This window comes from Tursiops truncatus, chromosome 1, assembly GCF_011762595.2.
Source record: "Tursiops truncatus isolate mTurTru1 chromosome 1, mTurTru1.mat.Y, whole genome shotgun sequence".
Taxonomy (NCBI): Eukaryota; Metazoa; Chordata; class Mammalia; order Artiodactyla; family Delphinidae; genus Tursiops; species Tursiops truncatus.
Window position 1 is genome coordinate 68,307,533 of NC_047034.1, and position 71,241 is coordinate 68,378,773.

The 71,241-nt window shown below is 48.2% G+C and overlaps 2 protein-coding genes and 1 non-coding gene across 4 annotated transcripts; 1 reads left to right on the plus strand and 2 right to left on the minus strand.

Moving 5' to 3' along the window:
- Positions 1-13,110: 13,110 nt before the first annotated feature.
- Positions 13,111-40,906, minus strand: VANGL2 (VANGL planar cell polarity protein 2). Of its 2 annotated transcripts, XM_033856393.2 has the most exons (9): positions 40,606-40,906; positions 28,754-28,776; positions 25,256-25,516; positions 24,997-25,117; positions 22,476-23,083; positions 21,548-21,684; positions 20,899-21,034; positions 17,551-17,782; positions 13,111-16,729 (listed from the first exon to the last, which is right to left on the minus strand). In XM_033856393.2, the coding sequence occupies exons 3-9, from the start codon at positions 25,324-25,326 to the stop codon at positions 16,469-16,471; spliced, it is 1,566 nt and encodes a 521-aa protein (XP_033712284.1). In that variant the 5' UTR covers positions 25,327-25,516; positions 28,754-28,776; positions 40,606-40,906; the 3' UTR covers positions 13,111-16,468. The 2 variants fall into 2 exon arrangements, with proteins under 2 accessions (XP_033712284.1, XP_033712283.1); XM_033856392.2 differs by lacking the exon at positions 28,754-28,776.
- Positions 36,693-36,801, plus strand: LOC117309665 (U6 spliceosomal RNA). Its single transcript, XR_004523973.1, has one exon. It is a non-coding gene; the product is annotated as a U6 spliceosomal RNA (small nuclear RNA).
- Positions 40,907-62,517: 21,611 nt separating the features above from the next.
- Positions 62,518-64,017, minus strand: NHLH1 (nescient helix-loop-helix 1). The gene has a single exon (XM_073809101.1). The coding sequence runs from the start codon at positions 63,939-63,941 to the stop codon at positions 63,540-63,542; it is 402 nt and encodes a 133-aa protein (XP_073665202.1). The 5' UTR covers positions 63,942-64,017; the 3' UTR covers positions 62,518-63,539.
- Between the last annotated feature and the right edge of the window lie 7,224 nt (positions 64,018-71,241).

The window sequence follows — 71,241 nt, forward strand, 5'->3', positions numbered from 1 at the left end:
TAGATGAAAACATAGGAAGAACACTCTTTGACATAAATCACAGCAAGATCTTTTTTGATCCACCTCCTAGAGTAATGGAAATAAAAACAAAAATAAACAAATGGGACCTAATGAAGCCTAAAAGCTTTTGCACAGCAAAGGAAACCACAAACAAGAGGAAAAGACAACCCTCAGAACTGGGAGAAAATATTTGCAAATGAATCAACGGACAAAGGATTAATCTCCAAAATATATAAACATCTCATGCAGCTCGATATTAAAAAAACAAACAACCCAATCCAAAAATGGGCAGAAGACCTAAATAGACACTTCTCCAAAAAAGACATACAGATGGCCAAGAAGCACATGAAAGGCTGCTCAAAATCACTAATTATTACAGAAATGCAAATCAAAACTACAATGAGGTATCACCTCACACCAGTTAGCATGGGCTTCATCCGAAAATCTACAAACAACAAATGCTGGAGAGGGTGTGGAGAAAAGGGAACCCTCTTGCACTGTTGGTGGGAATGTAAACTGATACAGCCATTATGGAGAACAGTATGGAGGTTCCTTAAAAAACTAAAAGTAGAATTACCACATGATCCAGCAATCCCACTACTGGGCATATACCCAGAGAAAACCACAATTCAAAAAGATACATGCACCCCAATGTTCATTGCAGCACTATTTACAATAGCCAGGTCATGGAAGCAACCTAGATGCCCATCAACAGACGAATGGATAAAGAAGATGTGGTACATATATATAATGGAATATTACTCAGCCCTAAAAAGGAACGAAATTGGGTCATTTGTAGAGACGTGGATGGATCTAGAGACTGTCATACAGAGTGAAGTAAGTCAGAAAGAGAAAAACAAATATCATATATTAACGCATATATGTGGAACCTAGAAAAATGGTACAGATGAACCGGTTTTCAGGGCAGAAATTGAGACACAGATATAGAGAACAAACATATGGGCACCAAGGGGGGAAAGCCGTGGGGAGGATGACAGGGGGCTGCTGAATTGAGTGATTGGGATTGACATGTATACACTGATGTGTATAAAATTGATGACTAATAGGAACCTGTTGTATAAAAAAAATGGAAGGATACACAAGAAAATAATAACTTTTCAGTGGAGGGTAGTGGTACAGGGGTTGTTCAGGGGCAGAACTAGGTGCACAATCTAGTTAGGAACAAATAAATGAATCCAGTTACAATCTAGGTTACACTTTAGGAAAAAATACGTGAGGTCAGAAATGAGACTTGCTTTTCAACAGAAGTTGAAAACTCTCTACAAAGTTCAAGCAATGTCTTCTGAAAATGTAACTTGATTTTAATCCATTGAGTCAGGGCTTATTGAACCTGTGAATGAATTGCCCTTAACACGTTAAAATAATTTAACACAACATTATGCATCACATGGGTGTTTCACTAGTGTGTGGCCATGTGTGACCAGACAACTCATGGGCCTACCCACTGGTATTTCATTTGGAAAGAGTTCTGGCCTTCTATCTGCTATAACATTCATGTTCATTAAAGTTATGGACAGAACGTCTGGCCGCTGTGGTTTGGATAAATAAACTGACACAACCCTAGGCCATTTTGGTTTTTTAAGTTCTATATTGATGTTTTATTGCCCTCTTTTCTTTCTGGAAGAAATAGGCAGTGAAATCATAGGATCTCAAGGAAATGAATCTCGAGGTTTTCAAATTTTATCACCTCTCCCACAAAATGTGTGCCCTGATGACTATCAATAGACAAAGGTATTGAAAACTGAGAGATAATGTCTTTAGAAATCATTTGCTGACCACCACTGGTCATAAGCACTTACTTATGAACATGGTATAAAGCTATAAAGGTACACATGGTCACTAAAGCATATGCAGGTGAAAAAATTTCACTTGTATAAAATCAACCCAAGTATTTACCAAAGCCCCAATGAGGGAGGATGAGCTGTCTTCTTCGCCTTGAGGCCTGATGGTAGGATAACTTGTACAATACCATTGAGCAGCTCTGGACCCATGGAGCAAACCAGCCATGCCTAATAATTCCTAGAACACTTTTTGTTCATGTGTGCCGTGTGATAGGCCTCACAAGCTTGGTGCCACCTAGCAGCCATCTGAGAAGCCCTAAAGATGATCTGAGTATCAAAAGAAAAAGAACACAAAACACCATATTAGTCTCCAAGAATTCAGAAAGTGGGCTCTGACTTTGGAGAAGAGCAATATTTGACAGAACTGTCAGGGGAATATAGTCAGCTGATAAAGGTAAGAACAAAGATACCTATGAATAGAAAATTACCACAGCCCCGGCTGTGTTATTAACCAAACTAACCATTTTATAATAACTAAAACAGAAAGTCAGAAAAGAACTTGAGAAATGTTTATTTGTCCAGAAGTGAGAAACCCCTGTTTTTACAATTAATGAAGTACCCAAAAGCATAGCCAGAGTCAGTCTAAAAGTTAATTTTCAGAAGAGTACCCACGCTGGTGAGGCAATGTTTTGCCACCTGAGCAGAATATGCAGAAACAAACAAACGAAAAGACTGTAAACTACTTCACAAAGAGCATAGACCACAAAATCAGAGGCAAATTTTCACTTGTCTCACCTATAAGTAGCACTCTCACCTCAATTTTACGGTTTTTAAAAATACCTATTTATTTATTTTGGCTGCGCCATGTCTTAGCTGCAGCACATGGACTTCTTAGTTGCGCCATGCATATGAGATCTAGTTCCCCAACCAGGTATTGAGCTCAGGCCCATGCCTTGGGAGCGTGGAGTCTTACTGGCTGGACTACCAGGAAAGCCCCTCAATTTTACACTTTTTTAAAATTCAACGTACCTTTATAAAGAAAAACACACTCTTGTGTCTTGTGTGTTTCTCTTTTACTCTCACACTGTTACACTCACAACACTTCACTTCTGACACCCAAAGTGTGGGTTTCCTACATGTCAAGCAATTCTCCATGACACCAGCTGGGTGTCCTGCAGTCAATTCAGTTCTGACACTACCTACCTCGAGTTAGCGTTAGATCCCACAAATTAAGGGCTCAGTCCCATGAGACTACCCCCACTTTAGATGCCAATCACAAGTCTCAGGTTATCACCTGTACTTCTGAGCAATCAGCTATAAACCAGGGTTCCCATGACCCCTTCCTTTGGTTCCATAACTTGCTAATATGTCTCACAAAATTCAGGGAAACACTTACTTATGTTTATCAGTTTATTATATGATAAATGATATTATAAAATACACAGATGAACAGCCAGATGAAGAGATACATAGGGTGAAGTCTGGGAGGGTCCTGAGGATAGGAGTTTCTGTCTCCATGGAGTTGGGGTGGCCCCACTCTCCCAATTGGTAGATGTGTTCACCAACCCAGAAGCTCTCTGAACCCCATACTTGGGGGCAAGTGGTGGGCAAGAGCTGAGGAGTAAGGGTCCCCATATTCTACCTGTTAATGTGGCTGAGAGGTGAGAGTTAAGATTGAGGCAAGCTGTCCAAGTGGTGTTGCCTGTTCATTTTCTGCTGAGTGGGAGGAGGAAAAGATGTTATTGCGACAATGCAACAGCAAGCCCCACAAGTACCAGCCATAAGGTGATAAGGCGGTGTTCACTTAGTCAAGGCATCCCCAAAGTTAAAATTAATGCTGTCAGTGGTGAGGAAATAGGGCTTTGGGTAGACCAAAATCAGGAGTTTGGTTGCTCAAGCCTGGGCCCATCACGTGAAATGGAAAATAAATGCAAAGCCTCGCTTACTGACACAGAGCCACTCTCAAGAGTCTGGTTAGGTCATTGCCCTCTGCTCCACAGAGAAACACTATCTTTATCTTCCAAGCCTATTACAGGTTGAGCTGTTTATAGAAAGCCTCTCTTGGAGGTGACATTAAGCTGATATTTAAATGACAAGAGTCTGGCAAAAGAAGGTCAAGTGGTCAGCATTTCAGGCAGAGAATACCAAATAAAAGACCCTTCGTTGAAAATGAGCAAGATGTGTTCCAGGAACAGACAGAAGGACTGAATGTGGGGAATGAGAAAAAGAGAAGAATCAAGGGTAACTCCTATGTTTTTTAGCTTGAGCATGTAAGTGGATGGTGATGCTGTTTAATGAAACATGGTCATGAGGAAAGAAGCAGATTTGAGCAGGGAATCACTTCTAGAGTTCTGGGGAGAAATGAGGGCAAGAAATAGAGACTTGAGAGCACTTGGCATATAACTAACATTTATTAGGTGCTTACTGTGTCCCAGGCACTATCTAAGCAGTTCATGAATATTTTCTTAGTTATACTCTCAACATCCATATGGGGTTAGCACTGTATTATTATCTTCATTTTAAAGATGAAGAAACAGAGAAATTTTCCCCATGGTCACTTAGCTAATGGAGGTAAAGTCAGAAGAAAAACTCAGGCAGGCTAACTCCAGAGTCCAAGTGCATTACCACTATGCTATGTTATCTGGAATACAATGGTATTTAAAGCCATGGGACCAGATGACGTCACCCAGGTACAGTGTGTAGATAAAGAGAGAAGGGCATTGAAGTACTACAGCACTTAGTCATGTCCTTTCAGAATTTACAGTTTCCTCTGTCTGGTTCTGTACTTACCCTACAGGAGGCTAATTTACCCATTCGATCTGCCTCACCAAGAATATGCCTGTACAGATGATCAACCCAGCTCCCAAACTAGACTTACCAGCTGTTATAAATTAATAAAGTAGCATTCTTATTTATAATTGTATGTATGGCTGGTTTGATTCCATTATTTCCCCTTGATTAATTGATAAAAATAGAAAGTCTGAACAAGTAGTGACCTTCCAAAATGCTAAAACTCTGTGGGGTCCCACCTGAAGCACCCAGCAGGCTTTTGTGGGCATCTTTTTAGTCACAATATGTGTCATTCCAGGAATTCTGGAAAGTAGGTTTCCATGTGGCTTGTTAAAAATTCAAAGAAAATAAAATTCCAAACTAAAAATTCTTAACTCAGGATTTTCCTCAAACAGTACACACTTTCAGCAACTAGTTATAAGATTTGGCAAGGCAAAGATCCTGCTCTCAGGAAGAGCTATGGCAGCTGAGGACAGGCGAGTACCAGGTATGGACTCTGTGGTCTAAACATGAGAGATTTCCGCAAAGTTCCTCTTTTCTTTAGTTTTGAGCAATTGGTATATACATATATATCAGCAGGGCACATTAGACTCTCTAATTCTCTCTCTCTCTTTTTAGATTTCCAAAGAGAGCTTTTGTTCTTTTGCTTTTTGGTTTTCAAAAAATTTTTGTTTTTATACAATTTTAAAGGTTACTTTCCATTATTACAAAATATTGGCTATAAAAATACTGGCTATATTCCCTGTATTGTACAATATATCCTTGTAGCTTATTTATTTCATACATAGTATTTTGTACCTCTTAATTCTCTACCCCTATTTTGCTCCTCCCTCTTCCTTCTCCCCACTGGTTACCACTAGTCTGTTCTCTATGTCTGTGAGTCTGTTTCTTTTTTGTTATATTTACTACTTATTTTATTGTTTAGATTCCACTTATGTGATATCATACAGTATTTATCTTTCTCTGTCTGACTTATTTCATTTAGCATGATACCCTCCAAGTCCATCCATGTTTTTGCAAATGGTAAAATTTCATTCTTTTTATGGCTGAGTAGTATTCCATTGTGTGTGTGTGTGTGTGTGTGTGTGTGTGTGTGTATCTCACATCTTCTTTATCCATTCATCTGTTGATGGACACTTAGTTTGCTTTTGTATCTTGGAAATTATAAATAATGCTACTATGAACATTGGGATGCATATATCTTTTCGAATTAGTGATTTCTTTTTTTTGGATATATTCCCAGGACTGGAATTGCTGGGTCATATAGTAGTTCTATTTTTTTGTTTTTGAGGAAACTCCATACTGTTTTCTACAGTGGCTGGACCAATTTACATTCCCACCAACAGTGTACAAGGGTTCCCTTTTCTCCACACTCTTGCCAATATTTGTTATTTGTGCTCTTTTTGATGATAGCCATTCTGACCAGTGTGAGGTGATATCTCACTGTAGTTTTAATTTGCATTTCTCTGATGATAAATGATGTTGAGCATCATTTCATGTGCCTGTTGACCATCTGTATGTCTTTGGAAAAATGCCTATTCAGGTCCTCTGCCTGTTTTTTAATCAAGTTGTTTTTTTGATATTGAGTTATGTTAGTTCTTTATATATTTTGGATATTAACCCCCTATCAAACATATCATTTGTAAATGGCTTCTCCCATTTTTTCATTTTGTTGATGGTTTCCTTTGCTGTGGAAAAGCTTTTAAGTTTGATTTTAAGTTGATTAAGTTTCCCATTTGTTTATTTTTGCTTTTGTTTCCCTTGCCTGAGGAGGCAGATCCAAAAAGATATTGCTAAGACCTATGTCAAAAAGCTTACTGTCTATGTTTTCTTCTAGGAGTTTTATGGTTTCTGGTCTTATATTTAGGTCTTTAACCCTTTTTGAGTTTATTTTTGTACATGCTGTAAGTGTTCTAATTACATTCTTTTACATGTAGTTGTTCAGTATTACTAACAGCACATATGGAAGAGATTGTCTTTTCCCCATTGTATATTCTTGCTTCCTTATTGCAGATTAATTGCCCATAAATGCATGGGTTTATTTCTGGGTTCTCTATTCTGTTTCCTTGATCTATGCGTCTGTTTTTATTACCATACCAGTACCATACTTTTTGATCACTGTAGCTTTGTAGGCATAGTCTGAAGTCAGGGAGTGTTACCTCCGGCTTTGTTCTTTTTTCTTGGGAATGCTTTGACTATTCAAGGTATTTTGTAGTTCCATATAAAGTTTAGGATTATTTTTTCTAGTTCTGTGAAAAATGTGTTGGGTATTTTGACAGAGATTGCATTAAATCTGTAGATTACTTTGGGTTGTATGGACATTTTAACAGTTTTAATTTTTTCATTGTATGAACATGGGATAACTTTCCATTTATTTGTACTCTCTTCAATTTCCTTCATCAGTGATTTATGATTCTCAGAGTATACGCCTTTTACCTCCTTGGTTAAATTTATTCCTAGGTGTTTTATTCTTTCCCTATCTCTTTTTATCTTATTCGTAAAACAAAAGATTTGTTTATTTAAAAAATAGTTTTTTATAACTTTTTTTTTTTTTGCGGTATGCGGGCCTCTCACTGTTGTGGCCTCTCCCGTTGCGGAACACAGGCTCCGGATGCGCAGGCTCAGCGGCCATGGCTCACGGGCCCAGCCACTCCGCGGCATGTGGGATCTTCCCAGACTGGGGCACGAACCCGTGTCCCCTGCATCGGCAGGCAGACTCTCAACCGCTGTGCCACCAGGGAAGCCCTTTTTTTTATAACTTTTATTTCGGTTACCATCACTGACCTTAATAAAGTAACTCCCTCATTTCTCCAGGAAACCTATTGACAACATCCTAAAGTCCCATGATTTTGACACTCACTTTTTAGCAATTACTTGGACACAGTTTCCTCACTGAAGAGAAAGAGAGGCTCTTCCTGGTCAAAAAGTTCTTGTGCCCCACGTTTTCAAGCAGAAGTTTTTCCGTGGAGATGAAATGACATTTTTTCAAGGAAACCTTCCCAGTTGGCCCCTCTTGGTTAGGTTCCTATTATAAGGTCCCATTACTCCTTCATTACATTCATCACATTTGATATTATGTGATCAGTATCTATGAACAAAGACCACATCTGTATTATTCATTGCCATATCACCAATACCTAGCACAGTTCCTGGCACATAGAAGATGCTCAACAAATATTTGTTGAATGACTAAAATGAGTGGAAAACACTGGACACAGATAAGGCAGCAACATAATGAACATGATCATTATGATCTCAAAGACTGCATAGTAAACTCAATGACTTTCATGAAGAAACTTGAGAAGATATGTGTAAATTATTGGTATATTGTTACAGTTTATTTTCATTCTATACCCATAGCAATTAATATAAGTATTAAAATACATTAAAGAAGCTTATCTGAAACTCTCTAAACTTGGTAAAACTCTTGAATTTCCTCTGTTTTATTGATCATGTTGGCAAGAAATTTATGGTCAGATAATTTGTATTGTAAGCTGTTCCTTTAATTTCTGTGGCCTCTAGTGATGAAGTCTCCCCAGCTTGGCTCTTTTCTATGTCATTATGAATGTCTCTCTGGGTCAGTTAAGAGGTCCAATGAATTGCTTTGCATAAACTCTACACATAAGACCATATCACAACATATCATTTAAGAGTCTCATAAATGACGATTTGATGTAGATGGTGCAATTCTACAATATAAGGAACAATGAGTTTCCCAAACTATTTATTATATTCATGAAATTTAGATCTCAACATATCTCCTGGATCCAGTAACTTAGTGTTAAGTAAGGGATGTTTGGGCCCCTCAAGCTGTCATAGGAACACAAAGCTTCTTTTAGGGTCTTGCTACTTAAAGTAAGTTCTGCAGAGCAACAGCAGCATCACCTGGCACTATGGACTGAATTGTGTTCTCCCCAAAATTGATATGTTGAAGCCCTGACTCCCAATGTGATGGTTTTGGAGTTGGGGCCCTTGGGAGGTAAATAGTTTCAAATGAGGTCTTGTGAGTAGAGGCCCCATGATGAGATTATTGTCTGTATAGGAAGAGGAAGAGACCAGAACTCACTCGCCCTCCACCAAGCCAGGAAGAGAGCTCGCATCAGAGCCTAACCACATGAGCACTCTGCTCACAGACTTTCAGCCTTAAGAGCTGTGAGAAAATAAATTTCTGTTGTTTAAGCCACCCCGTCTACGGTAATTTTTATGGCAACCTGAGCTAAGACACCTGGGAGCTTGTTAGAACTGCTGAATTTCAGACCCTATCTCAGACCTGCTGAATCAGAATCTGCGTTTTGATTAAATCTTCAAGTGATTTTCTTGCTTGCTACATGGCACAATTAAAGTTTTGAGAAGCTCTATTTTAGGGACCTCCTTCAAGATAGAATAAAAACCACCTGAACATTTCAATTCCAGGTAGCAGATTCCCTGGTATCAAATTCTTTGATACGCTGCCAACCAAAAGTACCAAACTGCTGACGGGTCCTGGAAAATGAAGTCTTCAGAGTCAGCTTTCCCTGCTTCCTTTTTAACTGGATTTCACCTTTGAGAACAGAGGTAAAGTGTTAGGATGTAGGTACACAGGCAGAAGACAAGTAGTTCTTCAACAACTGTTTTTCAGCTTTATCAAAGTATAATTGACAAATAAAATGTTGTGTATTTAAAGTGGACAGCGTGGTGATTTGATATACGTCTACTTTGTGAAATGATTACCACAAGCAGATTAACACATCCACCACCTCACAGTTACCACTTTTTTATGTGTGTAGTGAGAATGCTTAAGATCTTCTCTCTTTACAAGTTTCAAGTTCACAGCACAGTATTATTAACTATAGTTACCATGCTGTCCATTAGACCCCCAGAGCTTATTTGTCTCATACGGGAAGGGGCATACCCTTCAACAACAGTTATTTACTGCAGTAAAAACTATCCCAGTCAACACTCCCTAAAGTCATACATTCATATACGAAAAAGAACAAACATTAACAGGAACTTGAAAGAACCCGAAACTGGAACTAAGTTAAACGGCTGTGGACGCATGCAAATTTTCAGTTGTCACTATGTTGATGGGTCCCCAGACCCTCCTCTTCCGTTGGCTTTATCAGATTTTCAAACTTCATGGTGACACACTTTGAAGAATCCAGGGGAAATAGCATATGTTTTCACTTTTTTTTTTTTCCTGAATCACAAGAGCCTGTATTATTTCTTTTATTAGTAGGTCTGTGTCTAGAACTAAGGTTATGCTTCATTTTATTTTGTTTTTAACAGGCTTTATTTTTCCTCCCAGTTTTATTGAGATATAATTGACATATATCCCTGTATAAGTTTAAGGTGTACAGCATGATGAATTGAATTACATGTATTGTAAAATGATTACCACAATAAGTTTAGTTAACATCCTTCCTCTCATGTAGTTGCAAGAAAAAAAAGAGAAAAACCATTTTTTTCCTTGTGATGAGAACTTTTAGGATCTACTCTCTTAATAACTTTCAAGTATACCACACAGCAGTGTTAACTATTGTCATCATGTCGTATATTACATTCCCAGTACTTATTTACCTTTTAACGGAAGTTTGTACATTTTGACCAGACTTTATTTTTCAGAGCAGCTTTAGGTTGATGGCAAGATTGAGCAGAAGGTACAGAAAGTTCCCGTATGGACCCTGCTCCCACACATGCATAGCCTCCCCCACTATCAACATCCCTCACCAGAGTGGTCCATTTGCTACAATTAATGAACCTACGTTGACCACCCAAAGTCAGTAAGTTACATCAGGTTTTACTCTTGGTGTTGTACATTCGATGGGTTTGGACAAATTTATGACGTGTATCCACCATCATAGTATCACACAGAGTATTTTCATTACCCAAAAAATCCACTTTCATTTTTAACCACATATTTGCCCCTGGTGAAGCAGCTGCACTGGTGAACTGTGTCCAAAAGCAAGCAGAAGGGACAGGACACAACTAAAGATCTCATACTCCTAACTTTTTTCCACCAAAGTGGTCTCCCCTATGGGATATCAGATCGTCCTGATGTCTCTTTTTTGAGTGGTGACGTCAAATAGTTTACCTATCAAGCTCAATGCACTCACCAACTATTGACTTCAATCTGTCTCTTGCTAATGGTACTGACCACCTCTTGGGTGCCTACAATAGGCAACAAAATAATAAAATTTCCCATGGATCACCATGAACTCCTAGAGGATGGGGACAATGTTTTATCTTTTTATCTGCCTGCATGGCACACAGTTAAGTATCCCCCTAAAACATGCTGGGGTGAAATGAGAGGTCAATTCCTTGCCCAACTTTCCCAAATCCAAATCAGTACCTTCTCCCAATTTTCCATACATACTTCATTTTGGTATTTGTTATTATGAGCTCCTAGGATGACCTGTCTGCCCTGTCCTTTGTAACAAGGGAAATGGACACCATTCTCAGCCTACAGAGAAACTGGAGAGCTGGACAGGGATGACTGTTTCCCAACATCTTTCCACTGTGTGGATGGTCCTGTACTATCTCGCTAGCATCTTCCATGACCATTTGTCCGCTGATACTGTAATCGTTTTCCAAAGGCTGATTTCCTCCCATCACAGCCAGCCTTCCCAGCAGCTGGAAGAGTATTTTCCATCACTGGCTTAAACTAACAAATAAAAAGCCAGGGGCTATTTTAAGCAGCCGGTTTTCTGTTTTGTAGAAGCCGTTAAACTGACCCAAACAAAAAAAATTAATATGGAATCGCTAAGAACTGGGTCTAAAGATTCTTACGTCTTCTCACCCAGAGCCCTAACTCCTGGTTCCCCCTTGGCTTCATTTCAAAGGCAAAGGCTGGAAAATCACATCTGGGCAGCTATGGGAAGGAGAAGTCCCAGGCAAGACCCTGACTATCCACCAAGTTGAGTCCCTGTCTTCAGTGATAGGTACAGTACTTCCATGAAAAAATATGTCTTTTCGGCTAAGTTACAAATACCCTTTGTTACATGACAAATGGGTGGGATCATCACCTTTACTTTCAGCAAACCCTGAGAGAAAATATGATCCCATGAGATCTGGCCTTCAATCTGTTAATTCCTGGGCCTGGCATTAGAGGAGGAGGGTCATGAGGTTAAATACAGACTCCTCCAGGGTCCACAAGGGTGGACTCAGAAGCCAGGAACATATCCACTATCTTTCCCAACCAGAGCACTTTAGTCCCAGGCTAGGAACATCATAGGCACTGAATAGAGATTTACTAAAAGGTATTTAAGAACAAGAATAATTTCAGAGGCATGGTAGGGTAGAAATTTGGTCACAATAAGTCAAAAGCTGGTTTTGAGGTGAAATGAAAACAGCAACTGAAATTAAAAGCCTATTACAGAAAAGGGCAGAGCTATGAGAATGGGGATGCAGTTCCAAGGGAAGGTTTTTTAAATTCATTTTCACATGAGAAAGACTTGAATGCAAATTTAAAGGGAGCAGTAAGTATATGATCTCTTTTATATGCCCCTATTGTATCATTCGTTTTTTATAATTCATTATTCATTCAATAAATTTTTTAACTGAACAGCGACTATATGTGAGGAACTGGTATAGATGCTAGGAATACTTAGGTGAACAGAATAGATAAACCTCCTCTCAAGGAAGTAGTGTTACCCGGTCCTGATTCTTAAACAAACTGCTTAAATTTCTTGAAGGGAGGCTCTCTGAGCTCCTTGGAATCCAGTCAGGACTAATCTGTGCTCTGCCTGTGAACAGGCCACACAGTCTTGTGTTAGGTTATCTGGTCTGTCACCTCCCTGTGGCCTGGATCTTCCTCCAGGACAAGGGTACAACACTGGTCTTTGCATCCTCAGAGTGTGGCAAAGTATGAAGCAGGGTAGAGGAAGACCAAATCTAGTAAGTGGGTTAACTTCACACAGGAAAGTTTACATTTGCTGGTTCGTTTGTTTTTAACCTTAGAAAGAGGTTTATATGCTAGGAATTTTGCCCAAAGTCACAGAGAAGCTTGGGTCTGGGTAGAGCTGAGAGAAGGGCCCTGATCTCTCAATGATAATTCCAAGGCTTGATGACAAGCACAGTGCCAACAGAATATTTCCATTTTAAATAAATGACTACTGCTAGAAAATTCTTTTGTGCAGTATCTGAAAGATTAGATAGATAATGGTAGAAATAAGACGATACTTAGTAACACAAGATACACTTCAGGAATGTTTCTTAATGTGATGAGCTGTCACTATTGAATGAAATCATCAACTGTTCTCTGAAACTCCTATGAATCTACCCAGACAGGAATCTTTCCTTCTCCTTAACCACCCCAGAGAACAGCTGAGTCTTCACGTTCCCAAGTGTCTCTCTTCTCGGAAGCAGTGTTCAGAATAAGCAACTTCCTTTTTCATTCATCCTGAAAAGAGTGGAGCAGTGATGAGCTCACACTGCCCCCTCCTGGCCCACCCACTCCCTAACAAGGAGCATACATTCACTCTTTCTTGACCCTCTTTGGCTCTTTTTACTCCTGTAAAAAAAAGAAGAAAACAACAGAATGCCCCCACAAAAGTCAAATGTCTTTATTTTATATTAAAAAATTTGTACAGTTTTAGTTCCTATGTTTAAGAAAAAAAATCCCTAAAATTGTCATAATGTTTAGATCCACTGCAAACTGTAAAAACAAGCTTTTTATATATTAAAAAAAAGAATTTACATTTTACAATTTTCTACATGCATGCACAAGGTCTCAGCTCTGTAACCCAAAAAAAGGAAAAAAAAAATCTAGATCCAACAGTGGAAAATTCTACATATACAATCTCACTTGGAAGGAACTCAAAAATTCCTCTTCCTTTCACACACAGAAGAACAAATCACAACAATCACACACCAGGACCGAATCCATCAGCAGATGCTGCCCCATGGGGAGGGCAGAGGAAAAAGAAGACAGACTGACAGACACCACAGAGGGGCAAGGGAGCTCATCCGGGCCCAACAGAGAAGAAGAGAAGCACAAACTCTGGGAAACAGACGTTTCAGATGAGAAAGGATCCCAATGTCTCATGACAGTTATTGTGTCAGGGTTTGCAACGGGACTGAGGTGGGAATGGGGAAGTGAAAAGGTAAGGGCTGAAATGGAGGGGGGTGGGAAGACAAAAGGAGAAGCTAACGGGAAATAAACAAGAATAGAAAGAGAGAGCATGAAGAGTAGTTTAAGAGAAAGGGACAAATGGGGACGGCGGCAGAGTGGCGAGGTAGGTGAAGGACTGAGGCACAGCATCCTGGTGTGGAGGGAAGGAGGACCAGCCTTCCAAGGTGGTGAAAAGGAAGGTCTGGGAGGTGTTGTGGGGATGAGCTAGGATGCCACGTAGTCATAGAAAAGAGCACTGGAGAGACCCAGCCACAGCATCCCTGATGGTGGCATATGGGGCACGGGTGGTAATGGGTGGGCAACACCCCCACGGGGGAAGAAAGAGCAAATCCAGCATGTGTTGGGACAGGCAAAGTGGGGGACACTGTTCAGAGGGACTGAGTCAGCTGCACACCCCACAGCAGTTCACAGCATGAAGACAACTTCCCATATAGGAGAAGCAAACGACAAACACAGCCATACACTTGACAATTCATCCTGACATTTCAAAAAATAATAATAACAATAATCAAAGAACACAAAGATACCACAGTTCTGACGCAAAGGACCAAAACACTACCATTCTCAGTCACAGCCCTTAGTGCTTAGAGAGAGAGTCGGGGGGAAAAAATGTCTTTTTGTTTTAGGAAAAGGGAATGAAAAAAATCACAGTGATTAAAAACATGGCAGGTTCTTAAAATAAACATTCCCCCGCCCCTAACCTAGGGCAGCGACTCTGATCCCAAATACTTGCCCTCTCCCCACCCCAACTCCTCCTCAAACCACACCACATCCCACTCCTGCCCACAAAGGCAGTGACCCCAACCACCATCCAGGCCCCATTTTCCAGGATAGTGAGGTATTTAGAAATGTGAGCGAGAAGGGACTCCTCTGAAACCAGGTCTTTGAAGAGAAGGAAAAAATACCTTCCCAGGACCCCCAGGACAGGATGTATCTCACTCAGGCTTATCCCCAAACCCACAGCCCCAGCCCAAGGCTGACCTCCAGGCGCTGCCTAGGTCAGCCCCATAATCCACCCAAGTGCAGACAAGGTAAGCACTGGCCGAAGAACCCTTCTCTAGTAAGTGGTGTGTGGAAAGATGTGCTTTTTCAGAAAGGACAGCAGGAGGAACAATCTCCATCATGCCCAGGGCTGCCACGACACAGAGAAGAAGACTCCCTGGTAAGAGATCAACTGGGATCTTAGCCCAGGGTGCACTCTGCAAGGCAAGAACCAATGGGTTTTCCAGGGGAAAGACGGGCTTCTAAGGGGGCATTGTGAGTTATTCTGAGGACTGGCCCAGGGGACTGCTCCAGCCCAGCCACCAGAATGCTCCCCAACATGGGTGCTGGCTGGAGGTATGTGAGTACTTCTTAGTTCTGCTCCCCTTGGCTAAAACTACATAATTTAAGGGTGTCTGATCTAAAGGCTCAGATTTACAGTGAAAGTAAGTATTAGAAGGCCAGCAAATTTTGCTCAAGAATTCAGATTGGGTGCAAAGACTACGGAAGCTAAATGGGGTGAGGGGCTAAGTACCCATCAAGGGCAGCAATCTCGGTCCCTCACCCCAATACAGAGGGAGACCAGAGCCCAGAAAACCAGGCAGTGAGGGAACAGGGGGGGACCCTGGCCGGCCAAGGAAAAGAGACCCCTGAGGCAAAGAAGTGGACTTAAGGCAGGGGATAAGGAGGGGCTGCTGGCTCCCCCCAAAAAAGAGATGAGGCAACAGGTCTCTGGAGCTGAGAGAAGAGACAGCAAGACTGGGGATGGCTGGTGAAGGAAAGAAAAACATTTGGCTGGGATCACCAGGGTGGGTCAGGGTCTGCAAGCCACTAATTCTGTATAGGAGTCTACGTGGCATCCTTCACTGGGAAGGGGGAGACCCATCCCACCATGGTGGGAACACAGGTGAAGGAAGTTCAGAGGGTAGGGGTCAGCGATGTTCACGGGGCTCCCTCCCGACCTTCCCCCAGGGGCTGCACAGGAAAGACCTCTTGGAAGAAAGGTACTGTCTGTCCCCCAGGGCCCAGGAAAAGTGGTCACAGAGGGTTTCCATCTCAGTTTGCCTGTGGTCACACGTGACCACACAAATCAGAAATGGAAGGTAGACATGTCAGGGTAAAGGATGGGATCTTCCCTTGCTCTGAATATGTGTGGATGGGGGAGAGAGGCTCAAACAGCTGGAAGCAAATAACCCTGGCAGGGAGGCCCCGGACTCTGGGGCTGTGTAGGAGGATGCAGGAGGATCCTTGCCCAAGAACTCCGGCTTGGGGTGAGCGGGCAGGGGGAGCAGATCCACCTGCCGCCAGGAGGCCACAGGTAGTGCTGCTCAGGAGTTTGGCACCGTGGCTCTCTGGAGTCAGATCGGAGCCCCCCAGAGAAACCCTTTTGGGGGCCGCTGGATAGAACTGCTTATAAGAACCTGGGTTCGAGAGTGGGGCTCAGGTGGGCCCTGTGCCCTTTCAGAAGAGACTGTCACCCGGGGAAAGGAGAGGGAGAGAGGCACTGGTTCCTGCAGGGCCGGGAGTGATACAAAAGTGACGGGGGTGGGAGAAGGAGAGGGAATTTCCCAGGTACTGTTGACAGAAGGATGGTCTCTCCAGGTTCACATAGGGTAAATAAGGAAGAGGGGAGGAGACAGGTGGGGGGGGGGGTGGTTAATTCAAGTAGAAAAAAAAAACTAGAGCAAGAGGAAGAAGGTGGCAGGAACATGGCAGGGCCTGAGGGCCACGCCCCCACCACCCTCAGGAGCCCCCCGCGTCTCCCACTCCCCCTGCTGTTGCACAGTCACACCGAGGTCTCAGACTGCAGCCTCATGACAAACTTGTGCGACTTGGGGTCCACAAATTCCTCAGAGAGTTTGAAGAATGGGACCTTCTTGGTGCTGACCACCAGGCTGAAGTCCTGGCGTTTCAAGAGGAAAACGATGCCATCCTTGAGCCCGTTGGTCACCGGCTCCTCGCTCACCAGTGTCCACTGTTTGGCCAGCCAGCGTTCCTTGTGGTACTGGATGGTGGGTCCAGCCGCCAGGTACCGCTCCAGGAAGGCCTGAGGAAGGGAGAAGGGACTTCACAGGAAGTTCTCCCTCCCACCCACCCACCCACCCTCCTTTACCCCTCGGGGGGTACAGCTTCCAAAGACCACCAAGATGTCCCCAGGCTCACTCTCTGCAAACGATCTCAGAATGTCAGAGCAGGAAAGGGCCTGAGATCATCTGCCTCGGACCCTAGTTTATCAATGAGGGATCGGGAGCACACGGAGGTGATACGGCTCAGTAGGGTCAGGGCTGGGACTCAGCTCTCCTGACCCCTCATCCCTGGCACCTGCTATGACCTGGGCAAGCCCTCCCTCGTCCTTCCTTCTTCTCCCTTCTGCTCGTATGGGTAACGTCCAGCAGGGCTGCACCAGCAGAAAGCTAAAGGTGTCACAGTTAAAGTGCAACATGTTTAATCACCTGTTCCCCAAAGATGGCTCAGGGGATGCAAGTCTAGGAAGCTGGCCGTAGAGCTGAAGGGTGGGAATGGCTCAAAAAGAGCACAGTGCAAAGAACATCTTCTGGAGGTGAGAGAGGTAAAGGTGGGAGTTTGGATCTGAAAATTCCGGAACCCCTACAGAGATGAGAAATAGGTCTCAACCATTCCCAAAATGGTCCTGAAACTCCCTGTTCTCCTCACCACCTAAGAACTTTACCCCATGCAGAGATGGAGTGGATGGAGTACGGATGACAGAAGAGACTATACAGAGGTAGAGATGAGAGAGAGAGGGATGGAGGGTACGGAAGGAGGTGAGAGAATAAGGGAGAAGGAAGTGGAAAGGAAGGGGCCAGAACTGGGGAAAGAGGAAGGATGCCGGGGGCAGAATGGGCCTACCTTGGGTGTCATGTCGTGAGTGATGCAGAACTCAAGGTGCTGCAGGATGCTCTCCATGGTGTGGTAAGGCTGCTGCTTGGTGGTGCGAAGATACTTCTGCATGGCACGGGCCATGGATGCGAAGATAGCCTGGGCTGCCTCCCGTGGGTCCATCACCTCCCTGGGGTTCTTCTGCTCCTCTTCCTGCAGCCGCTTAATGTGAGTGAAGGCCTCCTCCACGGCCACCACAAGCCTGGGGAACATGAGGAGTATGGACCAGACGCCAACCTCTCATCTTCCCCCCAGCTTCAGCCCTCCAGCAGCCTGAGCGAGGTCAGGCTTTTGTGCTCTCCCTGAAGCAATACGCACCCAACTGGAGTCAAGAACCAGGCTTTGGGGCTTCCCTGGTGGCGCAGTGGTTGAGAGTCCGCCTGCCGATGCAGGGGACGCGGGTTCGTGCCCCGGTCCGGGAAGGTCCCACATGCCGCGGAGCGGCTGGGCCCGTGAGTCATGGCCGCTGAGCCTGCGCGTCCGGAGCCTGTGCTCCGCAACGGGAGAGGCCACAGCAGTGAGAGGCCCGTGTACCGCAAAAAAAAAAAAAAAAAAAGAACCAGGCTTTGGGGGCTGTGTGTGTGCATGTGAACATGCATGTGTGCAGCTGGGTAGATGGGGAGGGTCTTTCCCCCTCTAGGGATAGGAAACAGCTGTAGTGCTCAGTGAGCTCAGCCCAGGGACCCAAGGAGGACAATCTAGTGTCAAACCCAGAGAGACAACTATGGATCAAACCCTAGAAAAAGCCTTCTTAAGACCCGCCAAATCACACTTCAGTGGGTGAAAAATTAATAGCTATAACTACATCAAAATGACAGATGTCTATTCAACCAGGACAGCATGGGCAACATTAACTAACACCTGGGGTGGGCAGAGGTAATGCAAAATATATGCTGCAAATCAAGAAGGAAGAGGTAAGAACAGCAAAGAAAATGGGCAAAGGAGTGAACAAATAATTCGTAAGAGACCTGAAAGACTGAAAAAGAGATGAAGTAGTCACTGGATAGTAATCAGAGAATTAAAATGTTAATAAGATACTACTTATTCATCAAAATGGAAAAAATTAGGAAGATGACCGTCATCCAAATATTGGTCAGGATGGTGGAAGATTTCTCTGAGTACTCTGCAGTGATGAGATGCAACAAACCAGATATACAGACAAGGGTGAATCTCAAAAATATACTGTTAAGGGGGAAGCAGGGAAAAGAAGCCAATTTACATTAAAAGCATAGAGACATACAAAACAATACCAGTATACCAGACATACAAAACAATACCAGTATCCGGAAACCCAGGAACCTGGGGACTTCAAGCAGCTTAGGATGGGATTCTGGGCTAAGTAAACGTGTGGATCTGTGTAAGTCTACCATGTCTCTGTTTATTCTTTTGCTTCCCCCAAGTGTCTCAGTAAAGTTTCTTTTGAAAAGATCCTTTTGACTCAGGATCTGAACCAAGGGAAACAGTTTTCTCCTAGTTACGACCAAGGTAATGGGGAAGGCAAGCGTCCCCTATGGTGGTGGCAGCACAGGAGATCCAAAGACCTTAGTCAGGGCAAAGGTAGAGGAGGAAAGGAACATCTCCGGTTTCCTTCCCACGAGGGCCTTTTCTGAGACAACTGGAGACTTGCTGGAATGTCACAGAAATGGAGCTGCTGACCTTCAGTCCACTACAGCCTCATGTAAGAACAGGGTCAGGGCTACCTTTCTCCCTGGAAGTCTGGAGATCATGTGGGAGGAAGGGCAGAGTTCCATGACCCTCTGCTCCTCCTCCGTGGAAATCCCAACAGACCAAGGTGGGCCCTGGCAAACAGTAAGCACCAAGAAAGAATCTTCAGGCACAACTAGCATTCACATAACAATGTGAACAGGAAAAAAGGAGAAGTGAGGACAGCGTTTAAGAATTTACCAAGATATGGGCACTAGAACCTCATTTTTTTTTCCCCCGGGAAATAAATGGATATTATTTTATTTTATTTATTTAATTTTTAACGTCTTTATTGGAGTATAATTGTTTTACAAGGGTGTGTTAGTTTCTGCTTTATAACAAAGTGAATCAGTTATACATATACATATGCTCCCATATCTCTTCCCTCTTGCGTCTCCCTCCCTCCCACCCTCCCTATCCCACCCCTCCAGGCGGTCACAAAGCACTGAGCTGATCTCCCTGTGCTATTTGGCTGCTTCCCACTAGCTATCTATTTTACGTTTGGTAGTGTATATATGTCCGTGCCACTCTCTCACTTTGTCCCAGCTTACCCTTCCTCCTCCCCGTGTCCTCAAGTCCATTCCCTAGTAGGTCTGCGTCTTTATTCCCGTCCTGTCCCTAGGTTCTTCATGATCTTTTTTTTTTTTTTTTTTGGTTTCCATATATATGTGTTAGCATATGGTATTTTTTTGCAGGTAAAAATGTACCATCTGCTGAGCAAGCCTACAAGATCTACTGGAAGGAGGGCTAGTCTAGCCTCAATCTCTGCCATCGCCAGGGAGGCTCACATCCTTTAACAGTCCCTGCTCCACTGTGTAGGCAGAATTCAAATGCCCCGTCCACTTCCATCAGATGCCCATCCCCTGGTTATCCAATAATCTCGGTACTGGGCTTCCCTGGTGGCGCAGTGGTTGAGAGTCCGCCTGCCAATGCAGGGGACACGGGTTCGTGCCCCGGTCCGGGAAGATCCCACATGCCGCGGAGAGGCTGGGCCCGTGAACCATGGCCGCTGGGCCTGCGCGTCCGGAGCCTGTGCTCCGCAACGGGAGAGGCCACAACAGTGAGAGGCCCGCGTACCGCAAAAAAAAAAAAAAAAAAACCAATAATCTTGGTACGTTTTGCAGATGCAATGAAAGTGCTGAGTCAGCTGACTTTAAAATAAGGAGATTATCCTGACAGGTCTGGTCTCATCACATGAGCCCTTTAAGAGCAGAGTTTTCTCTGGCTGGTGGCAGAAGTCAGAGACAGACCTGGTCTTGCTGGCCCGGAGGAAAAGGTGAACTGCCTATGGGTCCAGGTGACAAGGAACTGATTCTGCCAACAACCAGTGAGCTTGGAAGGGGACTCAGGCTCAAATGACAGTCATCTTGATTTCAGCCCATGAGCCCTGAGTGGAGGGTCCAGCTCACCCGTGCCTGACCCATGGGACTGTGAGACAATCAGTGTGGGGTGTTTGCAGCACCGGGTTCATGGTGATTTATTAAGGCAGCAACAGAAAGCGAATGCACACACCCCACCCATATCATCAGCAGTTACAGAAGCCGATGGTCTTCCTCTCCCCAGCCTATCCACACCCAAGAGCCCCCAGCAACCCCTCCTCCCCCAGGGACCCACCTGGCCCTCCTCTTGCGCACCCTCCGCTCATGCTCGGCCTCCTCGTAGTAGTACTCGTTGTGGCTGTTGTCCCGCCTCCGGGCCGCTGCTGCAATCACAGCCCGGGACTGGCCCGTGGAGTTGTTGGTGCTGTTTTCTGCACAGGAGCAGGAGAGAGAGGGGATGGCCACTTCAGAGCGTGGCCTCCTTTCTCGCTCCAGGAAGTCTGGAGCCAGCAACCTGACGCATCCAGAGGAAGCTGTGTCCACACCCCAGCAACACCTCCCGTTCCCAACCCTCCTGGCCGCGTCTGGGAGAGGCCCACAGGAAAGCAACAAGGAAGGCACCAGAGGGCAGGAGTCCCGCACATGTTCCGCCCCAGTGCAGGAGGTTCTGGGGCTCAGAGAGCCAGGGCTTAGGACCAGGGCTGATGAGCAGACGCAGAGGAGCCAGATTAAGGGGATGCACCATAGCATAAAGGGACAGCAAGTAGAGTCAGCAGCTAAGACCAGCCACCTGGAGTTAAGGGAAATGACAGAACAGAAGGGGCTGGGACATGGGCTGGGGAAAGGAGAAAGCAAGGGAAGAAGGGGGAAAGAGAAACAGGAGGCAGGAACTTGGGAATCCTGCTTGGGAGGAGACCAGGAGGCCGAGGAGCAGGGCCGCTCACCCTCTCCGAGGGAATACACCTTGAAGCCAGACACTTTCTTGGCCAGGACGGACTTGGGCAGGTTGAGGAGGGCAGGGTTGTAGACAGGGAAGTCATGGTAATACTTCTCCAGGATCCACACTGCCACGCGCTGGATGCTGTGGGGGACACGGCAGGAGGGGGAGGGAGAACGGACAGACAAGGGGCGCAGGGGGAGGGACACATCAGGGCAGGTTGGCAGGGCAGGAGAGGACAGAGGGCAGGGACAAGCTGCTTCCAAGGAGCCTGGCTCAGGGCCTGAGGTCTACTTACCAGGCTCCCAAGCCTTCCCCAGGGCTGGGCCTGCCAGTCCTTCCCTGCCGTGCTGAAGCCCAGGGGAGAAAGGGCATTGGGCCAGGGTCCCCAGCCAAGGATCACTTCCTCCCCTCCATCATTCTCCCCTCAAGATTCCCTGCAGGACCAGGAGGTGCTATTGATGCTCTGGATGGCCAGGGCGGGCATCCTGCCCACAAGTTTAGGGGGGCTGAAGCACTCTCCTCATTATCTTTTCCTCTGGGGGGGAGTCCCTCCTCTGGCCAGCTCATCTCTGTGACCACTGACTGAGTGCCCTCAAGAGGCTGTGCCTCCGAGAAAGAGCTAGAAACATGATTCTAAAAAGCCCCTGTTCATGCCCCAAACCTTTATCCTCTTTGGTCCATCCCTCTCTAAGATCCCCGATCCCTAACTGTCTGTTCATCTATTCACTCCCAACTCCTGACTCCCGCCTTACCTGCTCCAGGACCCTTAGCCTGACAAGCGCTGTTGAAAACCTAGGATGTGCAGAGTACGCAACTCCGTCCCACACAGCCCTCCTAACCCGTCCCTTCCAGCCCCACCATCACACCCTCCTACCCTACGGTCCTCTCAGCCTCCTCCCCAGGCCCGTCTGCCTGCCCCGACGCGCCCATACCTGAGATGGCCCACGTTGTAGAAGCGGCTGGCCCCGTCGGTGGAGCGCACGACCTTGAGCGTGAACTGAGGCTGGAGCTGGCGCAGCTCCAGGAGGACCACGGCCAGGTAGTGCACGAAGAGCAGGGCATCTACCAGCGACACGGCAAACTGCACCACACCCTGGTAGCTGCGCTCGCGGGCATCCAGGATGCGCACGCCGTAGAAGAGCCAGTAGGAGACGACAAGCAGGAAGACGAGTACCATGAGCAGGGCACGCAGCACGAAGACACGGGGCAGAGAGGCCTTGGGCCGGCGGAAGAACAGGGCCCAGCTGCCCAACAGCAGGATGAGCAGCTTGAAGGCCACGGAGATGAAGAGGCCCTCGCAGGCCGTCCCGCACGGCTCCAGCTCCTCCCGCCACAGCAGTGGGGGCAGCAGCAGGAAAGCCAGCGGCGTGAGGAAAGACAGCAGGGCCAGCGTGGCCCCCGCCGCCACGCCCAGGTGCCGGGAGCAGTCCAGCGGGACGCTGTCCTCCATGTCCTTGGCGATGCGCGTGAGGTCATCATGGGAGATGCTGTGCTCCGAGGTGCCCGTTACTACTGTGGTCGTCTCCCCCCAGTTGTCGTCCTGCATCAGGAGGGGCCGCAGCAATGTGGGGAGAGGAGGAGGAGGCAGGGACACAGGAGAAAAGGTGAGCGGAGAGAAGACAGAGAGCAAAGCAGGGAGAGGAGAAGAGAAGGTAATCAACAAACATGCGGCCATCAAAGTATTTACTGAGCTCCATGGCATGCCCAAGCCTGGCCTCTGCAGAGATGGGGCATCTGAGACCTGGGCCCTGTGGGAGCTTCATGCCATCAGCCAGACAGCAAAAAACTACCCACGTACCCTCAGAGCAGAGGGTACAAGACAGATGCCAGGGAGCCGCTCAGCCAGAGACTGGGATCCGAGGTCAGACTCTCCAGGCAAAGCGGGCAGGCTCGAGCAGGCCACCTGCAAGGCCAGGATAAGCAACAGGTACCTATCCTCCAAGTACGGAGAGCCACTCAAGGATTCTAGTTAAGGGAGGGACCTGACAAAGGCAGCGTGGTGAAGAGAAAAGGACACCAGGAGGAAGGGTTGGAGAAGGTGAGTGACTAATGAGGGGCATGTGAGATGCAGTGCGGACTCGGGGCCACTCTGGGTCTCTGGTCCGCCTGGCTGGCTCTATTGGGCCATCTGAATGCCCACCACACAGGGGCTGCCTGTTCCCGGAGGCAAGTGGGTGGATAGGCTGAGGTCCCCTGGTGCCCTTCTGAGTGTGGTCCACTCAAGCGGTTTCTCTGCAGGGGCTGGATGCCATCCCTCAGAGGAGCCCCAAGGCCACCAGTGGTCATCCGTGCCTACACCCTTAACTCGTGGACAGTCTGGGAATATGGAGTCACATTTTGACACCCAGGGGATTCAGGCTACAGGACAGAGACACAGAATGGGGAGTGTAGGAGACTGCCTGGCAGGGTCAGCGACTAGGGGGTGGAAGAATCTCCTCCCCGAGGAAAGGAGAAGAGTCTGACCAGAAGATGAAAAGTGGAGGCGCTGCCTGCTCTCAGCTCAGGGAACCCTAATATGACCCTCAGTCACACTGCCTAGGCACTCCAAGCATCAGGGGCCTGGGGAATCGTCAACAACAGGAGCTGATCAGGTCTCAGGGTCATTTCAAGAATTCAGGAGGCCAGGTCTCTGGGAGAAGATGGGATTGGGAAAGAGAGAGAAAGAACATTTCCCTCAGGTAGTGATCTGCTCCCAAGACCCAGGAATCCCCAGTGTCAGTCACAGAGATGTCCTGTGAAGTCTCCAGCCCCCTAAGATGCTCCCAAGAAGAAAGAAAAGGAGGAATGAGACCTGGACAACCTCACAGTCAACTCAAATCCTGCCTCTGCCTTCTGCCCGCACTGGGTTCTGCCCCCTGACCTCCCTGCCAGGTGCACACAGTGGGCCAGAGAGGCTAGACCAGGAGCAACCTGCTCAGCCCTGTCCCAGAGAACTCTCTTGCAGAACCTCCTCCGTCTCTCCAGGCTCACTTCTTCTCCCTCCCCTTTCTCCATCGACTCCTCCCACCTACCCTAAGACCAGAGGTGCTATTCTAGAGTCCGACACCAGAGAGCGCTGGAGTGCCCATGCCTTTAGGCTCAAGGAGAACTCAAGGCTGCCACACCCCCAGCCCCTCCCACTCCAGATTCCCAACCCCCTAACTGGCGGGCCTGAGCCCAGAGGAGCCAGGCGATTCCCATTACACAGCCCAAGTCACATGGGTCATAAAGACGAAAGAGGCTGCTGCTTCCAAAGGGATCTCTGAATTCTACTGAAATTCTACTGCATTCTACTGAAACAAGGTCCTGGCTTGGGACACTTGGCAGAAGTATGACACAAGATGCCCTCCCTGATCTGGTCTCTGTCGGAAGACACCAGGTTTCCAGGCCCTTCCCCTTTCTCATGGACCTCTAACTTCTCCAAGGATCAGTCTGGAAAACACCTGGCCTAGACCTCATCCCCCTGACGCTCACCCGCTCATCCCCTCTCGTGGACTCATTGTCCAGCAGGGGCTCCCCTGGAGCCTGGATCGTCACCGACTTGTCCCCACGGCTCCCGTCTCGGCTCTTAGAGCGGTGTCGGTCCCGACGGTCCCTGCAGCAGGAGGCCAGGGGAACAGGCACATGAGGTCAAGGGGAGGACCCGGGTTTCTCCGCAGCCACCCCCGGTCCATCACCCCTGTGCATGCTTCCACCCCTCCCCCCACCTGCGTCACGCCCCACGCACACCCACCTGTGCTTGCGGGAGCTGCGGGAGTGGCCCGACTTGTACGAATACCCTGAGTACTGGGACTCGGTGTCCATGGCGTCTGAACGCCGCGCCTTGTAGCGCTCCAGGGCCACAGGCTGGGGCCTTTTGGGGGGCCCCACTGCCACCTCCTTTAGCACCGACTTCTTCAGGCCAAGGGGCACCTTTAGAAAATCAACCGTCACCCTGAGGGACTCTATTTTGCTGGACGGGTGGGCTGGTCTCAGAGAAAATCAAGCGGCCGTCCTGAGGAGAGGAAGCAGCTGATTAGGGGGGAGCCGGAGCTTTCCGTGGGGTCAGAGTGGAGAGGAAGGCCATCCCCAAGAGGCGGCTGCGGGAAGCTCAGGGCAGCCTTGCCACTACCTGAGAATATTGCACCCAGCTTCCTGCTCTGTCCAGTGGGCCCAGTTCCTCCTGCCCTGCCTCCTAGAAAGAGCACCCCCAGACTGTGCCCAGGGCACAGGGGTGGGGGAAGAGGGCCAGCAAAGGCCACCCAGAATGACCCAACACTGGACCCCCTGCTGGGGAGAACCAGGCAATGCTTTCCTATTCTCAGCCAGGAAAACTAAGACTTGGAGAAGGCAGGTTCTGGCCAGGCCAACTGGTTGGACCAGTGGAGACCATAGCAGGAGGCAGCTAGCTCTGCCCAGAGGCTGCCCCAAGCCTCTCCTTCTCTCCCCTCATCTCCTCCCGCTCATAAGTTCTGAGTGTGCCCACAGGGGACTGCCTGTGGCTGCTTCTCCTGGCATCCGCTCCCCAGCATCTACGGCAAACACACCCACAGTTACTGCCAGGTCAAGTTGGCGGCTCCCCCTGAGGCTGTGTGTGTGTGCGTGTGTGTGCTTTTGTGTGCTCACAAAGCGGGGGTAAGGAATGGAAACTACGGATCACGTGGTGGGGGGCAGGAGGAAAAGCCGGGTAGAAATCATTCTCTGACAACCTAACATCCTGGACTAGGCAAGGTCATGAGCTTACCGAGGGGCAGCATCTTTCTTCTATACTTTCACCTTCTAATTCTGCAGGGAGAAGGACCTCTCCTTCTCGCCTCCTCTCTCACGCTCAGCCAAATCCTGCTCATTCCTCAGAGCGCAGCCCCTACCCCCTCACGAAAGCCCCCCCCTCCCCCAGCACCCAATGTTACATCTTCCCCTCCAACCCCGACCCCACCATCATCATCCCCGCGCACTGAGCAGTCATTTCCTACCTTCACTCGCTGAGTCACCAGCTCTTGCTTAGGCTCCTTCTAGGAACCATGTACCCTGCTAGGCCCTGGGTACAGTGGTGAAAAGACCCTGAGTTCACAATCTAGCGGGGCAGGTGCACGCTAAACAAGTAAACAGGTGAGTATACACGACTAACTACATCAGTGATGAAAGGAGAATAATGAGGACAGTATGACAGGCAAGTCTGGGGAGCGGGGCTCGTTTAAACTGAGTGGTTCCAGAAAGCAACAGCCAAGCCTGAAAGAGCACAGGAGTTAAGCAGGCAGAGCGGAGGGCAAAGCCTGCAGAGCTCAGAATCCCCCGTGGAAGGCCAAAGGCAGTAGAGTTGGGTGGACCAGTGGAGCCGGAGCTGCGGAAGGGAGAGGGCAGTGGAAGGTGAGGCTGAAGAGGTGGCCGGGGTCCGGCTTATTGCAAACTCCATGGGTCAGGGGAAGAGCTCATGGGAAGCCTGCAAAGGGTTTTAGCTATGCAGGTATGGACTGGAGAGAGGAGAAAGCAGAAGTAGGGAGATGAGTAAAGAAGCAACTACTGGGCTTAACCTCGTGGCGCAGTGAATAGGAGTCTGCCTGCCAATGCAGGGGACACAGGTTCGATCCCTGGTCAGATAAGATCCCACATGCCGCGGAGCAACTAGGCCCGTGTGCCACAGCTCCTGAGCCTGCGCTCTAGAGCCCGCAAGCCACTGCTACTGAGCCCGTGTGCCACAACTGCTGAGGCCCGCATGCCTGGAGCCCACGCTCCACAACAAGAGAGGCCACCGCAGTGAGAAGCCTGCACACCGCGATGCAGAGTGGCCCTCACTCGCCGCAACGAGAGAAAGCCCGCGTGCAGCAACGAAGACCCAACGCAGCCAAAAATAAATAAATAAAATTAAAATTGTAAAACAAAAAAGCGACTACAGTGGTGAGGCTTGGATGGGGCAGAGCAGCAGAGGAGATGGGAAATAGTCACTTTTGCGACATATGTTGGTGGTAGGACCAACAGGACTTAATTGGACTGCGTGAGGGGGAGGGGAACGTCAAGATCTCTGGCCTGAGCAAGAGAGTAGGTGGTCGTGCCATTATTAGGTGGGAAGACTGGGGAGGAAGTTGGTGAGTTCAGTTTCCAGTGTGCTGAGTTCATGGCTGTGAGACAGGCTGTGGAACAGGCAGCTGGTGTCCTGGACTCAGAAAAGAGTCTGAGCTGGAGGTATGGATGGCGTGCAAGATTAAGGGAATGGATGAGATTACCCAGGGAGAGGGTTAAATAGGGGGTCCCTGAGAACTCCAATATGTAAACGTGTCCGAGGAAAGGGATCAGGCAAAGGGGCTGAGAAGGCAAGGCCAGAGGAGCCTGGAAGCCAGAAGAGTGGCTGTCATGCAGCCAAGAATTAGAGCGTTTCAAGGTAGGAATAAAATCAGCCGGGTGCTGCCAGAGGTCAGGTACGTTCATTTGCTTTATGTAGTTGTTAACTTTTCTCTAGCTGAACTGAACCATCAGTAACTTGAGAATAAGAACTACGATTGATACATATTTGTATCTACCGCCTTCCCATGGGCAGATAGCAAGTAACTAATACCCACCTGACTCTCAGGGAAACTGCAACGACTGTACGGAGGTGAAATCAATGCTAAATCCATTCATTTATCTTCCTAACAGAGTTACGTGGAGGCACTCCACGGCCTAGTGATGTCTGTCAGTAGCCCCATGTCAAGGCAAGTGTGTGACAGAAACATACTTAGGAAAACAGAGACACAGGACCTTAACCCACCCTAAACCTTTCTAAAAACCTTTGCTACAAACAAGGCCCTGTTCATCTCCCTGTCTGTTAATTACATGTTGGGCTCCACTACCCCGTCTCCCCCAAGAACCCATTCTACTGGTCTAGTCCCTGATACAGTCCAGACACATCACCTGCAGCTCTCTTGCTGTGGTTCAGCTTATTCTTTCTAGTCATCCTCCTAAAAATTGAATTTCACCAGGAGGTTCAAAGAGAGCTGGGTTACAGAGTGAGACAGGTGGAGAAATAAAGACGAAAAGGACTGCCATGGACTCCAGTCCAGACAGAGACACCAGAACCCAGACTCTCCATCTCCCCAGCCTGAATTCTCATGTCTGCCTGAGCCAACAGCAAAAAGAGCCTGGGGTTTGCAGCCAAGTGTCTGAATTCCAAGCCTAACTGTCCCACTGATGAGCTGTGTGACCATGTGCAAGTTACTTAACTTCTCTGTGCTTGGCAGCCTGGTAGGCTCATTGGTAAAATAGGGAAAATGATACACACCTCGTGCGGTTGCTGTACGTATCCTGGGGGTAAAAGAAGTACTTTAATAAACTGCTCAGCAAGTAATAAGTTAAGCAATTAATACACTCTGGCTTCAGGATCATTCCTACTCTAATCCCCAGATGCTTCCTCTGAGACCTGGGAAAGAGGTGGTATAAATAAATCCTGCTGCTTGTACAACTAAAGTCACACACACACACACACACACACACGCGCACGCGCACGCGCACACACACACACACACACACCAGACCAGAACCACCACTTCAAACACACCCAGGAGGGAAGCTGATGCCATTGTACTTCCCCTACAGATAAATTTCAAACCAGACAAGGGTGCCAGTCCCCTCCCAGCCCTTTGTTCTAAGCTGCCCTGGCCTAAAGCTCCCTACCTTCCTCCCAGCTACTCATTAAAGACCCAACATAAACCCAGCTCCCCTGGCCTGCTTCTCCCACCCCTACCAACCCAACTCAAGGTGCCCAGAAAGCACCAAAACATGCTCCTTCCTCCCCTACCAAAGAGAGGGGCCAAAAATGAACCCAATTTCTGAGGCCCTTGCCTGCTGTCCCCTCAAATACCCCAGGGAACTAATCCAAGCACTGGAGAGGCTGTGGGGAAGGATGGGAGGTGAGCAAAGAGAAGGGCAGAAGTTCCCCTTGTTTAATCGGTCTCAGGAATCAGGGGTTTGGAGGGTCTCCCGGGTGGGCAGCGTTCCCAGGGAAGAGAGTGGGGGAGGGGATCGCTGGATGAGATCAACAAGTGGAAATGTGGGAGGCATGACAGGACTGGGAGGGAAGTCCAGACTTGCTGCAGGGCAGGGAGTGCCCTGGTTTGGGGGGTGGGAGGCTGTAAAAGGGAATGTGTTCCATTGCTTTTCACCTTGCCCCCACCCCACCCCAGACACACAAACACACTCACCCGGTCCCCTGCTCAAACCAACCATGGATTATCTGGGGTTGGCCAGAGAGGAGAGTGGGAGGGAAGAGAGCGGCCGTCACAAAAAGGAGACCCTTCTCCCCTCCAAAGGCCTTTCAGAAATAAAATTAATGGAATGTGTCTCAGTATCATCCCAAGAGGACTGGGAGGAGGGCTGGGGGGGGAAATGTGGGGGCTTTTGTCCCTGCTGCCCAGCTTCTCCCACATTGATCACCATGGCAACCAAAGCCCCCTGTTGCCTAGGTGATGGCAGCCAGGTCCTGGAACCCATACCCAGCATCCCAAGCGAGAGAGGTTATAGAGGTGGGGGGGTAGGGACAGAGGGGGAGAGAATGGGGTTTCTCCTCTGGCGGCCCCAGCTTTTGTATGAGCTCTGGGATCGGGTTTCTTCAGGAAACAATCAGAGGCCTCTGGAAAAAATACACTCAAAACCCGGCAACAGGCAAAGGGAGTAAGGCCCTGGGTGGGGTGGGAGGCATCGGAGGGGTTTGTGTTGGCCAAAAGTCAGACCAAGACTAGCCCCTTCCCCACTGCCCCACTCAGAGGAGCAGCCTAGGCAGACAAGGCCTCGGACACAGACGCAGGCAGCCCCACGCGAGGCGCATGCTGAGGACCAATGACCAGACGGCCGCCGGCGTGGTCACCACCTCCCCCTGCTGCTCTAGCCCGGGGCTATCCCACCACCCAGTCCCAGCTCCTTTCAGGCCTGGGGTGGGGAAAGGAGGCAGAAACAGGACCCAGATCGGGCTGGCGGAAGGAACTGTGGGAGCAGGGCAACCAGGTAGAGAAGAAGGTGGGGAGGGGACAGAACACAAACATGCACTCAGAAAGGGCGCCTGCAGTTCCTCGTCCTTACCGAGGACAGGGCTGGGAGTTCCAGACCCGAGGCGCAGCGGAAGGCGCTTGTGTGGGATTTCAGAATGCACTTCCAGCTGGAGGGGGGAAGAAGATAAGAAAGAGGACAGGAAGCCAAAAGTTTTCATCCTACAGGAGCAGTGCTCCGATAGGGCCAGTTTTTAAACAAATGGCCTTCCTCTCCTCAGGCCAGGATGGGGAAGGGTGGTCCTGCCTGGATGCAAGGAAATGGGCATATCACCTCTTTAGACCCTTCCTGCAGAGGAGTCTGTGGACCCTTGCCCATTAAAGGTCTCTGATTCCTATAATCTTCAAAAATACTTAAACACTGTGCTGTACATCTGAAACTAACACAACAGTGTAAGTCAACTATACTTCAATTTTTTTGAAAAGGTCTCTGATTCCTACACAAGAGCCTAAGTCTTACTGCATGTGCCCTGCACCCTCTTCCCCACTACAAATCATGGGAGGTGTGGACATGTGGGCCCCCAGCCCCATGGCTCCCTAAGCTTCACCTACCACTGCCTCTGTCCAAGGATATCAATGTGAGTTCCACCCAAAGTGCTGGATGCCCACCCTCCTGGGGGGCACCAGAAGTCCCATCTCCCAGCCCAGTATCCAAGGAGCTAGATCTGCCCAGAGAGACCAAGCACCTTGCCAAGACATCAGCTAGTGTGAGGGAGAGCAGATTCCAAGTCACAACTAACTGTCCCACTTGGTTTCTCCTCTTTGCCACATCACTCCCTGAGTTTCACGGATGTGCTCAATCCAGGCCGCCCTGTCAGACACTGGTAGAGGCAGGAGGTGTCCGATGTGGGAGGAAAATGCAGCACCTAACAAGCTCCCAGGGAGGAGAGGGAGGTTCCAGAACCTCTGACTGTGCCCACATCGTTCTCCACGCCCCCCACCACCACAGGAGGAGACAGTGGATTGACCCACCCAACTCTCGGTAGGTCCCAGCACTAAGCTAGAAGAGGCCTTCCAGGTGCAACCCCAAGTTTTACAGATAAAAAGGTAGGGCCCGAAGAAAGAAGGGTGCTAGCTCATGGTAGTACATCCGAGGCAGCCCTTTCTGGCCTCCACTGTTAGAAAGATCTCACTAACACTGTTGACTCTGAGGCATGCTCCTCTTGGAGTGAGACCAGGTTCCTCCACGACACTCCTCCTGGACTCTGGTTCCTGGAATAGCCAAGACTATAAGATGGCCAGGACAGGAGAGAATTCGCTGGCTCCTGCCCTACCCCCTTTTCCTCAGTGACAAAGGGACAGAGACTAGACAGGCCTAAGCTTGTTGAGACAGTTGAGACTGAAGAGCCCCTTCCCCTGTAAGGGCTGGTTTCTGCCTCCACCCACCGACCGCTCCTGACCGAGGATCTCAGTGTTCCTTCCTCATTCCCATCCAGCCTTGCGCCACGGACGAATCCTGCATCCCAGGAGGCCCATGCTGGGTTCTCCCTACCACGAAAAGAACTAAGGCACAAAGTGGGCCAGGACCAGCCCCAGGCCCTAGACCAAAAATGGGATTTTGCCCCCCCCCATTCCTGTACCCTGAAAAAGGCCCCTGTGTCCTTAAGTGACAGCGCTGTCCAGGAGGCCAGAGAGAACAGCTGGATCTCAGTGGGCTGAGGGCTAGGAAAGAGCCGGAAGCAGATGTCCAAAAGCTGGCACAAAGCCCCGCCCCTGCCCTGTTAGTGGGCACTCTCCCAGGACGGCCCCAGACATGAGCTCCCCCTCCTTAGAGCCCTGGGGCAGGGGGCAGGCTCCCTCTCCTCACTGGGCTGAGTAGCAGGGGAAGAGCTGTGCTTGGGTCATGCAGACAGTCTATGCTTCCAGAGCAGCTGTTCACCACCAGACCCCAGTGCAAGGAGCACAGCCGGGGAGGGCCCATGGATCGGGCTCCCGGCCAGGATACCTGAGCTTGCATTCTAACTGCAGAGGAGCTAGGGAAGCCACAACCAAGCCCTTCTCCACCTACTTCCTTAATTTCTCTCGATCTAAAGCAGAGGGGGAGACCGAGGACCCTCCAAATCCACAGACACACTTAAGCACAGACACAGGCACGTGTACACCTCGTATTCCCCCTCTGAAACCTGGAATGGCTCCTGCCTGCCCCGCCCAGCTCCACCCACCCTGGCCAGGCAGGTTCTGTAAAGACCTGCTCTGCTTTCTCTCCAGCACGCCCACCCCCACCCCGGCTCTCAGAAAGTCCCTGCCCCCAACGCACTGCACACAAGTACACGCATGTTGCACACACACCATAGCGCTGCATCCCCTGCCTCCCCCAGACCCATTCCCAGTCGGTCTGGAAAGGAACACTGGGTGGGAGGAAGGAGTGCTCGGTAGAAGGGGCCAGTAATCCCTTTGGCATCTGTCCCAGGTGGAAGCCAGAGGGGAGACAGGATGCTAAGCTGGGGAGAAGGTAACCGGGGCTTCTAGATGCCTGGATGCTCTGTTAAATTTTCACCAATGAGCAGGCCCCATAATTCCCACCCACCAGGCTCTGAGCTTCTTCCTCCCTCAGCTAGGGCAAAGGACCAGCCCCTACGTGCCCACCACGTAAGCTGCGGAAGAGCCGAGAAGGAAAATAGGCACCTTGAGTTGTCCCCAGGGACAGGAGAAGGTGGACAACGGGAGGCGGGCAAGCCACGTTGACCCAGAGGCCAACTCCTGTGCGCTCCACATGCCCACCCTCACGGAAAACAAAATGCCTCCGCCTCTTCTTAGCCTACTGTCCTAGGTGGGCCCCACCTGTCCCTGACTCCAAGAGACCTTCAAAGCCTGCTCACCCAGCGCCCGCCTCGGCGGGAGGGGGGGCAAGTAGAAAGCATCCCCTCGGGATGAGGAGTCAGCCAACCTCAGGTCTGCACGTGGACGGGGACAGCTGTGACGTGGGGACCCTGGCAACAAAGGTCGGTTTGTGTGGGGAAAGCAGTAGGGAGGGCCTAAGGGTGCAAGACGCCGTGTGACTAGGGGTGCGGGTGGCAGGCCTGGCTCTCCCTGGGTCTCCCCGTTCTGAAAACCTTCTCCTCCTGCTTCACTCCAGGGCCTCTGACCTGGTAAATCAGCCGGTTCTTATCTAGGAAAACCGAGCCAGCTGAAAGGCCCAAGCACCAACCAACCCCCACTGTCTTGACAAACCCACCACCTGAGGTTTTCACTCTTTCTGAGGAGACTCAACATCCCCCAACCCTTAAATCTGCCACCCCAATCTTGGAGTAAAGCAGGGGACAAAAATAAGTGTTTCTGTTCACACTCGGTTGCTTTCCAAGTTACTGCATTCACACCTCGGGCTCAGCACCTGTTCCTGTGTACCTCCACTCACCCGAAAAAGCCAGAGCCCCCTCCCCAGACCCTCACACACAGACACACTCTCTCTTCTAGCCAGACTGGGGGAGCCACGAACTCTCTGGTGAAACTCTCTGGGGTCTGAGGGATATTGTTAGGGGGTTGCTGGAAAATTCTACAGACAACGAGGGCCAGGCCCTTCCAATCAAAACAAGACTCCATGGGTTATGGTGGCCGGAGCTCCCACATGTGAAGTGACCCAGCAGACAGGAACAGGCCAGCCCCCCGGGGATGTTCCGCCCAGGTGGCAGGCCTGCCCCAGGCTGTGACAACAAGGTGCTCCTCCTAGGAGACCCCATTCCTCCAGCAGACTGACACCCTCCCTCAAGGGTAGAGTTCTCTACTCCTCAGGCTGACATCTGGACTCATGTCTGCTTTTCAGGAGGTAGGGGAATTATTCAAGTTCGAGATGAAAGGCAATAATGAACAAAACCTGAACTAAATGAAATGAGAGGAGGGAAAGGTGGAAAGAGCACTTTGGGAAACGGAAGAGAAACGACATCAGATAGACCTAGCATAGCCTCTGAGGAGCTATGTAATCTTAGATGAGTTGCTTGCCCTCTCTAAACCTCAGTTTTCTTATCTGTAAAATGGGGATAATTGTGCCAACTTCAGAAGGTCGAGCGTTCAATGAAATAATGTATACAGAATATCACGGAGTCAAGCATGTAACAGATGCTCAATAAAATGTTACTTTCCACCTCTTTCTACTATAGAGGGTGCACAGCCAATCCCCTTCACTCCCTGTTCCCATAACCTCATTGTGAGAAGTAAGACCCCACCCAGAATAAGATGGAAACAACACTTTGGCTACAGTGCTGGCCCAGCCCCCAAATGACGGTCCCTCTCTAACTTAGACCACACCCAGGTCTGAGAGAGCAGCCAAAACCCGTCATCACACTCTCTGCCTCTTTCCTCAGGGGCTCCTGGATCCTCCAGCCTCTCTCTTCCCCTCCCTCCTTCCACATTTACAGTGAGGCAGGGCCTGGGCTCTAATCACCTCCTTCTCTCCTGCAGGCGCTAAGCTCAGCTGTGTGTGGAGTGGCAGGAGAAGGGGGCCCCAAGCCTCCCGCCCCACTCCAGCCCCCAACTTCTTCCCACTCTCCCCTCTCACTGCCCCACCCTGATTACCAGGAAATCCTCAGCTCTGCTGATTCTAAGCCCACTTCTCCCAAACTCGTTCCCAGCTGTCATGTCTGTAATTACCAGCCTTGCCAGGGGCATCAGACAAGCACAGCAACACCTAATTTCCAAAGGGCGCCACCACACAAGGCCTCTGCCTCCTACTCTGAACCAAGCAGTGTGGAGAAAGGGATGGAGAGAGTCTTCCTGACCCACCTCATTTCTCTCCACATCACAAGACAAGAGGTGACAGAAGGTTGCCCAAGGGCTTCCCTGGTGGCGCAGTGGTTGGGAGTCCGCCTGCCGATGCAGGGGACGCGGGTTCGTGCCCCGGTCCGGGAGGATCCCACGTGCCGCGGAGCGGCTGGGCCGGTGAGCCATGGCCGCTGGGCCTCCGCGACCGGAGCCTGTGCTCCGCAACGGGAGAGGCCACAGCAGTGAGAGGCCCGCGTACCGCAAAAAAAAAAAAAAAAAAAAAAAAAAAAAAAACAGGGAAGGCTGCTGGGGAACGAGTGTGAGTAGGATTTACTCCCAGGCCTTTTCCTTCACCTCTGCTACCAAAATCTCCCCATGAACAGGGTTACCCACCTGGAGAGCGTGAGAGAAATTTCAGGTCAATTCAGAGAGAGGGGAAGTCAATGCCCAGTAAAACAGGAAGACGGGTACCCACAGGGATGAGGGCAGATGCATACTGGAGGGAGCTGCCCAGGAAAGAGGAAGAAAGAGCAAGTTTTAAAAAGTCCCATCTGCGACCCAGACTCTGAGAAGAGGCAATAAAATATCCCAGCCTCTCCTCTCCCTAATGCCTCCAGCCCCAGCCAACCACAAAGGACTTCATTTTATAGGCAGGGAAACTGAGGCCAAAACCCCAGTTAATACTTCAAGATCCAATAACACCAGCAGCATGTGGCTCACCAGCACCCCGGGTTCCTTCTAGCTCATGCTCAGCCTCTACCTGCAGCACCCTCCCCAGGCCCCTCCCTGCCTGCCTAACTCATCCTTTAAATCCAGCTAAGGTTGGTCCACACAGTGGAATATGATTCAGCCACGAAAAGGAGTGGAGGTGTGATGCTACAACGCGGATGAACCTTGAAAAAATTATGTTAAGTGAAGGAAGCAAGACAAAAGGTCACACATTGTATAATTCCATTTATATAAAACAGCAGAATAGGTAAATCCATAGGGACAGAATGCAGATTGGGGGTTGCCAGGGGCTGGGAGGTAAGGAATGGGGAGGATACATTAACTTGTATCCTTAATGGGTACAGGTTTCCTTTTGGGGATAAGGAAAGTGTTTTTAGATAGAGGTGGTAGCTGCACAACACTGTGGGTGTACAAAGTGCCACTGTTCACTTTAAAATGACTAATTTTAGGGAATTCCCTGGCGGTCCACTGGCTAGGATTCTGCACTTTCACTGCCGAGGGTGCGGGTTCGATCCCTAGTCGGGGAACTAAGATCCCACAAGCCGCACGGCGTGGCCAAATAGATAAATAAATAATAAAATGGCTCTTTTTTTTTTTTTTTTGCCCACACCACGCGGCATGCGGGATCTTAGTTCCCCGACCAGGGATCGAACCTGCACCCCTTGCAGAGTCTTAACCATTGGACCACCAGGGAAGTCCCTAAAATGTCTAATTTTATGTGATGTGAATTTCATCTCAGTTAAAAAACATCCAACTGTGCTCGCTTCGGCAGCGCATATACTAAAAAATTGGAACGATACAGAGAAGATTAGCATGGCCCCTGTGCAAGGATGACACACAAATTCGTGAAGCGTTCCATATTTTTGAGAGGCCCGCGTACCGCAAAAAAAAAAAAAAAAAAAAAAAAAAATCCAGCTAAGGTCACATCTCCTCCAGGAACCCTCGCTGACACCCATGCCAGGACCAAGCACTCTTGCTCTTCCGGTGGCCTCCTGAACACACCTCCATATACTACTCACTGGGTTTCAGTGAATTGCCATGTTTATGCACATTTTCCCTATGAAAGCCAGTCTTATTCACCCCTCCATCCCTTGTGCTTCACACAGCACCTGGCAAACAGTAGGCAGTGCCCAATATGGTCTGCCAGAAGAAGTGCAGAACCAAGGCCTAGCTCTCCTCCCCAACCCAGAACTCACGCCTTTAATAATCATCAGTCAGAACCCAAACCATTCCAGGTAACGTTTACTGAGGGCTTCCCAAGTGCCAGGCACTGTGTGAAGTACTCTCTCTATATTACTTCATTTAATCCTCATAAACCTAAGAGGTAGGGCCTATTATTAACTCCATTTTACAGGTGAGGCTTCAAAAGTTATCTACTCTATCTGAGGTCTCAGAACTAGGAAATGGTCAAACTATAATTTAAGAGCAGGCTAAAACCCAGGGAAGGAGGCCACTAGAGGTTCCTGGAGGAAGGCCCAATCTGGGGAGGGAGGATAGTGCCTTTTTTTTTTTTTGTAAATATTTATTTATTTATTTGGCTGCGCCAGGTCTTAGTTGCGGCAGGCGGGATCTTTGTTGCGGCGTGCAGGATCTTTTAGTTGTGGCATGTGGGTTCTAGCTCCCTGACCAGGGATCGAACCCGGGCCCCCTGCACTGGGAGCACAGAGTTTTAACCGCTGGACCACCAGGGCAGTCTTGAGGATAGTGTCTTAAGACATCTAAGAGGCTGAGGAATAGGTTTTAAGAACCTGCCCAATGTCACAACACTATTAAGTACTAATTCCAGGCAACTCTGCTGGACGCTTCCCTTTGGCCTCACAGTGTGGGGAGCTGCTCAGGGAGGAATACCAAGGAAAACTGAAGACCCTCAAGCTCAGGGGATGATGGGCATCCCAGATCTCTTCACTGTTCCCCACAAAGCTTCTGTTAGTCAAGTTGATCCCCCTCTAACTGAAAGGACCTCTTGGAAACCAAGTAAGCAGATAAAAGTCTGTCCTGCTCTAGGGACAGGGAAGGGGGCCCTTCCTCAGATCTCAAAGGAGCAGAGAAGCAGAGGGGGCACACCAGAGAGGCCGGTCCCAGAAGAATTAGGGGGAGAGAGGGCAGAAGCAAGACAATGGGGGAGGAGGGGGCAACGCGGCCACTAGTTCCAGTATGAAGTACTTTCAGAGGCGGCCTTTCCTAATGTCTGACCACAAGTCCTCTCCTCCTTGGAAGAGCCCCCCAACACACACGAGTATAATACATCATGCATGCAGTGAGAGGCCAGGAGCAAACAAGGTACCCTGGAAGGTACCCCAGAGCACACCATCCTAGATGCAAGAACCTCACTCGCCCTGGGAACCTTACCCATCAGATAGGTGTCAGGTTTGGGGCAATCATGCATTTTTTTTAATCCAGTCTTTTCCTTCTCTGCCCCACCCCTAGTCCCAACATTTTCTGCTCTTAATCTGGGGGCTTAAGAAAGGTGGGGAGCCCTGAGGGCTAAAGAGGGAACATTCCAATTGCACATGCCCATTAGGAACTCCCATTAGGGAATTACCCAGAGACCCTAATGGGCCTGTGCATTCACAGCCTCAGCTCCTAAAACTGGGTGCCTCGATCTAACCTCTGGCAGCAAAAGGAAAATGACTGAGAGTGAGATGGGCAAACAAGGCATGCATCCCAAAGATGGCCAGCCCCTTCTCTTCATCCCAAAAGAGAAAGAATGAAAGAGAGAGAGAGAGGGAAAGAGACAGAGAACGTAGATGCTGCTTCTCTGGGGACAGATACATCCACTTCCCACCGCACCATCATGACGGTGAGTACAGCCCTGGATGAGTGCCTACCCCTTCCCCACCACAGGGACAACTGTCCTCCTGGCAAGCTCAGCCCCTATTCCTCACCCTGAGACCTGGTCCCAGACCACAGCTCCATCCCAATCATGCTTCTCACCAGCAAAAAGAAAGTGTGATAAACCACACAGACACACCTGCAGACACTCCTGAAGAAACACCCTCCACTGCCCTCCCCAGAGCTCCCATGCTACCTTCTCAACCCCTTCCCTTCCCTTGGGAAGGGAACCCAAGATGTTACGCACCGGCTCTCCTTCCTCCGGCCTCCATCCCATACCAAAATCCCAGACTCCTCGGGAACTATAGGATCCTAGAAGCAGGGCAGTTTGTGGACTCTGAAACAGCAAACTCCAAGATGGCTTTACAAGAAAACTGTGGCCTGAGGGGCCTGAACTTGGGCTGGGAAGCCAAGAATGTAGCCTCTCCAAGCACTAGAACCCTACCTATAAGGTGGAATAAGAGGATGTCCCTCTTTTTCTTCTCCCTGACTCCTCCAATCCCCCAGATTCCTCTAGGACTACAACCTGAACCCCTGTTCCCTATTCCCCACAACACACACCCTTGTCCAAAACAGGCACCTCATAAAATGGCCCACTCACTCCCACCCATAGGTCTCAGATACTTAAGGCACTACCCTCAAAACCAAGGCAGGGCCATCCAAGAAGCCTCAGGATCCTCCAGGCAGCCCTCCTTTGGGGCTCTCTGCCAGGAAAATCTGCCTGCAGAGGCAAGTGGCAGTACCCCCAATACACACTCAGAAATACACACACCACCTGTGTGTGGTGTGGCAGGCACACGCTGGTACTTATCTATCAGCACAGGTTTTACACACAAGAGAACACATTCACTCGCATCCCTTTCCAGTACACAGATGCACACACACCTATCCAGGTATGCCCCATTCTGCCCCACACCCACCTTCCTCAGTACCTGTCTATCTCTTTCCCATAAACCCCCACCCAGTTCACACACATAGATACACACCCCTTCCCCACAGTATACCCATAAATACATATCCAAACACACCACAGATACATGGTCAGCTCCTCCCTGGGTGCACACTCACTCAGGCACAGAAAAACACCTTCATCTCCAAACCCACCTGCAGGAACACGCAGCACGTCAAGGTGCACACACACACAAAAACAAAGAATCATGCACATTAATGCTCCACCAGGCCTTTAAAACTCACCAATGCAGAGCCCACAGCCCCTGAAATGGGTAAATATGAGTGGAGAGAGGGATGCCGGCGCCTGTCCTCTGGGCCCCGATAGATAACACAGTGTCCGGGTCTCTGGCCTCCATCCCCATCCTCGATCTGCACGAACACCCCCTATACTCTCCTCGGGCGGGTCTCCCCAGACTCCACATCACACCCTCAGTGCATACCTGCCCCCGGCCCTCCCCACACTTCTGAGGTGTGCATGCACCCCTAAACACCTTCGCCTTCCAACACCTCCAGATTTCGATCCTTCCACTGCCTCTCCCCCCACCTCCAACACACACTCCCAGCCTTTGACTTCAACCGGCTCCCCCGGTAACATTAAGGCCCCCGCCGGGCGCCGGACCCCGGGCCCAGGAAAGTCCCCGGCTCTCCAGGCCCGGGCTCCGCCCCCTCCCCACGCGCCCCTTCCTCTCCCCAAAGTTGGGGGGCACTCTGCTGTGCAGTGGGGGAACGGACCGGAAGGGGGTTACCCCGCGCCCCCCTTCCCCCATACGCCACCCCACTCGCTGGGGGACTGGGCACCCCCTGGCCCCTTGCATGATTGTCCCCTTTTCTGTTTCCTTTTTTTTTTTTGCAAACTTTGCCCGCGCCCCTTCGGCCCGGCACTCACCAGCCGCTGCGAACTGCCGGGTGGGCTCCGCCGGCGCCCCACTCGGTCCGGCGCCTTTGTATCCGCAGCGTTCCGGGTCGCTACGAACTCCGCGCTCCCGGACGGGCAGCGCGGACGATGGGGGGGTGTAGAGGGGGGCTCCTGAGTCTGGTCGCCCCCTCTCCGTCCCAGATCGCAGTCTCTTCCCCCTCAGGGCCCCAGGGGCAGGGGGCCGGGGGGAATGCGGGGCGCTTAGGCTCCCATGGCGGGACCAAGGATCAAGGAATCAGGGATCAGGAATCAGATCGGGAACCGGCGGAGGAGGGGGAGGGGGCGGAGGGGGAGGGGACGAGAGCCGAGGGGGTGCAGGGGGCGGGGGAGCGCGCGCTCCCGGGTGCCGCCTCCCGGCTGTTCCCGCAGGCACCGCCCCTCCCGCCGCCGCGTCCATTGTCTGCGGCCCCGCTCTTCCAAGAGTCGGCGCCCCCCCCCCCCCAGCCCTTCGCCTCCAGATTCCTGGCGGCCCTCCTGGATCCCGGGAATTGCCGGCGGGACTGTGACCCCGGCCCCGAAAGGTGGTCTGGGGGATGTCTCGATTCCTGTCCTGGGCCCACCCCGCAGCAACTCCTGGGGCTGTTTTTCTCCACCCGCCTGTCGGAGACAGAGCCCCCCGACCCCGAGGGGTGGCCGTGTTCAATTCTTTAGGGCCCAGACCCGGCTACACGAAATCCAGTGCAATCTGGGACGTGGAGAGATTGAGTTTTTCCTCCCTCTAGGGCTGCGAGAAGAGAAAGTCATCCCTGATTTTAATTAGTGGCGAGAAATGCTCCCTTCTTCCCATGCATACGGGGATTTCCCTGACACAGTCGCCACCATATCCCCCGGCTTCCAAAAATAATTTAATTACTTGGTGTTCTAGCTGCGAGCGGCGACCGCTCAGTCAGTCTGGGACGCTCTCTTCATTAACACTTTTTTCCTCCCCTCTGGTTTGAGCGTTGGGATTAATTACAAAGGAAACCCTGCCCTGGGGGAGTGGGGGAAGGGAGACGACGAGGGCGCCGGGAAGTTTGGATGGCAGGGGAGAGAGGCCCTTCTCCCAGGAAACCTCCAAGTGTAAAAATGCGTTGGCCTATCGGGTCCCTAACCCCAAGCAGGCAGAGCTCTTGGCCCCAGGGTTTCACGTACACTGGAGTTGATGGCGCTACACAGGGATTGTAGGGTATCACAAGTATCCGACATAATCGGGCATTTCTGCTTTAGAGTATGCCAAGAAACCAGTTGAGTTTCATGAAGTGGGGCAATAGCTTTGAACCCACCAAGATTGACCCCCCACTATAAAAGTCTAGGCTTGCGAAAAGTACATGTACTCCTTGGAGTGAGTGAAAGCAAAAGTATTATTATAATGTCATTAGTATTGTGTGCAACCCGCACTTACCTAGAATAATAATACTTCAAAAGCACCTTTGCACACTTCACCTCTGGCAGGGCAAGGCTCTCTCAACATCTCAGCGTCTTAGGGCTTCCAGTCCTGATACCTTCTCACCCAACCCTGTGATTAAAAAGTCTCAGGGTAGGAGACTCCCAGCCTCTCTGTTCCTGACTTGTTGGGGATTTTTCTCCTCTCTGATGAAAAAATTTTTTCTGAGACATAGTCTCAGACTTTTTGGTCATCCATTCTAACCTGACCAAAGATGAGAACAGAGTCATCTTCACCTGCACTGTGACCATTCCAATATGTCATTCTTTAGGTCTTAATAGAGCCTTAAGACAGACTTCCCTTCTTCACTCAAACCCTTGCCTTTCCTCATACGGTACTCTCTTCCCACATCATGGGTCAGCAAGTGACTCAGCACCAAGGCTGCATGAAATATGCAGAATCATCATTTCAGGTACCCAAGTCTCTGCGTGCATTCAGGTGTTCATTTGCTTGGCGCCTATCATGTGCCGGGCGCTGGGCTGCAATGGAGGTCCTGCCGGTGTGGGGGACGTTGGCAGGAGAGCTGGGGAAGGGTAAAGGGTGGTAGAGAGGGCTTAGGGTGCTCCCAGCCCCGCCCAGAGCACACCCCCGGTGCTGGGCAGCAAGTGTGTAATTTGACACAGTGTGGGGAATGTCCTAGCTGCCACAGCCCCAGCTGACTATCCAGCAGGTTTACTGTGAACTGTGTTCACATGATGGTAGCCTGTTTCACAGACCTCAAAAGGGCCCAAAGAATAGGAAACACTGCTTCTGATGCCAGAATTACAGATAGCTCTGTAACCTCTCCCCACCTAAAGCTTGAAACCTAAGTCAGGATGTCAACAAATGAAGCGTCAGGATTAGCAGAAATCAGGCATCAAACTGCAGTAAGCGCCGACCCTCTTTTCTCTCTCTGAGGGTGAGATTGGGGGCTTTCTGTTATATCTCTATAACAAAAGCACTGGATTTCAGAGGAGAGGTCCAACATTAAATCTAATTGGTGTGGTGTGTCCCATGCAGCTATTCTCTGAACTGTCCTCCACCCTCACCCCTAGGATGGAAACCCATCTGGACTTCACGCATCCTTAATTCACAGAATGAAGAAATGGATACACAAAGAAGAGGCCCATGTGCCCTGGGGCCCAAGGGAACTAGCCTAATTCTTTAGGAGGGAGGAGAATGCTGAGGTGACATCCAACCAGGATTTTCCCAAAGATGCCAACCTACAGTGACAGAGGGAGGACAGGAGCCTGAAGGACAGCAGAGTGGAACAGGTTGAACTTCAAAGGCACAGCTCTTGGCTTGGAGCACATGGGCAAGTTTCTTAATTTCTTCAAGCCTCGATTCCTGCATATAATATGGAACTAATAAGGTAACAGAAGGAACCCCCTCTGCATACCCATAGTGCCCCAGTCAATTCCCAATCAAACTTCCCCTCTCTGTTATATGACTTGGGGATTCCTAGTGCTTTGGGGAATCCTGATCAAGGAGGGGGGCTCCCAGCCAAAAGCCGGGGTCCTCAGTAAAATCTCTTTCAAATCCTCACCAGCTCATGGGCCCGGGGCAGCAGTGATGGAACAGGCCGACCACAGGCCTCTCAGGAGCCCTGGGAGGTTGAGTCTCCCGGGGAGATGCAAAGGGCTCAAGACATGGCAGTGGACACTCTCCAAGGGAAGGTCCCAGCTCTGAAGAATTGCCTGCTTCCCGTGCACAAGAAGCTGTTCCTTGAAGTAAGTCCCATACCAGAGTGGCAAAGGTTAGGTCTTCTAGTCTGGTGAAAAGTAGGGCCCTTTTCCAGCTCCACTGCTGAGCAAGAGGAATCCTTAGTATCTTGCTCAGACATAGAAACTTCACAGCCTACGGGATGGCCATGAAAGGTTTCCAATGTGAGTGATTAGCAATTTCACCCACCTCCCAGGTACAGGGACCCCAGTAATGAACCCCCCATGTGGGACAAGAACCACCATCTTCTTGTAACCCTGTTGATAAAACTGGGGACAGTTCAACCTCTCAGGATAACTTGAGCTCTCTCCCCAGCACCCGCTTTCCTAGAAAGGCTGTCTCAATGCTTACAAAAGTATTCCCAGACCCAGTTTGTACTGTGAAATAACTGGATTTTTTTTCACTTTTAGTGAAAAAGGAAACAAAATAGAAAAAACAAACAAACAAAAAACGCTTAGCTGGTTAAGAACTGTAGGATGGGGCTTCCCTGGTGGCACAGTGGTTAAGAACCCGCCTGCCAATGCAGGGGATATGGATTCAAGCCCTGGTCCGGGGAGATCCCACATGCTGCGGAGCAACTAAGCCCTTGTGCCACAACTACTGAGCCTGTGCTCTAGGGCCTGTGAGCCACAACTACTGAGCCTGACTGCCACAACTACTGAAGCCCACGTGCCTAGAGCCCACGCTCTGCAACAAGAGAAGCCACCACAATGAAAAGCCCGTGCACTGCAACAAAGAGCAGCCCCTGCTCAACGCAGCTAAAGAAAGCTTGCGTGCAGCAACAAAGACCCAATGCAGCCATAAATAAATAAATAAATAGATAAATAAATAATTTTTTAAAAATAAAAAGCTTAGGGCTTCCCTGGTGGCGCAGTGGTGGAGAATCTGCCTGCTAATGCAGGGGACACGGATTCGAGCCCTGGTCTGGGAAGATCCCACATGCCACGGAGCAACTAGGCCCGTGAGCCACAACTACTGAGCCTGCGCGTCTGGAGCCTGTGCTCTGCAACATGAGAGGCCACGATAGTGAGAGGCCCGCGCACCGCGACGAAGAGTGGCCCCCGCTTGCCACAACTAGAGAAAGCCCTCGTACAGAAATGAAGACCCAACACAGCCAAAAATTTTAAAAAAAAAATAAATGAATAAAAATAAAATAAAAAACTTTAAAAAAATTTAAAGAAAAGAACTATAGGATGTAATAGGTTTGTTTTGAGGTGTCTCTCTTAGATAAGCTGCTGATCTCTTTGAGAACAAGGACCAAGCCTCACTCATTTCTATATGAATGGCACATAAAAGTCACTAAGGTAGGATTAGTCCCCTTCCCTTCTAACTTCCTTCACTTTCTCTATTCCTAACCTATCCCCAAACTTTACTACTCCCTATTCATCCGATCTTTATCAAGCGTGAACTTCCTCAGATCCCATCCTATTATCACCAATCTAAAAAGTCACCTACAATTAAACCAGTGGTTCTCAACCTTGACTGCAGATTTTAATCACCTGGGAAGCTCTGAAAACATACCAACACCCAGGACCCATGCCAGACTAATTAAACCAGAAACGTCCGAGTTGTGGCCCAGCTATCAGCATTTATTTTTTAAGTTACTTCAGTGATTCTAATGTGAGAACCACTAAATCAAACTCTTCTTTGATAGGCTTCCTCCTTTCTTGACACAAGGAATGCCCCCACCTCCCTTGCCTAGGACTAATCCCCCCAGGTTTCATTAGATCCTATCCTTTCCCAGCTCCATTCGTTATCCCCAGTCTCTACTGTATCTAACTTCAAACTCTTGTAGCAAAATAAAATAGCTCCCTCCACTCTGCACCCTCCTCTTGCTTCAGCCCTCTCTTCTTTTCTTATCATCCAGTCTTCTCAAAAGAGTAGGTTCCTCACCACTATCCTTCATTCCTCAGCTCCTTGCAACCCAGCCATCCTCTCAATATCTTACCTCTTCCTGACTTTGAATATCGATATTTCCCAGAATTCAGCATTTGGCCCCTTTACTTCTCACCCTACATCCTCCCCCAAAGTAATGTCATTCTCTCCCTTGCCTTCAGTCAGTGCTTACTTATTAATGCTCCTAAATCCAGATCTCTCTTCTGAACATCAGACTCAAATTTCCAGCTTCCTATTGGACATTTTATTGCCTATTCTTTTGGGTACTTTAAATATAATAGGTTTAAAGGGAACATATTATCTTCCCTCCCCCATCCCAAATCCCTTGGCTTATTCAGACCTTTCTCACTTCCAAACTTGTATCATGCCCTTCTAATCTATCTTTCTATCTGTTGCCAGTGTGATTTTTCTGAAAGAGAAATCAGACTGTCCCTCCATTGCCTAAAACAATGACTCCCCACTGTCTACAAGATGAAATCGAAACTTCTTGGCACTCTATGTAAGGACTTTGAGTCTCCCCCTCCAGCCTTATCTCCTGTTGCTCCCTGGGCATTCAAAGCCCAAACATGCAATGCGCATACGTTCTAACTAGACCCATCTACTGGTTGTTCTGCCAGCTTAGGGCTTTTTTACTGCCTCTTCCTTTCTGAGGTGTTTTCTTTGCCTGAAATCCCATCCCTGTCCTCTCTGCCTAGAAAATTCTGTACATCCTTCAAGACTCCACTGCGGTCTCCCCTCTGATTCCTCCCCAACTTTCCCAAGCAGAGTTAGACGCCCCTTTCCCCAGAGAGCCTCCTTTGTGCTCCCAGAGTTCTGCATTTTATGGCATTGTATGGTAATTTCTTATTTACATATCTGTCAGCCCAGCTGGTTCTGTGAGCTTCTGAAGTGGAAGAAACACAGTGCTTTAGGTATCTTTCTACCCTCAGAACTTGGCTCAGTGAGTGGGACACAACAGTAAATGTTTGTCTACTGAAACCTAACAGAGAAGAGACTGAGAGGAGATAAACTGGAATATTTGATGTCAAAGGAATCTTTCTGTATTTTACAGATAAGGAAACAAGGGTGGAGCAGGTAAAGCCACTGCCCCCAAATCATACAGCTGATTAGTTGGCAACACCAAAATTGGAACCTAAGTCTCCCGATTTCTTGTTCAGTAGTCTGTCAACTATATCATATTAACTGAGCATTAATTGTTTCACATGAAATAAAGATATAGGGCAGATGGATCTTAGCTTTTTGTGGACTGGTGCTCTCTGAGACTTTGATGAAAACTACAGGCTCTCTCCAGAAAAATGCACATAGAATTTCCCATCCATTTTCAGGGGATTTAGGGAGTTAGTTGTTGAGTGAGGGATGATTGGAAGCAAGAAGGATCTAGAAATGGAGAGACCAGTGAGAAGGCTAATGCAGTAGTTGAGGAGAAAGACAGAGCAAGCAGGCTCTAAGAGTAGGGGGATAGAAAAGAAAGTTCAAATTTCAGAGGTGCCCTGCAGGTCGGATGGATAGAGTTGAGGAACAAGAAAGCATTTAAGATGACTCTTAAAAAACAAAAAAAAAAGACTCAGGCTTCTGATGTAGATATTAAGGAGGATAGTGATGCCACACATCAAATTAGAGCTACTGAGGGAGAGTAGGTTTGAAGGGCAGATAATGTGTTTGATTTGACAGGTGTCTTAGATGTCTGCAGGCCATCAGGGTGAGGATGTCCATAGGAAACTGGCAACAGCACAAGTACCTTCCACATCTCCTGCCACTCTTCCTCAGACCATCTGGATGATCTATTTTTCTCTGAATCAAATACATACTTTCCTGCCTCCATCCCCTTTGTCTATCCCATTCCCTCTAAATGGTGTACCTTTCATTCACCATCACACTTACCCAAATTATTTCAAGGTCCAATTCAGGTGACAATTTCTCTGTTAAGTTATTCCTGACACCACCAATTTGACCAATTTAATCTCTCCCTTCTCTAAAATCCCAATTTTTTTCTCTGAACCTCTCTTACCATATTTTATATTTTGAATTTCAGTTATTTGTGTTATTGAGAAAAAGACATTAAAAGAGAGAAAAATAAACCAAGGATAGACAGTAAAAATAAATGACAAATAGCAAGATGAAAAATGTAAACCCAGTTATATCAATAATCACATTAAATGTAAATGGTATAAACACACCAATTAAAAAGCAGCATTGATCAGATTGAATTATAAAAGTACTCTCTCACTATACACTGCCAACAAGAAACCCATTTAAATATGCGAAAAGGATGGGAAAATATATGCCATGCTAACACTAATCAAAATAAAGTTGGAATGGCTATATTAATACTAGATAAAGTAGATTCCAAGGCAAAGGTATTACTAGGAATAAAGAAGGTCATTTCATAATAATAAAGAGGTCAATTCATCAGGAAGACATAACAATTCTAAACATTTATGTACCTAATAACAGAGATTCAAAGTACATGAAGCAAAAACTGAGCTCTATCAAATCCACAATTATAATCAAAAATGTCAATACCCGGGCTTCCCTGATGGCGCAGTGGTTGAGAATCTGCCTGCTAATGCAGGGGACACGGGTTCGAGCCCTGGTCTGGGAAGACCCCACATGCCGTGGAGCAACCAGGCCCGTGAGCCACAACTACTGAGCCTGCGCGTCTGGAGCCTGTGCTCCGCAACAAGAGAGGCCACGACAGTGAGAGGCCTGTGCACCGTGATGAAGAGTGGCCCCCACTTGCGACAAGTAGAGAAGGCTCTTTCACAGAAACGAAGACTCAACACAGCAAAAATAAATAAATAAATGAATAAAATTAAAAAAAATAAATGTCAATACCCATCTCTCAACTGATAGGACAAGTAGACAGAAAATCTGTAAAGATATAAAGAACTTGACCATCACTATCAACTCACTTGACCTAATTGACATTTACAGAACATTCCACTCAACAGCAACTTAATACACATTCTTTTCAAGTGCACATGGAACATTTTCTAAGATAGAACATATTGGGCCATAAAAATAATCTTGATAAATTTAAAAAGAATCAGATCATACAAAATATATTCCCTGGCCACAGTGGTATTAAATTATATATCAATAATAGAAAGATATACAGAAAATCCCCAAATATTTAGAACGTAAATAATACAATTCTAAGTAATTCATGGATAAAAGAAGAAATCAAAGGGGAAATTAAAATTTTTGAACTGAATGAAGATAGGAACACAACATAATCAAATCTGTGGGACGTATCTAAAGCAGTATGGAAAGGGAAATTTACAGCTCTACCAGCCTATTAGTAGAAAAGAAAAAAGCCTCGAGTGAAAGATATAAGCTTCCACTTTACAAAATTAGGGGAAGAGTGAAAATTAAACCCCAAGTAAGTAAAAGAAAGGAAATAATAAAGATCAAGTAGAAATCGATGAAATAGAAAACTGAAAATTAATAGAGAAAAATCAATGAGATCAACAGCTAGTTCTCTGAGAAGGTAGGTAAAATAGATAAATCTGGCCAGACTGATCAGAAAAACAAGAAAAAAAATACAAATGACTAATATCAGTAATGAGAGAGGTGACATCACTACAGATTCTAAAGATATTAAAAGGATAATAGAAAAATATTATAAACAGCTTTATGCCAATAAATTTGACAATTTAGATGAATGTAAAAATCCCATGAAAGTACCAAAATGTCAAACTCACTCAAGAAGAAATAGATAATCTGAATCACCCTATAACTATTAAAGAAATTGAATTGAAGTATAAAAGATTCCCACAAAGAAAACACAAGGTGTAAATGGCTTTACTGGTTATTTCTACTAAATACTTTAAAAAGAAACAACACCAATTTTATACAAACTCTTCCAGAAAATTGAAGCACAGGGAATACTTCCCAAGTCATTATATAAAGCCAGTGTTGCTCTGACACCGGAATAAGACAAAGAAATTACAAGAAAACTACATATCAATATCCAGTATGAATAGTTGCAAAAAATCCTTAACAAAATTTTAGCAAATCAAATCCAACACTGTATAAAAAGGATAATACATCATGACCAAAAATGCAAGATGGACTTAACATATGAAACATTGAAAACATTTTAAAAGATTAAAAAAAGAAAAAACAAAAAGAAGGAAAACACATGGTCATCTCAATATCTATCAAAAAACATTTGACAAAAATTCAATATCAAATTCTGATTAAAAAAAAAACTTTCAATAAATTTGGAACAGAAGGGAACTTCTTCAACCTGATAAAGGGCATCTACAAAAAACTATGGATAACATCATATTCAAAGATTGATTCTCCTAAGATGAGGAAAAAGGCAAGGATGTATGTTCTTACCACTTTTACTTAACATTATTCTGGAGGTTCAAGCAAGTGCAATAAGGAAAAAAAAATGGTATGCAGATTAGAAAAGAAGAAGTAAAATTGTCTTTATTTAGAAAGGACATAATCATCTTTATAGAAAATTCAATGGAATATTTTTTTTAAGTTACTAGAACTAATAACTGAGTTTAGCAAGTTTTCAAGATACGAGATCAATACGCAAAAATCAATTATATTTCTACATATATTTATATTTCTACATATATATTTCTAGCTGTATTAGTTTCCTAGAGCTGCCCATAACAAAGTATCACAAACTGGGATGGTTTAAAACAGCAGAAATGTATACTCTCACAGTTCTGGAGGCTAGGGATCTGATATCAAGGTGTTGACAGGGCCATGTTCCCTCTGAAGGATCTAGGAGAGTATCCTTCCTTGCCTTTTTTAGCTTCTGTTGTTTTCTGGCAAGCCATGGGTTCCTTGGCTTGTAAATGCATCCCTTCAATCTCTACCTCTGCTGTCACACAGCCATCTGTTCCCTGTGGATTTTTACATCATCTTCCCTCTCTGCATGTCTGTGTCCAAATTTCCCTCTTCTTATAAAGACATCAATCATATTGGATTAAGGCCCCACCCTAATTGTAACTCTAATTACATCTGCTAAGACTCTATTTCCAAATCAGTTGACATTCATAGGTACTGGAGGTTAGAATTTTAATATATCTCTTGCAGTGGCGGGGGGGACACAATTTAACCCATAACATTAGCAATGAGCACTCAAAAAATTAAATTAAAAAATACCATTTACAGCATCAGAAATATAAAATATTTAAGGTAAGTGTGACAAACTATGTGCACTAAGGGACTTCCTTGGCAGTCCAGTGGTTAGGACTCTGTGCTTCCAATGCAGGGGGCGTGGGTTCGATCCCTGGTGCGGGGAACTAAGATTCCCACATGCTGGGTGGAGCGGCCAGAAAAAAATATATATGTGCACTGAAAACTACAAAACATTGCTCAGATGAATTAAAGATGACCTAAATAAATGGGAAGGTATACATTGTTCATGGATTGGAAGACTCAATATTGATAAGATTTCAATTCTACCAAAAGTGATCTAAAGATTCAATGCAATCCCAAACAAAATCACAGCAATCTTTTCTTTTTTATCTGATTCTAAACATTAGATGGAAATGTAAAATACCTAGAACAGCCAAAACAACTTTGAAAAAGAATAAAATTGAAAGATGTATATTATATAAATTCAAGATTTATTATAAAGCTACAGTAATCAAGACAATGTAACATATGCATAAAAAAAAGATAAGTAGATCAATGGAACAGAATAGGGAGTTCATAAATAGATCCACATACATATGGTCAACTGATTGTTGACAAATGTGCAAAGGCAGTACAGTAGAGAAGAGATAGTCTTTTTAATATAGAACAGTTGGATATCTACATGCCCAGGAAAAGAATGTCAATCCACACCTTGCCTCATACACAAAAATTAATTCAAAATTGATCACAAAACTAAATGTAAAACATAAAACTTCCAGAAGAAAACATAAGAGAAAGTCTTTGTGACCTTTGGTTAGAAAAAAGTCTCTTAGATGTGACATTAAAAGCATGATCCATAAAAGACATAAAATGATAAATTGGACTTTACCAAAATTAAGAACTTGTGCTTTCAAAAGACACTTCTAAGAGGTGAAAAGACAAGTCACAGACTGGGGGGAAGTATTTTCAAATCACGTACTTGATAAAGAACTTGTATCCAGATTATATAAAGAACTCTCAAAACTAAAAAAAAAAGAAAAGAAAGTAATATATAAAAATATTGCAAAGGAAAAAATAAAATTGCTCTTTTAATTTTAAAAAAGATGGATTGTTCAATAAATGGTATTGGTATAATTAGGTAACCATTGGGAGAAAGCAAAGTTGGATTCCTACCTCATTTCTTATATCTAATGAAATGCAGATAGATCAAAGGGCCAAAGATAAACAGCAACAACACCAAAACAATAATAATAATATAACTACTAGAAGAAAGCAGTGGAGTTTCTTTTTTTATCTTCTGATCTTGGAGCAGGGAAGGCCAAGCCCCAAAATACAGAATCCAGAGAAGAAAAAAACTATAAATTTGACTAAATAAAAATGTCTGCATGGCAAAAGAGTTAGTATCCATAATCCTATAGATTTTACAATCCTATAATCCTAGAGATACTGCAATCAATTAGAAAATTCCCAACAATCAAACAAAACAATAAAAGAATACTTATGACTTTACATCTACCTGAACAGCAAAATTTATAAGTTGGATAATATCAGGTGCTAGTGAGGTGGTAGGAAATAGAGATCATCACAAGCTGCCGGGTGCAAAGATGAGTTGATATGTTTTGTAGCACAATTTAGAAGTATCTCATAAAATTGAATATGTGTATAGTCTCTAATCCAGTTCCATTCCTAGGCGTGTATGACAAAAATGACCCTGCAGGGACTTCCCTGGTGGTGCGATGGTTGAGAATCTGCCTGCCAATGCAGGTGACCTGGGTTCGAGCACCGGTCCGGGAGGATCCCACATGCTGTGGAGCAACTAGGCCTGTGAGCCACAACTACTGAGCCCGCATGCCACAACTACTGTAGCCCGCGCCCCTGGAGCCCCTGCTCCACAACGGGGTGGGGGGCCACTGCGGTGAGAAGCCCGTGCACCGCAACAAAAAGGGTCTCCCTCTCGCCGCAACTGGAGAAAGTCAGTGCTCAGAAACAAAGACCAAACGCAGCCAAAAATAAATAAATAAATTTATAAAAAATAATAATAATAAATGTTAAAAAAAAAATGACCCTGCAAAGGATAAATGAATTGACTTATTCAAGGATATCCATTGCAGAAAAAAACTGGGGGAGAAAAATCTTATATAATAAATACATGGTATTGATAGAATGCACATATGGTATATGCAGTTAAAAAAAGAACTAGTCAAAAAAAAAAAAAGAACTAGTTCACCATATATTGTGTTTTAAATTCCATCTCATAAGAAAAGCAGAATAGAATTTTAAAACACAATGCTCAGTAGGAAGAAAAAAGAAAAGGAAAAGGAAAAGAAACAGACTGAGATGTACATCACAATATTGTCCTGAAATATAAAAACATGTAAAATAATGTAATGTACAGATCACGGATACATACGAGTCAATAAAGGGATGAAAGGGAGATTCAAACACATGCACTAAATAAATGAGGAGATTCCTATTGGAGGAGTGGCAAGGAAAATAGGGTCACGGATGGGAAGAGGAAGCAACAAAAAGGGAGGCATGGACGAATTATTTACCGTGCAACAAACTGAGGAATTAACTTGATTATAGCAGTTGAACAAAAGAAGAACAAAAACATTTTTGTTTTCCTTAAACTCAATTGTATTTTTTAAAAGAAAAAATATTGCATAAAATTTTTTTAAATAAACAGTTTTTTTCACTCGAGAACCAGAGAAGCTCATGAGGAGACCACCTGAGACTAGATTAAAGGAGTGCAGGTCCTGTGTACACCCTGATCCTTATCAGCAACCCCACTCTTGAACTATTGCCATAAAACTCCTCACCAAATCCCCCCAGGTTGGGGCACACAGTTTTTCAGGGCACGAGCCTGCTGTGTCCCCCTTTGCCTGGCAAAGCAATAAAGCTGTTCTTTTCTACTTCACCCAAAAATTTAAAAAAATAAATAAACAGTTTTTTTCAATAGGCCAATGATATGAACAGGCAATTCACAGAATGAATACAAATAAGCATATGAAATTATTATAAGCATATGAAATTATAAGCATATGAAATTATCTAATAAACATATGAAATTATTATCATCAACCTCAAATAGGGAAAATTCAAATTAAAGAAAAATTTGATATTTCTTTTGCCCGTAAAGTTGGAAAAAATAAAAAAGAATGATAATATCCATTGCTATGAAGGGTGTGAAGAAATGTAGACTCTCATGTATGGTTGGAAATAGTGGAGGTCGATAAAGACTTTTTGGAGGGCACTTTGGAAGAATCTATCAAAATTTTAAATGTTCATTCTCTTGAATCCAGCGGTTCCATTTCTAAGAATCTACCCTCCGAAAATGCTCGCATTTGAGTGAGCAAATATATACATAAGTGCACAGATGTATGCATAGAATGATATACACTGCAGCATTAATAACAAAAGATTGGAATTAACCTAAATGTCCATCAGCAGGAGGATGGTTATATGAACTATCATACACATGTCCTATGCAGAAGTTTAAAAGTGAAGTTAGTCTGTATGTACAGATAAAGAAGATTTTTATAGTGTGTTGTTTAAAAAAAAGTAACAGTACATATTAAGTTAAAGTCTAACAGTAAATGTACAATATAATTTTAAATGCATGCACCTATGTATTTATATACATTTGTAATGTAAAGTTTGGAAAGATGGTTCAGACCAAATGGTTAATACAGATTTCTTTGGGGGAAGGTTATGTAATTCATACCTACACAGTTGGTACATCTACTTTTAACTCTATGTACGTATGTTAGTATTATTTGAATTTGTTACAATAGGCATATATTACTTAGGTAATTTTTTTTAACTTGCCTTTTTAATTTTTTTAAATGTATTTTTGGCCGTGTTGGGTCTTCGTTGCTGCGCGCAGGCTTTCTCTAGTTGCAGCGAGTGGGAGCTACTCTTTGTTGAGGTGCACGGGCTTCTCATTGTGGTGGCTTCTCTTGTTGCGGAGCACAGGCTCTAGGCACTCAGACTTCAGTACTTGTGGCTCGCAGGCTCTAGAGCGCAGGCTCAGTAGTTGTGGTGCACGGGCTTAGTTGCTCTGCGGCAAGTAGGATCTTCCCAGACCAGGGACAGAACCCATGTCCCCTGCATTGGCAGGTGGATTCTTAACCAATGCGCCACCAGGGAAGTCCAGTAATTTTTTAAACGCTTTTTAAAAATGAGTAATCCTATGGCTTCCGGTGGAGTGAAAAGATAAGACACAGCTTCCAGAGGAAAATAACATATGAGAACCCCGTCTGAAATGTCAAATGGACTGGAATAGATGAATACGTATTCTCAAGGTGAATGGTAACAGGTAGATGTTGGGACAATACAGAAAACTGAAGTGGAAGATAATAAAAGCCATAATTTGTCTTAATATAACCACCAATTATTGAGCTTTGTTATGCACTAGCATGGGGCTAAGGGCTTAATATGTTATCTCTAATAAGGAAACAGATGTTTGAAGATTTCAAGTAACCCACCCAAAGCACACCAAAACCCATGTGATAGTAGGTAAATGATCTCAGTACCATTCAATGTGGGGAGGGCAATCATAGAGATGTGCATAGAAAGCTAAGGGGGAGCAGGAAGGCTATAGGAGGGTTTCCTGGAAGACGGGACATCTCTGTTGTCTTGAAGCATGAGTAGGACCTACATAGGTGAAGTAGAAGCAAAGGAACAGAAGTTAGGAACAATGTGGAACGTACCAGAGAGCTCGTTACAATGTTAGAGGACAAAGTGTGAAGGATGGAATAGCAGTCGGGGTGGAAAGACTTGCAGGAGCTGCACCATGAAGGGAATTTCGTGCCATGTTGAAGAATTTGGATTTTATTCAAGAAATAATGGGGAGCCATTAAAAGGATTTGAGTCTAGAACTGTCGTGATTAGATTTGCACTGGGGGTAGGTCACTCTGATGGCAGTCTGGAGGGTGGATTTAAGGAGAGGGGGCCAAGAGGCAGGGAGACAGCTCGGCAACTGCGCTAGTCCAGGCAAAGGAAAGCAGGGGTGGTACTGGTGGAAATAAAGAAACGGTTCCAAGTCTCGTTTAGAAGGCAAAATGGATGGATGTTGATGACGGATTGGAGGTGGGAGCCAGGGCAATTGAATGCTGATGGTGCCATTTCGTCATCTGAGGAGCAACAAGGGAGAAGTCGGGATGAGGGGAGGAGAGAATAAAGAGGCCAGTTTGGGGATGTGGAGTTGGAGATTTCTGCGACACGTCCTAGCAAAGAGGTCCAACTCTTTAGTCACAAACCCAGAGAGCCAACTTCCTTCTGGACACTCCATGGGAAGACTCCTCAACAGCTCTTGTTCAGTGTGTCCTTAGTATGTCACCACTGCTGCCACCATCCCCACCACAATCCCTCACAGTTTCTCCTCCTATCTGGTCTATTTTGGAAGGCAGCGCCGCTGTTCATCCAGGCTTCCCAGACAGAAACCTGGGAGTTCTCTTCTAGCCTCCCACATTTAATAAATCGCCAAGTTCTGTTGAATCCACATTTAAACAGCTTTTCCTAAATCTGTCCTCTCCTCTCCATTCCCTCTGCCACTGCTTAAACAGACTCTCTTTTTCTCTCAGCTGACCTTGCAATAGCCTTCTAAAACTGTCCCCTGCACAGATCTTACCCTTGCTCATCCGTCTTCAGAACCGTCCTTAAAGTGACATTTCTAGAATGTAAATCTGACGGCATTTATCCACCCTACTCAACAACAGTTATTGGTTTCCCCTCGTTATGTGGTGAAGGACAAGCTCCCTAGGATAACACATAAGGCCTCTCCTGCCTGGCCCCTGCTTACCTCTCCCGCCGTTCTCCATCACTCTCCCGTCCCACCAGCCCCTTGTATTTTATGTCCTAACAATACCAAACTGGTTATGGTGTGCACTTGCTCACAAAGCCTCCTCAGGCCTCCATGCCTTCGTACCTACAGTGCATTCTACCTGGAATATCGCTGTCTCGGGTAGAGTTCCCTGGGAAAGAGAGTCTTACACTCTGAGGTGTATGCCAGAGGATGCTTTCAGGAGACAATACCTGCGAGGTGTGAGAGAGGCTGTATTAAGCAGAAAGCTAAACTGAAATGCAATGGGATTGCAGTAGAGGCCTCTGGCAATCCCAGGGGAATCTCAAGCTGGGACAGCCCTTCATGGTTGTCCCTGGAATGGGGCTGTGTAGCCCCATGCACCAAGCAGCCCTTGCATGTACACTGCCTAGGGAGGGAGTGCAGCCTTAAGCAAGGCAGCTTTCCTCCTCCAAAGGCAATTCCTGGAGAGAGACTCCTCGGCTGTGAGTCAACACTCCTGCATCTGGGGAGGTGAACGCCCTGTCCAGTGAAGGAGGAAATTTGCAAAGGGGGTTCCTGACAGCACACCGCAGAATTTTCTGCAAGCACCTTCACAGACCTGGCAAATCCCTTTCAGTCTCTGAAGCCCAGCTCAGGGTTTACCTGCTGCTCCCTCCTTCCCCAGCACTCCCTCTGAGTTCATACTGACTTCTGATCCTTGCATATGCTTTTCACCCTCAGGAAACGGATGTGTTTCCATGTCTGTCTCCCCAGTAGATACTGAGGAGAGCCTGGGCCTGTATTTCAGAACCTAGAACAGTGTCAGGCACATGTTGGCTAGTTAATAAATGTATGGTGCACTGAATAAAATGGGAATGACTGGTGAAGGAGACAGCTGCAAGGTTGTAAAAGGAGAAGGCTGGAGTTTAAATGCCAGTAAGGACAGCAGAGAGGTGGATGGCAAAGGGGTGCTGATCTCAGGGCTCTCCCTCGCCTCTCACTTCACTCGGGAAGCAGGTTAAACCCAAGAGTCCCAAGTTAAAGCGGAACAGGGCTCTGCTCTTGGAATGATCAAAGCAGGGCAGAAGCCAGCAAAAGTCTGTCACTTGTAAATAACCATGTGGCTGATGGAGCTGGAAGGCAGAGGTAAAACCTAGAAGGAAGGATGTCATGGTCTATATGGGAAGAGAATCTTAAGAAAGAGTAGATATATGTATAACTGATTCACTTTGCTGTATACCTGAAACAAACACAACATTGTAAAAATCAACTATACTCCAATAAAAAGTAAAAAACAAAAAACCTAGAGGGAAGGAGAGGAAGTTAAACAGCTTCAGGTCTCTGTGCTATACCTGAAAGTTGTCACTCAGATTCCAACATGAAAAAGGGCACAAAAACAAGCACACTGATGTAGGCGCATACAGAGACCACAGAAGCAGGCAAGCACCCTCAGAGTAGAACACACACACACACACACACACACACACACCCTGAATGGAATGGACACAGGAAAAAATCAATCCGAAAATTATAAACCATTAATATATGTAAATGAAACACTATTTATCCCTAGACAGCAATCAACCCTCATCCACCTTCCGGAAACCTCTGACAAGAAGAGAACTTTGGATTGCAGGTCCCACCACATCTCCTTCACCCTTTGTCCCCAGTCTAGCACCATCTTCTCATTTCCCATTTCTTAGCAGCTCCCAGCCAGAGAGGGGGAAGAGTGAGAACATCTCTAATCACGGACAGCAGGGGGCAGTGCTCCATAAGCAATAATCAGACCTGGCTTAGAGAAACTTGCTTAAGGGAAGGAACGGGGGAAGAGGAGGAGCAATAGGTCCGCCCAGCACAGCGTTCTGATCGTATTCCCCCACCCAGGTCTCCCTCTTTTTCTGTTTCTTCAGCACCCACAGCGCTTTTCCTCAGCTGCCGTGTCTCCATCCTCAGTTTAGCAAATTTCGGGGTTTGGCTCTACCCAACTCTCCAGAGAAGCCTGAGCGAAGGGACCCACAGCCTCTTGTCCCCTCCCACTCTATCTTGGTTTCCAAGGTGACCAGGACTCCTAAGTTTTTGGTTGGACTCCTGACTGACGCTCAGGAGCCCACATGAGGGGCTTGATTCTAAGGCCACCTCTTGAAGGATGCATGCATCCTCACTGGCACCAGTGGCACAACTGGTGTGGTGGAACAAGGGCTGGATATCAGGCCCCTTCACTGCCCTGGCCTGGCACATTGTACAGTGCACAGACTGTGCAACAGTACAGGTTGGCCCTTGTACTTGCTGCCCCTGAAGTACCCTAAGTGAGAACTAATCATGCTAAGCACTGCCACAATGATCTCGTTTAACCTTCATAACACGCCTTTGAGGCAGGTCTTATTATCTTCCCCTTTTTGCAGATGAGGAAGTTGAGGCCCAGGGAGGCATGTGCTTTGCTCATTATGGCACAAAGCGCAAAAGGTAAGTATGGAGCTGGGACACATGTCCTCCGGCTTCCAGGTATGAGCTTTCTCTCTCCTCTAGCACAATGTTGCTGCTTCTGCTGCGGCCACCACACTGCCTCCCTTCTCCCCAACTCCCTCTCTGCTCTCTTCCTTCTTCTCTCTGGCGAACTAGCATTTGAGGACTAACCTTCCTGTTAGCTTCTTTCTTCTGTCCCCAATCCTTACCCAGCTGGATTTCAAGAGCTTAGGAAAGGACATAAAAAAGCAAGAAAGAGTCAGAAAGATGAAGGAAGGGGGTGGACTAAGGGGCCTTCCAGAAAGAGGAAGAAGAGAAGGCAAAGAAGTCGGGCACTGCATTGGGAAGGAAGGAAGGTGGGTGAAATGAGGGAGAGGAGCCCTGTGCCCAGACTGGAAAGGGGCACAGGCAGGGCCTCCATTGTGTGGGCACAAAGGGGCCATATGCCTGGCAGCCTACACAGTGTGTGTGTGTGTGTGTGTGTGTGTGTGTGTGTGTGTGGAAGGAGAGGAGAGGGAGGAGTGGCTAAGAAGTCCCCCCCATTCCCTCAAGCCCCTGGGGCCCTGCTCTCTGCTCTGTCACTGGGGGTGGGATTTTCTGAGAAAAAGGTCATAGGGGAGCAATTATGACAGACAGCATGGGAGGGTCAAGGCCAGCGGTAACTGGGGATGGAAGAGGGCATGGAAGGCTGGAAGGGGCATGATGGGGAGGGGCTAGAAGAGGGAGGGGTGAGGTGCCAGAGCCCCACTCGCCAGGTGCTCCCCAACCGCCCCTCCCCCACCCCACTGGCCCACTTGCTGGGGTTTGGTGGTTGTGAAATGAGGGCCCCCACATTCATCCTCTTCTAACCTTCCGTTCCTCCCTCCTCCCTGAGTGCTAGACCCGGAGCGCTCTCTTTTACCCTCATCCAGGGACTTCTATCTCCCTGACAGTCTCCTCTCCCAGGGCCTGGTCCCCTGCTCCCTTCCCCCTCCACTCCCCACCTCCTTCTCCCATCCTGTGGAGCAGAACGGCAGCCGAGGCCAATTGATTATCTGAAGAAATTCGGAGCTAGCAGTAGAACAGCTGCAGCCGCCCCCTCTCACCATCCCCAGGCCCTAAGGGATCCCTGAGGGGAGGGGCCCAGTAACCCCTTCTGCTTTCCAGCGGGGCAAAGTGATGAGAGGGAGGCAGGGCGCTCAGCGGACTGAGGCTGCTGTGCGGTGGAAGGCGCAAAGCACTTGGGGCCAGGTAACCCCAGTCCGCCATCATGGGTGAGCCCCATCACCTTTGTGGACAGCATTTCACCTGCCTTTCAAACAAAAGTGTTGGATTCAGCAATTTCTGTGCTCCCTTCCCACCCTGGCCCCTTGTAGTCCTCAGATTCTCCGTGGTCTCTGTTCAGCCCTCCCTCTTGCCAGGTTCTGGGCAGAGTACATGTCATCTAAATCAGATGGGGAAGGGAAGATGTCAACCTCTTCCCGTATGGGAGTTCTTCCCTAAGTCTAACTCAAACCCCTCTTGCTGCTGATGTCATTCTTTGCCCATCAGAGATGAAAACAGCACCCTTCAGAGACTGAAGGACATCTCAGCATCTTCCTCCCAGTGTTGGCATTCAGCCTTCTCAGAAGGCCTTCAGCCTTCTAAAGTTTGGATAGGATCTTCAAGTTCACCTAGCCAGGATTTCATCCGGCAGGAATGGCTCCCTGGCAGCTCTGCCTACAGTGTTTTCTTCAGCCTATTTGGACTCCTCCTCCTTGAGGCAGGCGCTTCCACTGCTGGACAGCTCCAGATGTTGCAACGCTTTTTGGAGTTAAAAATCTGTTTCCTATCACTTCCACCTACTGGTCTTTGTTCTGCCTCCTGGGACCACATAGAATGTCTGTTTTTGTTTTTTCTTTCAATATTTGAAGATGGGTATCATATTGTCCCTAAATCTATTCTGGTAAAGACACATATCCTCAGTGTTTCAACTATTCCTTCTGTGAAGTTGTTTCCAGACCTTTTGTCTTCTTGGCCGCACAACTCTGAATACTCTCTAGTTTATCAAAGTTCCTGTTAAAATAGGGAGTCCATAGAGCGTCACCTGTCAGGCTGGCTCATTTCAGAGAAGCAGAGGGGCATTGGCAGTATAGGACAAAAAGAACCTGGGTTTGAACCTTCTCTCTGCCCTTAACTAAATGTGTGACCTCGGGCAAGGTCCTTCTCCTCTCTGGGCTCTAGTTTCCTCATCTATAAATTGATTTTAGAGTCCCTTCCAGGATTCCTTTGATATTCCTTCAGCACTACTTTTTATCCCTTTCCCTATTCTTCTCTTAGTACCATGTCCTCCACTGTGTTCTCTCGAGTATCTGAAAGTTGGGGAACACAAAATGGGCCAAGAACCATGATTGCAAGGAATTTTGATCCAGCTCAGAGACAATAATGGGGAAGGCCATGTTTCATAGCCATGGCATGAAATGTTTCATAACCCAGCAACGTGGACCCACAGACGCATGTTTAACTTGGGTTCCACTGGGACACTCAGCTCCTTCCCTGATCCATAGAGACCAGGAGCAGAAGCACAACATCAGAGGGGTCAGAAAGTTTCACTCAGTGGGTGCCAAGATGGAAGTACATGGTACGTTAGGTGGAGAGGCCTGGGACCTGTTACACCCTCCCCTGCACCTCTTTACTCTGTGACCCCTTCTCTCTTTTTTCATTTGCTCACCATAGTGAGCTCTCGTGATCCCATCAGGAGAGCCTTCAAAGCTTGGGACCCTCAATGCCCACTCTATCATAACCTGCAGTCCAGCTTCCCAACCCAATTGAATAATCCACAGCTGTACCTGGTGCTAGAACGAGGTCACTTTAATTCTTCTTTTTGTATGAAATCAGAACTGCAACAGGAGGAAATCACACACAGGACACAGACCTTTAGGGCCCACTGTTGGGGGTCTTAGGAAGAAGTGAGGGTCATGGGAGAGGGCTGGAGAGAGAAAAGGAGCAGGCAGGACTGGGGTGGGATTGTCTGGGGATGGAGGGAGCTGAAGAAGGATCCAGGAGCCCTGGAAGTGGGGGAGAGGCGCCATCCCAGAGGACTAGGGTGTCAGGACAGATGGATCCCAGGAAGGGATATGGGTGTGGTGAGCAAAAGGGATCCCCACACACACCTGGAGTTACAGAAGGAGCAAGAAAGGGAAGGGAATAACTAGGGAGGAAGCAAGAGAGACCTGGCTAGGACAGCCAGGAGCTCCCTCACTCGACCCCAAAGTGCACGACTCGGCAATAAATAGTAATATTTATAAATAAATACGTAAATAAATAGATGAATAAATAAATAAATACGTAAATAAATAATATCCTTGTAGAGCTAGGAGTTTGGTGCGAGGGAGGTGGAAGCATGGGAAGTGCGGTGAGCTCATCTCTTCTACGCAGGTCCTCAGGCCCTTCATTCTGCCACGGACCCTGGGCTACTGAGCAGGGGGCGCTCAGCAACGTGGGGGTAGCGCAGAGAGCCACGAGGTGGGATGGGGTAGGGGGTTATCTTCCCTTGCTAATAAAGGCAGCTTAAGGAAGCAGAAAAAATATAATAAACAGGTCCTAGGGTCGGGAGAGCTGAGCTTTCCCAGAGGGCAACAACAGGGCATCCCCCCTGCATCCGAGGGAGGAATCAGTGTGGGTTTTGCACATCTTTGTGGTGGACTGGGATGGAGGAAGCAGACATGAGATTTGGCCCACTCACTGCCTGGGCCTTTTGCAGATGCTCTGGGCTGATTTGGGGGACATCACCCCCTACCCCAAGATCTAGGTTCCCTTTCTCTAGCTGCACACAAAGAAGAAGAAAATTGGGATGGTTGGGGTGGGAGGAGATAGGGAGGGGGCCAAATAGCTCAGAGAGGGCAAGGCACTCACTACCAAGTAAGATCCGAGGTCTGTATATGCTAAGCCTCAGGAACAAGATAGAAAACAGGAAGAGTTTTTCCATAATCCCCAGCTACTGAGATTCCCCTCACAGGAGTTACCTCACCATGCCCCTGCCTCCCAAGGGCTAGACTGAGATGTCTAAGAAAAAGCCCACACCCTCTAACCCCAGCCTTCCCCTTTCCTGTTCCCATGCTGCCCCTCTACCATGGGCAGGAGAAGCTGCAACAGGGTGCAAACAGGATGGGAGACAGAGTCGGGGTCTGGGGAAGGGGGTGTGTCTCTGAAAATTTGGATGTAGGAGTAGAAGAGGCAGCAGCCCATGAGCAAGCCAAGGGGAGATTCCAAGACTGTATACCCACCACCCAAGCAAAAACATTTCTAACCGGCTGGGTCCCAAACACAAACTGTAGAAGGTACCCACGAGAAGAGCCCTCCGGCTGCCTAGGTGAGTAAAAGGAAGTCTCCTTCGACCAATCGACCAACCGGTGGGCACTCTGCCTGAGCCCAGGGCCAGTGGGTACATGCTATGCCAAGGTACAGGGACTCAGGGAGGAGAGGCCGTTCTAAGCAGTGAGCGGTGAGGAGGGACCCCAGCGAAGCCCCGGGGAGAGGAGTGAATCCAGGGCGGGAGGCAGGCAGTGTTCAGACGTCCAGCACGTGGTTCAGGTAGGAGATGTAGCAGATGGCCAGGCGCAGGATCTCAATCTTGGAAAGCTTCTTGTCGGGGGGCAGCGTGGGCAGCAGCTTGCGCAGCTCGGCGAAGGCCAGGTTGAAGGCTTCCACGCGAATTCGCTCCCGCGTGGCGTGGGCCGTGCGGTACTTGGCTGTGGCGCGCCGCCGGCGCCGCCGCTCCTCACGGCTCAGGTGCTGCAGGTCTTTCCGGCCCGGCTCTCCTGGCTCCAGGACGCGAGCCTGGCCCCCTCCCGGCCCCCCCGGCCCCGCCGCGTCAGGGCCCGCCCCGCCCCCACAGTCGCTGAAGCCTGACTCGGTCTCAGAGTGGGTGGGAGGCAGGTCCAGCTCCATGGTGTCTGAGTTGAGCATCATGATGGATGCCCCTCGCCCTGTGAGATCAGGATCCCCTCCCCACCCCTCCCTCTGGGAGCCTGAAAGCTGGTTGCGGGAGGGGCAGGAAGGGCCTGGGGTGGTGGGGTCTGCCACTGAGCTCAAGGAAGTGAGAGCCACTTCAGGGTTCCATGGTCAGCGTTCTGGTCGGGAGCCTGGAAGAGAGAAGGGGAAATTGGTAAGGGCAGAGGGAGGAAGGAGGGGACAGCTCAGAGATGGGGAGGGGTGAGGAAGGTTTAAGATGGGCTGGGAGAGGGGGAGGTACTGTAAGCTTGGGGAAAGAACAGCAGAAACATGGGGAGGGGTGGAGGCAGTGAGGCAGGAGAGACAGGCAGGAGGCCATGGTGTCAAGGAGTAAGAGGAAAGATGGAGAGAAGGGAAGAGATCCAGAAAGTCGGCAACTCGAAAGAAGAAGAAGCAATGAGAAGGACAGGGTCAGGATAAAACTGAGGAAGAGGATTAAAGACCTAAGTGTAAGACTTAAAACTGCAGCTCCTAAAGAAAACACAGGGGGAAAACTTCATGACATTGGACTTGGCAATGATTTCTTAGATGTCATACCAGAAGCAGAGGCAACAAAGGCAAACATAGACAAATGGGACTACATCAAACCTACAAACTTTTGTGCGTCAAAGGACACAATTAACAGAATGAAAAGGCAATGGGAGAAGTTATTTGCAATTCATATAGATGTAAGGGGTTAATATCCAGAATATTATAAAGGACTCCCACAGCTCAACTTCAAAAAACTAAATAACTAGATTAAAAACTGGACAAAGAGCTTGAAGACATTTCTCCAAAGATGATATATAAATGACCAGCAAACATATGAAAAGATGCTCAACATCACTAATCATCAGAGAAATGCAAATCGAAATCACAATGAGATATATATGACCTCATACCCATTAGGATGGTTACTATCAAAAAAAAAAAAAAAAACACCCAGAAAATAACAGGTGTTGGCAAGGGTGGAGAGAAATTGGAACCCTTTGCCCTGTTGGTGAGATTGTAAAATGGTGCAACTGCTATGGAAACAGTATGCAGGTTCCTTTAAAAATTAAAAATAGAATTACCATATGATCTAGCAATCCCACTTCCGTGTTTATGTCTAAGGAAATTGAAATTGGGATCTTGAAGATATATCTGCACCCCCATGTTCTTTGCAGCATTATTCACAATAGCCAAGATATGGAAACAACCCAAATGTCCATCGATAGATACACAGATAAAGAAAATGTGGCATATACATACAATGGAATATTATTCAGCCTTAAAAAGGAAGAAAATCCTGTCACAATGCTACAACACAGATGAACCTTGAGGACATTATGCTAAGTGAAATAAGTCAGTCACAAAAACATAAATATTGTATGATTCCACTAATATGATATATGTAAGTATTCATCTTCATAGAAGCAGTATGTAGAATGGTGCTTACCAGAGGCTGAGGGGAGGGTGGGGAAGGGGAGGTGTTGGTCAAAGGGTATAGAGTTTCAGATTTACAGGATGAAAAAGTTCTGGAGCTCTGTTTCACAACAATGTGAATATACTTAACACTACTGAACTGTACACTTAAAAGAGTAAATTTTATGTTATATGTTTTTATCACAATGATTTTTTTTTAATAATTAAAAAGGGGTGGGGGGGAACTGAGCGAGACTGGAGCCACAGCTGCAAGAGAGATTGGCTGTGGCTCTAAACCTTTCCCAGTTGTGAGGGGAGCATTGCAAGCCTTGGCCCTACCATCCCCTCCCTCCCAGGGCCTGTCTCCACCCTGGCTGCTTCTGTATGTGTGTGTGGAGGGGAGAGGATGATAAACACACAGATTGCCCTTTGTAGAGTGGACTGGGGCATATGGAGCTCGGCACAGCTGCCCAGTTCAGTCCCTCCCAGCCCCCAAACCCCACAACAGGACCATTGCAGACACCAGATCCTACCACCCCGACCACTAGAATCAGGGGGAGGTATCTCCTCTGGCCACAATCCCCCTGCTCAGGACAGTCCCTTCCTCCAGCTCTGTCCTCAACACCCTCAACCCTTGCCATTCCCTGGCCGTTTTGGCAACTCTGCAAGGAAGATTGGGGAAAGGGAACATAATCAGCTTTCCACTCCACATCCTCCCCCAGCCCAAGGCCAGTTCAGATGTGGCGGGCAGAGACGGATAGGGGTAGCTTTTGGAGGCCACCATTTGGGGCTTGGCGAAGCTTGCTTGTCCCTGGGACCAGAGGAAATCAGGAAGAGGCAGCAGGAACATGGTCTGGGGGAAGGCTGGGGAAAGGGCTTTGCTGTGGGGGAATGTCAAGTGGGAACAGTGGGCCACTCACTGTGAGCTCAGCCGGACTAAAGTGGCAGAAACAGAAGCACAGAGGTTCCTTCGCAATCACCATATCCCCTTCCTCACCAGTCCGGGTTCTCCTGCCTGATGGACACCTTCACAGGGGTCAGGACTCCCCAGCCTTGCCCCGCCCCACCATGCAGAAAACAGGCTCAAATGAGTAGTCCACTAACAGTAAGCTCTGAGGTTGGGGGTGTGAGATCATCAACATCTGACAGCATGTACGCACACAGTCATAACACAAAACAGACGGGGGTGAGTGCTGAAATTTAGAACACACCGCATATTCCAGGGTCCAAAGGAACATGAGGGGATGGATGGCAATAGTGTGGGAGGCCCCGAAGTCAGCACCTCCCAGTATGTGTTTAGTGCACCAACTCCCCACCCCCATGACCCAGGAATTCAGCTATGGGGTTCTCGGCACATCTATCACAGCCCTGCCTGGCCCCCATGTTCCTTCATCCCTGATCACTTGGCCCTCCCTTCCCCTCTTCTGCTCCCAATCTGACCCCAGTCCCATTTCCACCTGGACCCACTGTCTTCCCCAGCTCCAGTCCTGGCAGCAGCTTCTATTCACCCATCAAGTCAGTCCTCACCCCAAAATCCACTTCTGGTTTCAAAGTTGCAGGTTCCGAGGATCAGAATTCCAAGCATCCAGGATAGGACTTCCTGCCCCACTTCTGCCATCCCCAACCCGACTGAGAATAGATAGGCACAAAGAGTCAAAGGGGAGAAGTGGGGAAGAGGGAGGTGCAGGGACAGAGAGAGACACAGCGTGAGAGAAAACTAGAGGGAAGCTCTGGGAGGAGACTTGAGCCAGAGAGTGGGAGGGACACGCCCACCCCTCCCCAGCCTTTGGTTCCCCCTTTACCTAGGAGGAGCCTGTGAGGGGATCCAAGCTGGCAGGACAGGGGGGCAGCGTTGACAGCCCCAGTCTCCTCTGGCTGCTCAGAGCTCATCCGTCTGCAAAGTTATTGACCAGCTTTCTAGACCTCTCCGGGGCAGCGTGGCGTGGCTGTACAGGCTCCGGGGCATAGGAGAGGGGTACACATGTTGGGGATATAGGGCCCAGGTGGAGGGGTTGAGCTTGGCTAGGTACTGGGGACACCCGCACTCACACGCACACACACACCACACGCTCACAGACACATACACACCTGAGCTGGCCCAGCCCTATGTATATATATGGAGATACACACACACACCCCCAGCTCTCCATTGGCTGGCCCAGCCCCCCCCCCTTATCAATATTAAACAGTAAGGCCAGGCAGCCATTGGCAGAGGGATCTGGGAACCCCCCTGGGAGCTGGGGGTGGGGCTGGCCCTGGGGGGGGCGAGGAGTGGGGGAGCAGGGACATCTGTTCTCCATGCATATTTCATAAGCAAGAAATGGAGAGCTGGGGAAGGGGTGGGGCTGGGGCGAGAGCCAGGGCAGGATCACAGATGAAACCCCTCAGTCTCCCACACCAGAGGCGGCAGGGACAGAGGCCCCCAGCAAGCCAGGTTTAAGTGCCATGGTCCCATTCTGAGTCCCAGCTGGGCTTTGACAGCCCCTTCCCACATCTCCTTTTCCCTGGGAAAAAGGCTCTCCAAGGTACTAACAGGGAGATCGAGAAAAGGGCAAGTGGACAGCACGAAAACGCAGAAGAGGTCCCTAGGGTCCTTGCCCTCACCAAGCTCTCATTCTTCGTAAAGCTGGTTCCCACCAGCCCCTTTGCCAGGCTGCCTGTGGCTACTGCTCGGGCCCCTGCGCTTGTCACCCTGGGACTCAATCACCCCACACCCTCTTATCCCAGCCTCCAGCCTCCCACCTACCCAATCACCAGGGGAAGAGTGGGGTCAGATTCCTGACACAGATCCTACAAGGAGTTTTTCTAGGCTGGCTGGCCCAACCTGACCCACTGGGAATTGGGGGCTCTCAGGAGGAAAGAGGTAAAGGCTAAAAGGAGCAGGATACAGGAGTGCGGGGAGAGGAGGAACCAGGGTTGGATGGACACTGGGGGAGGAGGGCAGGGCACCCAGGCAGGCTTCAAGCATGCTGGGGCATCAAATGAGCAATAAGAAAACTAGCTGCAAAATCATATGCAAATGGGCATTGATTAAGTTCACATCAATAGCTCAGCTGCCTCCAGCCTGTGTGTGCATGTGCATGCGTGTCTGAGTGTGTGAGTGTGTGTGTGTGTGTGTGTGTGTGTGTGTGTGTGGTGTGTGTGTGAGATACAGGCTGGCAGGAGCAAGGGAAGCACAGAGGCAGTGGGCTACATTTCCGTATCTGAAGTTCTCTTCCCCACTCAGCTGTTGAATGTCTTCGTTGAACCTCTGTGAATATCGAGAAGGAACCATGGCTGGGAGGACTGCAGAGACGGCTACACTGCTACAGTGAAGAAAGCTTTGTCGGCTGTGTGACCTTGGATGAGTAACTCAACCTCTTGAGCCTCAACCTTCCTTCTCTGTAAAATGGGATTAAATATAGCTGCCGCTTAGGTTGCCACGGAGATTAAGCGAGATAATGCACGTAATGGGTCTGGACCTTAGTAGGAGCACAGTCCACCTGCAGGCTTTTGGAAGCATTTGCCATTTCCCTGTTGCCGATCAACCTTTTCTGGGCTTTCTCCAGGGTAAGGCATTCCCTAAGGGGAGTCCTGTAATTCTTCCCCAAGCTCCCCCACCCCCAGGTCTGGGAGGTGCCAACTCCCACCTGGGCAGGCCCAGACAGGTGCCCAGGCGCCAGCAGATTGGCTGAGCTGGAGGGGAAAGGAGGCTTGAGGAGGGGGGCTGGGGGGCAGGGGATCAGGTGGCATCTCAGTTCTTGCATCATCATTGCCATGGTGCTGATTAAAAACCAATCTCTACCTAATGAGCCCCCAGCAACAACAATCCTACCTCCCCCACCCTCTTGCCCTCCACCTCATCCAAGAAAATTGGGAGACAGAGAGACTCAGGAGAGAGGGCCATGGAGGAGAGGAGAGATACGGAACAAATGGGAGATGGAGAAGAAGCAGAGGAAATGAAGGGGGAGACGTGGGGAGATGTCGAGACACACACAGAGAGGAACAAGATGAGAAAACAGAGTCATGAGGTTACAGACATGGGGAAGATACAGAGAAATGGGAAGACTCGTTACGGGGAGATGGAGACGTAGGGGAGACAGAGAGATAGAAGAGAGAAGATGGGAGCAGAATTGCCAGGTTGCCAAGGCTTTGTGGAAGATTCGGGGATGCAAGATACAGGGGGATAGAGACATGGGGAGAGACATGAAAAGAGGAGATGGTTAGGGAGACACAGACCTGGGTGAATTATGGACGTGGAGAAAACATGGATATTCAGGGATGGACAGGTACTGATACTGGGAGAGGGTCCTGAGGGAAGCCCCAACACAGGGTGGAGATACACAGACATGTGGGAAGCAGAGTGCAGACAGTTGTGAGGAAACAAAAAAATACTGGAGACAGGGAGACAAGGAGGGGAGACACGACAAACAGCTATAGAGATGAGGGACTGTTACTGAAATGGGGAGGCCTGGTTCCCCAAGGGTGAGACATTGAGAAAAACAGAAACAGAACCTGGAGAGACCGTAGAAGCAGAAGGGAACCTTGGTGGGGTGGAGATGGGAGAGAGAAACCAAATCCTTGCTCCCGGCCTCCCTCCTTTTAGGCAGTTCGGCTCAGATACTTCAACCCTGCAACCTCCATCCTTGAAGCGCTCAGCCCAGGCTGTGCCCAGTGCAAGCTGAGGGTTGATGGTACATGGGGGTGGGAGAGTGCTCTGGGACCACCTCTGTCTGCCTCCTCTGCATCTGTCATTCCAGGGTCCTGGACTCTGGGGCCCCCAGCCCCAGTGTTCACTCAGGGATTCAGTTTTTGCACCTAGGGGGTGTAGCTAAAAAGGACATAGTGTATGATAAAGAGGAGGAGCTAAAAGCATGGCGTGGTGGGAAGAACTACTAATTCTACTGAACTTGGGGCCTGTAGACCTGGGTCTGAGTCCTGGTGACCTTGGACACATCATTAACCGTTTTCTTTCGGCTGCGCAGCCTTGTGGGATCTTAGTTCCCCAACCAGGGATCAAACCCAGGCCCTCGGCAGCAAAAGCATGAAGTCCCAACCACTGGACCACCGGGGGATCCCCTGGACATATCATTAACCTTGACTGAACCTATTTTGTCATCTGTGAAATGGGAAAAATATTGCCTTCCTTGTAGGGCTTTTGTCCCACCGTGCGTGGGAAAGTGCTAGGTACCCCCAAACCCTTACATTTGTGCAGTGATTCAAAGGTGGCAAGAAATCGTCCATGCGTGTATATGAGGCATGATGATTGAGGGAGGCTGGGGAGAGCTCTGAGGTCAACTCAGGTTGCCGGCATCTCCAGGCCCCGCGGGGGGAGGAGAACCCTGGGAGTTGTGTTGGGGTCTTTGCTGTAAGCAGGGCAGGAAGATGCGGAGGGGGTGGGAGGATGAGTGGGGCTCTGTGGTTTATTGTTATTTTGCATTTGATAGGTGTTCAATTTTTCAGATTGTTACTCCCCATCTTTTTTCATCGCCACACTGCCTGCCTGTGAGTTAGATGGTGGGGGAGTGAGGTTGGGATGTAGGGAAGACATGGGGGCAGGGGGCCTGGTCCTTGAGAGTGGGGGCAGGGCCTGGAGGAGCTGGGAAGCCGTGGGTTTGGCAGGAGAGGGGGTGACATATGTGGGGAGCCCTGGGGACCCAACCAGGCAAGCGGCTGGCAGAGAGAGCAGACGGCATTAACCCTCACTGTGCCACACTGTGCGACCCGTCCTGGGAGTGGCCCGGGGCAGGGGTGTTATCATGTGTGTTCTGGGTCACAGGAGCTCCTGGGCAGGATCTGTTATGATCCTGGGAAGCGGTGGCTCGTCTTGGGTCTTCTTCCCTCTTTGAAGTTCCCTCCTTGTCTGCTTCCACGTGTTCTCCCTCAGTCTGTCTTT

Excerpts from the sequence above, each read along its gene's own strand:
- NHLH1 (XM_073809101.1), bottom strand. The coding sequence starts at position 63,941 with ATGATGCTCAACTCAGACACCATGGAGCTGGACCTGCCTCCCACCCAC.
- VANGL2 (XM_033856392.2), bottom strand. The coding sequence starts at position 25,326 with ATGGACACCGAGTCCCAGTACTCAGGGTATTCGTACAAGTCGGGCCAC. Across the intron at positions 21,685-22,475 it reads TACAACGTGGGCCATCTCAG|CATCCAGCGCGTGGCAGTGT; the intron begins GTATGGGCGCGT and ends TGTCCCCCACAG. Across the intron at positions 16,730-17,550 it reads CTCACGACATGACACCCAAG|GCCTTCCTGGAGCGGTACCT; the intron begins GTAGGCCCATTC and ends TCCCTTCCTCAG.